Source organism: Perna viridis, chromosome 7 (genome assembly GCF_037379345.1).
Source record: "Perna viridis isolate PV_CMFRI_1.1 ecotype Kerala chromosome 7, ASM3737934v1, whole genome shotgun sequence".
Lineage (NCBI taxonomy): Eukaryota > Metazoa > Mollusca > Bivalvia > Mytilida > Mytilidae > Perna > Perna viridis.
The window spans coordinates 30,869,401-30,941,489 of NC_142451.1; the positions used below are offsets into that span (position 1 = coordinate 30,869,401).

At 32.0% G+C, this 72,089-nt stretch overlaps 6 protein-coding genes across 9 annotated transcripts in view; 3 read left to right on the top strand and 3 right to left on the bottom strand.

Moving 5' to 3' along the window:
• Nucleotides 1–1,604: 1,604 nt before the first annotated feature.
• Nucleotides 1,605–16,732, top strand: LOC148612257 (uncharacterized). Its single transcript, XM_088593525.1, has 3 exons — nucleotides 1,605–2,272; nucleotides 14,398–14,558; nucleotides 16,224–16,732. Exons 1-3 carry the CDS (start codon nucleotides 1,816–1,818, stop codon nucleotides 16,554–16,556), a joined length of 951 nt encoding a protein of 316 aa, XP_088449651.1. The 5' UTR covers nucleotides 1,605–1,815; the 3' UTR covers nucleotides 16,557–16,732.
• A 1,433-nt stretch (nucleotides 16,733–18,165) lies between these two features.
• On the bottom strand, nucleotides 18,166–32,710 carry LOC148612258 (uncharacterized). Of its 2 annotated transcripts, XM_088593519.1 has the most exons (10): nucleotides 30,727–32,710; nucleotides 29,490–29,684; nucleotides 28,368–28,465; nucleotides 27,193–27,328; nucleotides 26,699–26,833; nucleotides 25,131–25,310; nucleotides 24,613–24,723; nucleotides 23,785–23,994; nucleotides 23,248–23,335; nucleotides 18,166–21,445 (listed from the first exon to the last, which is right to left on the bottom strand). In XM_088593519.1, the coding sequence occupies exons 1-10, from the start codon at nucleotides 30,779–30,781 to the stop codon at nucleotides 21,139–21,141; spliced, it is 1,515 nt and encodes a 504-aa protein (XP_088449645.1). In that variant the 5' UTR covers nucleotides 30,782–32,710; the 3' UTR covers nucleotides 18,166–21,138. The 2 variants fall into 2 exon arrangements, with proteins under 2 accessions (XP_088449645.1, XP_088449646.1); XM_088593520.1 differs by lacking the exon at nucleotides 26,699–26,833.
• A 141-nt stretch (nucleotides 32,711–32,851) lies between these two features.
• LOC148612259 (solute carrier family 49 member 4 homolog) lies at nucleotides 32,852–44,696 on the bottom strand. Of its 2 annotated transcripts, XM_088593521.1 has the most exons (13): nucleotides 44,424–44,639; nucleotides 43,447–43,732; nucleotides 41,891–41,981; nucleotides 41,280–41,443; nucleotides 39,031–39,085; nucleotides 38,546–38,601; nucleotides 38,150–38,203; nucleotides 37,575–37,704; nucleotides 36,041–36,149; nucleotides 35,324–35,391; nucleotides 34,726–34,844; nucleotides 33,939–34,121; nucleotides 32,852–33,356 (listed from the first exon to the last, which is right to left on the bottom strand). In XM_088593521.1, exons 2-13 carry the CDS (start codon nucleotides 43,700–43,702, stop codon nucleotides 33,133–33,135), a joined length of 1,509 nt encoding a protein of 502 aa, XP_088449647.1. In that variant the 5' UTR covers nucleotides 43,703–43,732; nucleotides 44,424–44,639; the 3' UTR covers nucleotides 32,852–33,132. The 2 variants fall into 2 exon arrangements, with proteins under 2 accessions (XP_088449647.1, XP_088449648.1); XM_088593522.1 differs by lacking the exons at nucleotides 43,447–43,732; nucleotides 44,424–44,639 and adding an exon at nucleotides 44,648–44,696.
• Nucleotides 43,541–47,051, top strand: LOC148612260 (uncharacterized). The gene is made up of 2 exons (XM_088593523.1): nucleotides 43,541–43,644; nucleotides 45,470–47,051. The coding sequence occupies exon 2, from the start codon at nucleotides 45,484–45,486 to the stop codon at nucleotides 46,954–46,956; it is 1,473 nt and encodes a 490-aa protein (XP_088449649.1). The 5' UTR covers nucleotides 43,541–43,644; nucleotides 45,470–45,483; the 3' UTR covers nucleotides 46,957–47,051.
• Nucleotides 47,052–49,743: 2,692 nt separating this feature from the next.
• Nucleotides 49,744–55,942, top strand: LOC148612261 (myosin-2 essential light chain-like). Its single transcript, XM_088593530.1, has 6 exons — nucleotides 49,744–49,865; nucleotides 49,954–49,981; nucleotides 51,328–51,465; nucleotides 52,592–52,756; nucleotides 53,934–54,011; nucleotides 55,334–55,942. The coding sequence occupies exons 1-6, from the start codon at nucleotides 49,863–49,865 to the stop codon at nucleotides 55,360–55,362; spliced, it is 441 nt and encodes a 146-aa protein (XP_088449656.1). The 5' UTR covers nucleotides 49,744–49,862; the 3' UTR covers nucleotides 55,363–55,942.
• Nucleotides 55,943–60,026: 4,084 nt separating this feature from the next.
• Nucleotides 60,027–72,089, bottom strand: part of LOC148612262 (tetraspanin-31-like) — a 14,182-nt gene continuing 2,119 nt past the window's right edge. The window contains exons 2-6 of one of the 2 annotated variants that reach the window (XM_088593527.1): nucleotides 70,705–70,872; nucleotides 69,439–69,642; nucleotides 68,228–68,419; nucleotides 67,238–67,319; nucleotides 60,027–65,290 (exon numbers count right to left, since the gene is read on the bottom strand). In XM_088593527.1, coding sequence (XP_088449653.1) covers nucleotides 67,245–67,319; nucleotides 68,228–68,419; nucleotides 69,439–69,642; nucleotides 70,705–70,872 — 639 coding nt within the window. In that variant the 3' untranslated portion in view covers nucleotides 60,027–65,290; nucleotides 67,238–67,244. The remainder of the gene's footprint in view (nucleotides 65,291–67,237; nucleotides 67,320–68,227; nucleotides 68,420–69,438; nucleotides 69,643–70,704; nucleotides 70,873–72,089) is intronic. The other variant, XM_088593528.1, reaches the window with a different exon arrangement.

The following is a 72,089-nucleotide window of genomic DNA, read 5'->3' on the forward strand; positions in this document are numbered from 1 at the left end:
TTTTCCTCAGTTAAGACTTGAATGATAATACCTTTATTAAGGACATAACTTAAACTTTACTTAAACATGTCTTGTAAACGAACTTAATTTGATAATCTAATGTGCCAAGCATTAATCGGCAAGCATTTATAGAATCTTTTGTCCAACAAACGCGTTAAGCATCATGAGCAATAAGCAAAAATATGATAATAATAAGCTTCTTGCCAGATTATTATGTCATCAAAACTAATTCTTATAACTTTGTATAAGCTATTTAGCTTCTTTCCGAATCCTACCATGAGTTTGTATGTAAATGTGTATACTGTATTTGCTTGTGCTTATATACTTGAATAAATATGTTTAAATTAAAACTAATTTTGGCGTCTTATTGGATTTAAATTTTGGTCTTGTACTGAAATTTTAAGTTATGAATTTTCAAAGATTCATTTTCAGTAAAAACTTCGTAGGGCAATATATGACCTGACAATTTCCTAAGGTTGCCCATACGTAACTAATCAAGCAGAAAGTAAAATATTCAAGATTTACTTTTCATCAGAATAAGATTTATGGCTAAAAATCTTAGAACAGATTTTTAAAGGCTGATAATCGCTTATTTGAGGACTACTTTATGGCTTCCGTATTGAAAATTAGGGACAGATTTCCTCTTGCTTGATTAGCCATGAAGTGGTACTTTTCCGCTATCCAATTGTCCTATATGTAATGTCTGTGGCTTTATAATTCAATTAGAATTTTTATCGTTAATTCACAATTAAAGATATTTTGATAAATGGACGAAAGATTATTAATCGCCATAAATGGCGATGACAATTCTTGGCCTGAAAATCAAACACGACTTTTAATGAATATTAATTAACAAACAGATGACGTGCACTTGCTAACATGATGGATAAATTAGAAGTTTGTGGCTGTTTGTAGAATCTATGAGAAAACTGGCCAAAGGTCACTTTACCATCCAGAGTATTTATTTTAATCAAATTTGTTTTTAAAATTACGTTTTAAATATAAACTGGGAGATCATAGATATTTTTATCATTTATTTTTAAATTTATAGAAAATCTAAGAACGAGAGTTGTGTTTTCTGGAAATAAAAAATAATACTTTGAATTCTCATTTATTGTTTATTGTTCGCAACATTTTTTTAGAAGAAGATTGAAATACAAATAAATTAAAATAATTAAACATTTTTTTTTGCTTATCAAAATTTAACTTACGATCAAAAGTGATCAAAGAAAAAACTAGCCACGTGAAAATAAAAATTCCCCAATAATTACTCCTTAAAAATTAAATTTAATCTCTGAACAGTAGGTAAAGCGATTACATTGCCCCTCTCCATCGATAAGATATAACAATTTAGTAGATACCATGTAAGGAAAAGGGCTTCTAGATTGATAGTATGGAAGGCCATATCAGACATAATTAATGGTCCTGTCAGCCAATCTCCTTCAATCTGTTATCAACTTGATATCTTTAAGTGATTGTATACAACACTTTCATGTTTGTAATATTTGAATAGTGTCCTTTTCCACGCCCCTTTTTCATAATTTATTTCGAGATAAATGAACGGAAATTTGATTGCCAAATAACTTGTAATGTTTGTAAATTTTTCTTCATATCTGGTTTCACTTCCTTAATGGTGGAGTGTTGGCAGTAAGTCATAAAGTTGTGAACTTATCTTATTTATATTATCTTAAATGTGCGACTTTTATTACTTTTTCATATTGTTTTTAACGGGACTTTAGATTTTACAAACTTCTAATGTGAGATAACCAAAGTTTTAGTATTGTTTGATATCGGACTTAAACAAAACTCTTCTTCATGAAATCAGACATGTCTTCGAGATCGTTCAGCATTGATGCCTTGTTATCTCGTGAAAAATCGTCAGCATCATCGCCACCAAACTTGCCAAAAAATGACATTCCCGTCAAAAGTTCCCCGGAATCGAACTGTTCCAGTCCGTGTACTACCCCGGAATCTAGTTTATCACCGTCTAGTGGGCATTCGGGTCTTATTCCTAGACCAGGACTTCTAAATGCACACCAACACCAAGCAATGTTACAAGCAAACGCATTACAAATGCAAGGACTTGTGAATGGACATCAGTTATACGGCCATGCGATGACCCACAATGGAATGCCGGTTTTCTCGGGCAGTGCTTTTCACAGTCCTGCTGAACATGCTTTGAAAATGTCCCAAGCACAGCATCTCCATCCTTATATCAATGAGTGGTTCGCTCGAGGGGGAATGTTGATGCCACGAATGATGGACTATGCAGGTGAGTTGTTTGTGAAATATCAATGCCACTATTAATTTATGCTAAATGTTTGCCTTTGTGTCCATAATGTATGTACCCTGTGGTCATATTGAAAATTAGCTAAAGTACTGATATTTCAGTCCATTTGGGATTTTAATCATTTTTTTCATTCTTAAGATTAGAATTGATCATGCTGATTTGTTTATCTTTGAAGTCATGAAATTGTTTCAACAACTTTGAGCAAGTTGTTGAAACTATCATAAATATGGGTGTCTTATACGTGTTATTGATACTTACAGGTTATAGCAGCTGCTTCCCGTTAAAAAGTCCATTGACACTCTTGATATTTAATGTATCAAAATAAGTTAGAGCATTGGGAAGAGCAGCTTAATAAAAATATTCACCAGTGATTCAAGTATAACTAAATAATAAAATATATCATCGGGAAATATGAGTGGGCAAAACCAATTGATAGGTTATAAATACTAGTAGTCAATAATTTGGAATTTAAGGAAATTAATTCATTTTTACGACGAGTCTCGATTCTTTCGAATTAAAATTATGAATATTGATAGTCTTGTCGGAGTTTATAAAAATTTCTTATGTCTTAAAAGTATTTAAAGAATTAATTGATAGAAAAGAATCAATGTCAGGTATAATTCCCCGTCGACCCCCCCCCCTTATTATGCTCCTCTTAAATTTAGATCAAACTAGTTTATCGTTGAAAAAAACGGAACCAATGCCACTTTGTTAGCCCTCTTTGGTAAAATCCTTTAATTATTATGTTTTCCAAATAATTCAAAAATATTAATTTGTACTTAAAACACCGTAAATGGGAATTTAAAACAAATATACTTCTAAAATATGTAATATTTCGAAATAATATATTATGATATTAAATTCTTCAATAAAAATGTCAAATATTAAGAATAATAAAAATATCAAAATGTAAAACTGACAATTATTTTAGGTCTTCAATTATTATACGAACTATAAATAAATGCTTCAAAATATATAAAATACCAATAACGAACGGTTTATTTAAAAAAAAATAAGACATACATATTAGGTAGTAACTGGTGAATGAATAATAAACATTTACTTACATATATCAATATGTCATAAAAAGTCGTCTGAATATAGCTGATATATTACTGTTCGGGCGTTAAACCCCAACATACAAACAAACAAACATAAAAAGTGTTGTTTTGTAAAATATGAATATAAAAAATACTTTTTCTTGAAAAATAATATTAAAAAAAATTAAAAGATAATTTTGCGGCATGCGTTAAAATTTTAACATTGCATGCACTTTATTCGGATAAACTACATGTACAGTAGAATGGAAATTAATGAAAACAAATTTATTTATTCATGTCTACAAAATTACCATTTTCAGTAGCAACTGAGCATACATCTTTCTAGAAGATTCAGCAATTCAGTAAAAACTTTCCCAGATATATGGAAGGCATCAGGGTCGTCATATGCTCAACAAATAATTTATTTCTATTACTATGGACCATATACCATTTAGAAAAATATGAAGGATTAATATTTCCTATGTGTAATTTTAACTAAGCTATTTCAAACGCATTGAAAATATTCGCTCTTCAAGTGTAAGTCTATATAGGTCTCCTGTTAAATATTTCAGCCACCAAAAAATTAAGAAAGTAAAATATGTGAAATGTATATGAGAAATACAAACTGACACTGATACTTTATTTGACTTTAGTTATTTGTTCATGCATATTTTAAAAGATCTTAAAAATTGTCGTTAAAAATCGAAACAAATTGAATAAGAATTGTCAAATTTTAACTTTGTTTAAAATCATGCCCAAGAGTTCTTTTATACCAACTTTTTAAGGAAAATTAAAGCATATTTTAGAGAATATTGAGCGAAAACTATTTACGAGGCAGATGAACTCTTTGCTTATTCATAGGTACAAGCCAAGAAAAATAAAATGCATTTCACATTAATAAAAAAAATACGCGAAATTAAAAATAATGAAAATTAATATGCATTGTTTCATTTGGGAAACAAAATACGAAATGTAAAAATTAACATATAATGATATCGGCATATGCTCATGGAAATTTGAAAAATCTCTATTTATTTTTAAACTTGTACTTATAACCAAACTTCTTTTACTATAGAACAAGGGACCATCTCCATCTTTTACCATGCATAGATCCTGCCTTTATCATACCCCACTCCACAGAGGCTAGTCTAGAATATTTTTGAAGGGGAGGGTTCCAGACTATCATTTACTCATTTTTGGTAGAATTTCAGGTATAGTTAACAAAGCTTCCTGACAAAAGTGGGGGGGGGGGAATCTCCGGAATCCCCTGGATCCAACAGAGATTTCTGAAGTAGTTGTCCTCTTATTTACAAATTGTGAATGTCTTACATGAAATACCTTCTGGTTGTTGTGGACCTCAGAACATCAAACTGGTAGGGATACCAAAATATTGATATGGGGTCTTCCTGGAATTAAAATGTTCCTTTCTTTAAGAAGAAGCATACAGGAACAGCGTTAACATTGTAGACTCGAAGAAAAACAATATTTATGCACATTAGCGAGGACATTAGGCTTGTAAAATCAAAAGATAAAGTTTTCATTTTTTGTCAAACCGTCTGACCTTATTGTCATGCATGCAAATGACATAATTTTCAAACCAGTAATTATGTAATCTTTCCTAAATTCTAATCGACAAGAGCTACATATAAAAGTTCAAGAATTAAAATAACCATTTTCAATTGGATAAGAGAAGAAAATAGAAACATACATGCATTCCTCGAATCAGTAATATTGAAACTTTTGTAAGGGAAAACAGACTTCTATTTTCTGTATTATATACGAAAAGATCGTTAAAATCCTTTCAACCACGAGTATGCACATTTTTTTGGAGAATGTAGGTATTCCCTAGTATAACCTGATACATGTGTAGATATTTAATATATACAGCTTTAACATATGCTGTCCCTATTAGAGTTTCAGCCCGTATCTTCAGAGCATGTCATCGTTGTGAATGAAACAAAAATAAGGAAAGATACATCTATACTACATAGTGCGTGAAAAGTACAAACTCTACTCAAGTTGTTCAAGAACTCATTTTAACATTGAACATCTTTGGAAATGGCTGATCTACCAAAATGACCACATGTAATTATATTACATCATATTGAAGGGGATTAGAGAGTGTCCATATATACAAATCGGAAAGAACAGATTGAATTTAAAACAAAACTATTTGTCCAAATGACAAAAAAAAAAGAGAAAGAACACTGATTACATCGTTATAAAATTGGAACTTTTTAACTAAACATATTCATGGAGGAAAACAGCATGTATTTAGAGAAGGCGAAATATTAGTTCTACCTTTAGTGGCATAACGAGAGAGTTGCTGAATTTTTTTCTTGATTTCCAATATTAAAGTTGAATATTGATAAAAAGTAAATAAAAACATTGTCTCGTTAAAATCAACATAGAACTTAAATAAAAATCTTGTCTCATTTAAATCAAAATAAAACTTTTGCTGTTTAGGGAAAAAATTTGAACAAGCAGAACTTAGTATTTGAAAAGCACACGGACAGATTTTTACATTACTTTAAATACAGCTGTAACAACTACCAGCCTATTCTGACACTGAGGTAGTTCTGCAAGGCGCTTGGAGCAAATTATTATATTGGTACAAAGCCGTAATTTATAAATGAATAAATGAAAGTAATATTAATTGATAACAAATTAATAATTCAAAATTAGAAAGAAATCTGCGTATTCTTCAAATTTCAGGACTTCATTGTTAATGTACGGATACGATTCTTGAACGCTGTCGGATTACAGTAGATTATTGATAGATAGATTGATTGGTTCTAGTAACGCCCCTTTTATTTATAGTGAGTAGTTTAGTGGGTCTGAGAATATTTAATCAATTGAGTGGACCCTACTTTTTATTAGTATAATACTCGTAGCCGAATCTGTATTACGCCAACTAACACAACCACCATCTAGCTGGAAGGGACGTCACTCCTACATCCCCCAACACGCCCGGCCCCACCTGAAATGTGTCTGAATGTCACATTTATGGTAAAAAATATCGGTAAGAGTTGTTATTTCAGGTTTGGATAACCACTTTGTGATTGATTCCAAATTTCTAATTTACACAATAACCTAAATAAATTACTTGATATGTCTGCCCAAAAAAGAACTGGTTCAGTTATAAATGTGTTGTTCAAGCCTATACCATCAAGTACTACAAATAAAACCAAATGCCAAAGAATAAAAAATATACCGTTTTCAAAGACCGTCTTTGTATTCTTTGATTTAAATATATCTATTTCCAACAACTTTCCTAAAGATAGCACCAAAATGAGGTACTTAATAAGTGTCACTTCATTAAAGTAAGCTTTAGTCCTGCTTCCTATCATTTGTATCCGATTGTTCTTTTAAATTGTAATTTCTTTCTAAATCGTAAAACATAAGTCATATCCCAACAAAACTCACGGTTGCTTAGCAAGATATTATATGAAAAACAATAGTGTTAACCTTCACGACCTTAGTCAGAATTTGTCACAGAAAGTATCGGCATTTCTGACATATTTTGACGTTCTGAAACAGTCTACGTACGGGACCTATTACTCATTATTTTATCAATAGACTACTGTATCCTGCTGGTTAAGGTTAGGTGATCGTTCAAAGCTGAACACCTGCAAAAACTTTAATTTGAAGTAAATACATTTATCATTTAAGAGAAATCCCTTTCCAACATAGCCATAACATTATTGTCAAGCCCTATCCAAAGCCGGAATAAACTGAGCCGCTATTTGGGAACCAACAGTAATGCTTACATGTTTGTGTAAGGATTTGAAAATCGACAATAAATATGGCAATTGAATCATACATGGCTTTGTGATATTGATTTATAACGGGTTTTCTGTCAGAATATATGATGGATAAAGAAAAATGATGGAAAAGAATCAATCACCGACAGAGAGAAAAGAAAGGAAACGGTGTTCAGAGAAAAAAATTCGTGCTGAAATATTTTAGCTCAAACGACCAAAACCCGTCTAAAAGTTTTTGTTCATTTTTCCAATGTTTTGTTGTTTTTTGTGTTAGCGAGTTTCATACCAATTAATATATATATATATTTTACATTAAGGTTACATAATTTATTTGATATTGCAAAAATACTGATATAAAAATTTTAAATCGGTCATGACATATGATTATTGCTAACTGGCAAATTCAAATTTGAATAAGCCACAGTTCCAAGAAAATTGCGACAAAATTTAAAAAAGAAAAAAAAATGGAAAAATGGAAAATTAACCACAACAACAACGTAAAGAAACAATAACAGATAAAGGATTAAAAATGTCTGCTATCATTACTTCTGGTGTTTTGTTTTGTTTTTTTTTATTTTGTTTTTGCTTTTTTTAATTTAAAAGGTAAAATGATTTGTTAATGCATGTTTTGTAGGTTTAAACTGGTCTGCAGCTGGCATGTCAACTAACTGCTAGTAATCCTCTGTTTGTACACTTTATAATTTATATTCAGCTTCTTTATTTACGTTGTAACGAGAGACTCCCAGGGGTGGGGTTTTCGAAGCTGTCCTAAGATATGTCATAAGTCACGTCCTAAGACCAACTTTAGGATGGAGTTGGTATCATCTTATGGCAATGTTAATATTAAATACGGGTAAATGGCTGGTATTGGTTTATCAAATAAACAAAATTGCATATATGATAAGGTAAAAACCATTTGATTATCGGGGGTGGGGGGTGGGGCCATGGATTTTTTTCCAAAAAGTTTTGTTTCACATTTTTGGTGAACAAAAGAAAATCAAATAATTGCTTCCTAATTATATGCATGTATGTGAATTTAAAAACCGAATGAAGTTAATGATTTTCGATCGTTACATGTATGTATTATAAATAGAAACAGTAGCATTTTTTTAATAAAGTGTCACTGAATCATTAAATATTCAGGTCAAAGTTAAACACCATGCACATACCTTAAAAATATGTTTGAACCGAAGCGTGCCGGTCATTCTATGGTATTTTTTTCCGATAAGATGATCCTAAGACACCTATTTAGTCGTCCTAGAATTAGGATGAAAACTGCGACTCGTCTTAACTTATGATGGCTTCGAGAACACGACTTAGAACAGAAACGAATCATAAGATAGTCTCAGGACACGTCTTATCCCTAAGATAGCTTCGAGAAACCCACCCCTGATCTGTTTGTACCGAATTTTAATTTTGTTTAATTGTGTAATATTTTTCCCGCAGTGGCCGGATTTTAAAGGGGAGGGTTATGGTCACGCCAATGTACTTTAAACGCGCAGCATTTTTTGTGCCTGTCCCAAGTCAAGAATTTCTGGCCTCTGTATGTCTTGTTTCGTTTTCACCTTGAGTTTATTTTTTAATGTTACTTGAGTGTATAGGGGCAACTCTTTCGCTGTACCTGTATATAACGATGTTTTTGGGCCAGCTGCAGCCAGTCCCGTGGTATGAGGATTTCCTCGTCGTTCATTGAAGACCAATAGGTGGCCTTGGGCTGACATTTTCATCCAGGTGGGGTTTTTGTCTCTTTGATATATACACCATACCTATTCTTGTTACAAAGAAAATATTTTAAAGTAAATTATACTAGAAAAAAAGATTTAAGTAAATTTCCAAAGAGAAATCAATCAAATACAGAAGTAACAATCACACACACACGGAACAAACCCACAAACAAACGGCTATCACAGCAGTTTCATTGTAAATCCCTTGATTACAAAAAAATATCTAAAAACCACAGGTTTACCTCGTCAAAGTTTTGTATTTATTGTACTGTAAGAACATACAATATTTAAGATGAAAAAGACCTCAAATACTCCTAAGAGTATATCATGCATTTGACACGTACTTGTAACAGGTGTAACATGCATTGAGAAGAGGTATGATCGTGTGGTACCTGGACGACTATATATTGTAAGTAATTACAATGCTTATATTACCATTCTAATTTTAGTAATAACAGGCGATTTCAATTTCGCTCTCTTTGATCTGGAGGGGAGACCTCAATTACGATGTTTGCCAAACACCAACACAATCGGTCCCTAAACTGTAGCTAAGGTTCTCTAATCGTATAGATAACTGAACTTAACATTATTCAGTTGATTAATATTGTCATTAGTAAAACTTTACATGTTCATTAAAATACCATATTAATTCATTCCATGTTATCACCAAGAACTTAAGCCCGTATTGAGCAAATAAACCAATCTTATTGAAAAATTCACAGGTCTCTTTTGTAAAAGAGCTTAAGTGATGAAAAGCCATCGCACCTGTAATCGGAACAGAACAAATGTTTGAACTGGCTATCTTATCTGCGCCCTGAAATATCATTAAGTTCCCTTTTAAACTAATTATATAGAAACTAATCCTTTTAAATCCTTATAAGTTGATTACTTACTAGAATTGAAAGGGAACTTTCTTTAACTTGTTATAAAAGACCTATCTATTAGAACACTTCGTTGACTCTATATTTTATTGGGTGATCTCAATACAACACCAAAGTGAATTAAAGGTAATTGCGTGGTTAAGTTTTCGATAAGAATACAGAAATTGTTAAACTTAGTCAATGGCGCTGAAACGATAAAGTGCGAAATATAAAATACTGCTTTAATATTATAGTAACTGGATAAAACTTGTGGTTAAGTGCGTGGATGCTTACAAATCTGAACAAAATGTATCTGTGTAAACCACAGCATGACCACACACACACACAAATGACAACGGTCTCAAATTATGAGAACATAGGTTCAGTGAAAGTGCAGTAACTCTCTTGAATTATTGACACAGAGAGCATACAAATCAATTTTGTGCCTTTATACGCCCGCTACAATAATTCATGCTGTAAATTTTCGTTTAAATCTGTCGAGTAAATTTAGAATAATGTTTAAACAGCTGTAATAGCTGTTCACACCTACTGCGTGCTTGAGTTCCTCGCAGGTAATTGTGAGCTCATGAAGTGCACATTTATGACCGTACGTGTCTTCCATAGATAGTATTTCAATCAAACTAAGGACCTGACATTTATTAAACATTGTTACAATTCAGCACACCTCAAGCACGAAATTTAGCTGATTTGTAAACATAAAACTATAATTTAACTTCATCAAACCACTTAAAATCACAGTTATAAATTGTTAAGATTAACAAACCGCGAGATCAAAAGACGCGCGAATTTTCTGCAGACGATGACAACAGGGATGTCGTTCAAGAATTTTATTACGACAGAAGAGAACTTAAATTACGAACAAGAATGATTTATCAATATAAAATGGTTGAATAGTTTGGAAGAGTAGGGATAAATTGGCCACAAAATATTTATGCAATATAACAAGTGCCTGCTTTGTAATTTATTAGGGATATTAACCTGCAATGATTTTTAATTACTCTTCTATTCCCACCTTGAGTATGATATGTGCCGAGCATGGTGGCAATGAGAAGTAAATTGTCATGTTAAGCGGTCTCATTTGTTTTTGATGACATCCTTAGAGATGGAGAAACCTTAAGGGTTACACGTACTCGGATACTCAAGACTTCACAATAGGAAAAATAAAAAGTTTGAAAATCACTCGAGAAAAATATACAGTTACAAGAGTTATTATGATAGATCATAATTGATTTAAGATAGACCCCTTCGGAGTACCCTTCAGTTTTAAGATAAAGAAGTTAATCCGAATGATCAAAACATGCGCTATCTCTTTCAAATTATGAATTAATCGGTAAAATATCGATAGGGTTCACAAGCATTTGTAATGTCTTTATCTTGTCAGATAAGTTACATGCAGTGTTATTAAAATTACCCAGTGTTTCTAAATTTTTCAGGCTTTCTAGTCTTTATAACATACTGATTAACACACTTCGCTAGAATATAAAATACATAATAATAGAAGATACTTTTAGCCAGTTTTAACAAAAAGGACAAACGGAAAAAGACTTAAGCCCGTCTACTCCAATAATACGGTACTGGGACTACGGAGCACTTTTAGTGTCGTTTGTTATATATACAAAAACGTCCTTATAAAAACTCGTGATTTATAGAGAACCAAAACTAAAATGATAAACCATTTATTCACACTTTCCAGGATCCTTCTTTTCGAATGTGACTAAAACGACTTGTCTGAGGATGGTCATTACAAAACATCTCTGGATCTTCTAATTTATTTTTTTCAAAAGTTTCTCAAGTAAGGTTTCGACCCCTAATTTTTACATTAACCTTACTAGGTCTACCACCCTCCCCGAATGGTCCTAACATCGTAAATTACTTAATTTTTTAATTCTTAGTGATAGCTAAAGTTCTATCTTATTTTTATAATGAGTACAGTGTGCACATTTATAGATGTACATGTAGGGATTTTCACAATTAAAACATATTTAGATGGTTTTCCATCACTCTGACCTTATTTAAAATACTTAAAATAGTTTCCAGTGTGAAGCTTGTATTTAAAAGTAAAATCATTACATAAGATGTAGTTCTTTTCAGTGGCGGATCCAGAGGGAGGGGTGCAAGAATTTGGCATCCTCACTTTTTATTGGAAAATGGGCCATTATAGTGTGTAAAATTGAAAAAAAAGGCAAATAATGCCTAGCACCCCCTTTGTCTGAGAAACACGGTTTGCAAACCCCCCCCCTTTTTCAGAGTGTCTGGATCCGCCCCTGCTTTTCATGAAAAAGTATAAGTAGGTTACACAGACTTTAATAAAGTACATTACATGCTTTCATCATAGATCTGAAGATGGAAAATATCTCCACTTGGAGAACACTGAGAAAGGAGTAGACATATTGAATAATTCTGCTTTTATTCTAACACGGCAATTAATTTTCTTGACAAATTGAATTTTAACAACACATCAATATTGCATCATCATTCTTCAAACATCATTTCTATAAAAGAAAACCCCATTTTCCTGTGAAAACTATAGTTTTATAGAAATCCTCATACGTTTTGTTTGAAAATGTAAAGGCATTTCTCAAACTAATTCATATGGGAGTAACTATTAATTCATCAGGACGGATATTGTATAGAGAGCTAGGAAATTTGGAAGTAAAATTTCATTATAGTTGACTATCTATATGTACATGGCAGCTGGCTTCATTTATTTCCCCACCAAATGTCAACAGATTCGACAATCATGATGAAATTAAACTGGTATCTAACGGGCGAAAAGAGCGCAATTTGCTAATTTAATTTTCAATTCGCCAACTATTAGACGGAGAAGACAGCCGATTTGCCTTTACATTACTGCCAATTTGTATTTGCTCAATTCGTAAGAAACAGGCGAACTCAGATTAATAGCATTACCATCAAAATAGAGTACGGCACTGCATCTTTTAGATGAGACCCCGATTTTAACAAATTACAACGTCAAAAGGAGTGTGGTCGATACACAATAGCGGAATGAGAAAGTATTTGAAGATTATTTCTTAAACTACCGAAGATAGAACTAATTAACTAATGAATTTATCCCCTGGTGTATAAGGATCACTCTTCGTGACAAATTAAACTCCATATTAAATGGTCTTTCGGCAAACAAGAACATTACCATCAACGGGCTCTGACAATTACCATAAAACGAGCAATTTTCTAGATTAAACACAGCGAATTTCCTCCAAATTAAATCGGCGATGGCTATTCACTGTAGAACATTTATGGGTGCTAATAGATGTAGCTAATTTGTTAAATAACATATAACGTAAAGAAAAATGCTATTACATTATATTCGCGAAAAATTAAATTTGGGAATGGCTAATCATACAATTTTCGACTTGGAGAATCTTGGTGATTCCAACAAAAGAGATGTTTAAATCATTTAATGAATACCTCATCTCGGTTAATGCGCTGAATGCAAGTTTGGTCTTTAGATACTTGAGTTTTATTTCACATTTATAAATCTTTTAAAGAACTTTGTACTTCCGGTGTATAGAACTCTTTAAAGGGGGTTGAAGTATAGTAATTCATTATTTAAAACCTTATACTTGATATTTTGTTAATTTAATTTGAAATTGATAAAAAGACCAGTCGATGGCTGGTTATTTGGTTAAGAAAATAATCTTTAAACAAAGGTTCATTTGTTATTGATATTGATAGGTTATACATGCGTATATCAGGGTCCTGTGTTGTATGACATGTTCGCTGATTAAAAATTGCATGCTTTATTTTCTCACTACCTAAGAAAAATCTTTTAAAAAAATCTATTGTTGGACCCAACATGGTCCGGATATACTGATTCTATTGTACTTAGTATTATGTTATTTAGTAAGAAAAGGTCTTGTAAGATATTTGTTTATATTTTGTTTATATCATATAGCATATTTATTCATCAGAAATTTGTTATAGAATCCAACTATTATAAAAAAAGTAAATAAACACAAAAATACATTACGTATTATAAATTTAAAATCGGTTGTAATAAGGATTGTAAGTAAGGATAGAAAGATTATACTAAATACATTGATTCTAAGAATCAGCAAGACATCCCCATCAAAGTCCAGAATCACCAATTAAATATTTAATACTTCTCTATTGGTAAAAACAAAAAAAAAAAAAAAAAAAAAAAAAAACACATATTTTCGTTTTTTCTTTTATTTACTATGGTTAAAACCATAGAAGCTGCATTGGATTTAAATAGAGCTGTAATTTAATAGTTGTCCCGCACATCTAATGTATGTTTTATCGTCTAGTCACTTAACTGTCATGTGATTTTTATTTTTTTTCCGTCTGCCCTACAAATGTTATAGCTCAGACTGTTCATAGAATTCGTCACAATCAATTACGTCAGAACTTGTCTAAACCGAACGCTTCATAATCCAAAGTTACAAACATAAACCAATAAAATTTAATTGTCAAGTCCATGAAATGAACCTTGGTAATAGAAATTCCTGCATAAACCAATCACATTGTCGAATCTAATCTTTTGAAATCAATTTTATTGCATTTTAATCCTCACAAGCATAGCTTGTGTTCCAGTTATACATAACATTCAAAATTCCCAAAAAATTCAGATGTGATGGGTTTCAATGTAATCATTATAAACATATTAATCAACTCAAAAACTTATTAATAATTACGTATATTGTAATTATTTTTCAGCCCAACAGCAGTCAAGTCTTCTGGGAAAGACCCGCAGACCACGTACAGCATTTACCAGCCAACAGCTACTGGAATTAGAAAGACAATTCAAAATGAACAAATATTTATCCAGACCAAAAAGATTCGAAGTGGCAACTTCACTAATGTTAACTGAAACACAGGTCAGGGACCTTATCTATATCGAATTATTCAAGGAATGCTTAATTTTGATCATTGTATTTTGATGTCTGAGCAAGCAGTGTCAATGAATTTACGATTCTATATCGTTTAAAACATTCTGCTGTTATGAAATTGGTTTACAAACAACTTGTAATACGTAATATGTAATACATTTGTATCATGTCAAACTGTCTTCAAAACCGGATGGGTATATAAAATGTTATACAGTATTATCTTATAAGAATTTCGGACACTGAAAACAAGGAAAATTTAAGAAACAATAAACAAAGCAAAAACTAAACAACAATAACTTCACAAAACACTAAATAAAAACATAAAGCTACTTGCTGAAATATAATTCGAATATATTAGTAAGTTAAGAATGCGGACCTAGGCACAGGGACACAACTCTTGAAATCAGTGATATGTTTGTATCATAGTGAATTTCACCATAGCCTACCAAACATTATTTGAAACAGAATGTAATCCAAGTTACTTTGATGCTTACATGAAATTTGGTAAATTGATTTACACAAGCGTACTAATAATTTGTAACAGTTACCTAGGTTAAAGGGAAACATCTACCAGCTCAAACTGAAGTAAGAGTAATCAAAGGAACCAAGGTTCTAACCGAAATCAAAAGAATGTAATCCAGTGACAAAGACCAGTCGTGGAAAACAGACAAACACAACAAAGAACATAAAGTAACCAAAATAATACATACAAAGTAACAAAAGCAGCAAATGAGCAACTCGGACTCCACTAAAAACTGGGAGCATGGACCAGGTGCACCGGTAGAGTAAGCGTCCTCTGTTTTTCCAGAAACACCCGTCTAGTTGCTCATAAAAAAGTCAAGTCCGGAGTAGACGAAAGAGGAAAGGAAAACTTTGGCACGTTGATCAAATCAGTTTTCATGGCGCAGAGTAAAACACCGTAATGATCCACGAGTTCATGATGACGACTTTTGTAGTGATGACTTCAATCTTGTAGCAACATAACCCTGTTCCAGAAGCCTACTTGTTAGAAGTCAATCGCGATACAAAAAATCTGCGTAATTTCGGCAAGCTCTGGCAGAACGTATGAGTTGTGATATAATTTGATAAATAATAATATGAACAATACAAGAGAATATGATCAAATGTATAGAAAATGAATACATCCGTATCACATGCCTGATATACCAATATCAGTCTGCTATAATAGAAATTCGAGCAGGAGACCATGGATAAGCACCGGTTTAACTATTTTGAAAATTAAAAATGGATTCTAAGCATACTAATAACAACAGCCTAATTTTCAATACCATAATAGATACTTTTAAGTTTTTGTTATTTTGTTTATAATACAAATATTTGGTTTATGTCAATGCTCTTCACGGTTATTTGTTTTGTTTTTTCTTCACATAAATAGTAAAACAGAACCCAAAATGTTTGAGTTCTTCATGCATTTCGAGTGCAACTTCCAGAAAAAAATAGAAAATGTACATTGAAAAATAATACTATGATAACGAAATAATGATAAAACTTATTGTATAATACATTCAATTATACACTAACAAAGTGTGATCGACATCTCTTGGTCAGGAGAGAAATTATATTATTGAAAAACTCTCAACAATATCTTGTAACACTATCATAGTTGATATGAATATTCATTTTTTTTTTCAGGTCAAAATCTGGTTTCAAAATAGACGAATGAAGTGGAAAAGAAGTAAGAAATCTTCATCGGACGTGCAACGGCGACCAGATGGTGACAAGAGATCCGACACAACAAACGAAACAAATAGCCAAAATACTTCTAATGACAATGAAAATGTGGAGTTGTATGAAATGGACGATGAGTCAGATATAGACATCGATGATATCGATAGTGATTCAAACGATGAAAAAATGATGACAATGGATAACATTGCAAATACGCAATCCGATCTCTTACGCATGCCCGAATCTGAATTCCGGTTTAACAACTTATTACCACAAGGACATGTTCAAACATCATGACCAAGTCAATGTATCTTTACATTGGAAACATTTGAAACCGAAATAACTTGATAATGCTTCATAAGCTGAAATTGCACATTGAAGCATTCAGGTTATCGAGAGTTATTCGGAAATCAAAGTTCAGTTTTTGTACATTCTCATCCTTATTTTATGTTCTGTTAATATAGTGCTGTCGTTATGTGTATTAAAATATTTTGAATTAGTTTAATAATCATTTTTCATGCTTCTTTACTTGTGAAGTAAGCGTAAATTTTAAAATTACCCGGACTTAAAAACTCTAGGCAATAACCAGAAGGAATTGTCAAAAAAGGAAAAAAAAGGAAAGTCTGTATAACAGAAGACAAACGAAACTCGTGAAATGATAAAAGGGAGGTAAATCAAATTATTAACAAAAAGGCAAATTTGTACTTTGATATAACGATTTCAAGCGCTGACACAAATAGGCTTACATTTTGTCCAAAATGCACCCGAACAAACAAACAAAAAACCTTCAAAAGAACAGCATTTTTTTAAATTTTCAATTTCAATTCTATTTATTTTTGTTTTGATTTTTTGAATGAGCACAAAATCACGCTAATATGACGTTAATCCGGTGGAAGGTACTTCATAGTAAATCTCGCATTGCAACTTGTATCTACCAAACAAAAACTTTCCTCGGTCTTAAAAGAAAATCAATCGACTAATCAATTTGACTTCGGAAAGGATTAGGTGGACGTTCAAATTTGAAAATGTTTTGGTCGTCAAACATTCGTTGACAGTATGTTTGTTTTTGGTGAAAAACTATGGCCTTACAAGCCCAATTTATCGCTCGTTAGTTAATCTAATGAAATGAAAAAGTAATTTTTCCAATCCGTATGTAAATAGTATTACAGAATGTTCGTTTGTGATTATGTTAACTGAATCCTGGCCACATTAACTCTGCTGAAATTGTCGTCATCATGCACGATAATGTATCTTAATCTATTTATAATATCAGATAATTTGGTATTTTAGTAGACAAATGATTCAAAGCTTAACCCTTGAACTTTCTGATATCTTTAATATGGATATGTCTGTTATAATATAGAGTAGAAAGTCTGCAGTATGGTCGTCACTGGCTGAACGCAATTTTCATAAACATTAATCTTATGATTGAAATTGACAAGGTTTCCGATAGGTTATGAAATAGCAAACAGGTTAATTGAAAAAAAGACTCCCAAACACATCAAGAATCTAATGAGCAATAATAATAATAATCTATAGCGCGCTTATCTGCCACGGAAATCGGTAAAAGGGTTGTAGTAAATTTCGTCATAATATTTTATAGAAGTTTTTTTATCCTAACTGTACTACGTTGTAAATCGATTAATTGTTAACTATAAACAAGGAATATTATTTTTGTTCAACCGAATAAAACAAACAAAACAAATGACTTTCTAATAATTTTAGTAAATCTTCCTTAATTGTTCACAACAGGAGTGTTTCAATGTTTTTCATACTTTTGTATTGTATGAAAATTACATTTTTTTCACTGGAATGATGGAATAATTTGACACAACACACATGCAGCATTGATATACCATGCATTATTGTTTTGCGCTAGTAAAGGCGTAGGTAATTAAAGAGCTGGTATACTACAGAAACAAATTTGTATTTTAATACCGTTTTAGTATTAAAATGGAAAAAAAATTGACACCACTATAGAGTTAAATATGACTCAAATCATAAAAAACATAAGAACGACATGAAAAAAAAATTACTGTAATGGATTTACTTGACTATTAGATGATATATTTTTAATACATACATTTTGTAACCTCAATACAACATGCTATCAACAGAACAAAACAAAACAAAAAACAAAAACAAAAAACGAAAGCAAAAATAAGCAACGTATTAAAAAAGAACTAACAGTAAACAGATCAATAATAAATGCATTTTCTGCTACAAAGAGTTGCATTTGTCAACTTTTACCTGTACCGTGACAATACTGATAGACTTCAAGCTATGATAAGACCAAAATTTATATATATATTTTTTTAAAGCAAACACACAAGACAACAACCTCGACCCCCATTGTTACATAAAAATTAATTATGCGACATACATAGTGTTACATTAATTTCGAACTTGAGTGGTCAATTCACAAAATCGATGACTGGGACAAAGATTTATTAGTCCATCTTAGAATTAGTATGAGATGTTATGCCTTTTAAAAGACTATCAAAGAAATCCTGAACTGGTCTACCCAACGATAGTCTTTTTTTCTAAGCTGGAGAAATTGAGGGACCCTTACTCTTTTGACCATTCCCTTTATACCTTTATATTCAGTTCTTATATCTGTTCATTCATTTGTTTGATGTTATATTAGTTACTTCTGAAAATGAAATGAATTTATTTTGTTAAAATACAAATATGTACAGGTTAAAGATTAGATTCTACCCCATTGGTGCCATACAATATTTAATCCATCTCGTTTTCTCAACCAAAATTATGATCATATAACGGAGAGATGGTTTGATTTTTTTTTTATAGTAACGAAAAACAAACACACACACAAACAAAGATGCAATGATAATAAAACAACATATAGTGTTAATAATTAATAGTACATTTTCCATTGATACATATATATATCGTAAGTATCATCAAATATCTGCTGCCACTTATTGTAATTTTTGATTTTCGCCGTTGACAAAAAAAAAAAAATAAATAAATACAGTACCCGGAAGTAGTTTTTAAATGCTATTAGATATCCTTGTCCTTTTTCAAAACCATGAAAATTTACACCCGTGAAAATGACAGTTTCATGTTCTCTTGACAGAATCAGCGAAAATAAAGAACCACCAAAATTAATACAAGACGTTTGCAGGACAATATTCCAATCCTAATTTCACGCCTCGTGATGTTTAAAACATACATTGTTGTTCAACATATATTGACTTTAAGTCAAAAGGGAAGTTTAAGATAAACTTTAAAGAACTAGCATCACTTAGTCTGTCAAAATAAATTAATTTATTTTGAAAAGTATCACAATAATGTTTTCATAAAAAGTTCAAAATTAAAGAAAGATACATTTACAGTAATCAGAGGGGTGGGTATTGACTAAAATAATCTTTTGAGATATAGCAAGACGTTCTGTACGAATGTGAAGTACAAAATTCTGTCAAACACCTGTTAAACTTTAGTCTGCAGCACGCCATCTGCAGTTCTTTGCGTAAGAACTAGCAGTGTGTACTTTCAAAGTTGACACTTTTCTTGGCCCATTAACATAGAGTGTACGGATTGTTAATGATAATGACAATCAATGCATATGATATTAAGTGCTAATTCAATTTTTCGTTATTATCTTATAAACTGCATCTTATAAAAAAGTGCAAGTTTATGTCAAAGGTAAGCTTAAACAACAAATAATTACATTTGTATAATAAAAGAACAATTTATCTGGAGCCTCATCCGCTATGTTTGTCTCCATATCAAAATGCGTTTCAATGGTCACTTTGGAAAACTAATGTTAAAATAACAATTTTACAAAGACAGATTGTCCGCAACTTTATCAACTGTCAGATTCTCGGCTATTCTTCTCTATTAAGGTGGTGTCTATTGACATAACGAATCACACAATAAGCTTCAGGACCAGCTATAATTATATGTAAATTCACCCCATGTTAATCCTCCGCTACTAGTAACATTTGGAATTTAATTAAATTCAGTATCAAAGGGCATTCATGCCGTTATCATAATTCTACAAGTAAAACAGTTATTTTACAATATTTACTATATAATGACGCGAAAATCACAAACGTTTGACTATTTTTCTTGTATCAATCACGCCTTTCTCACATCAATACCAAAACGTCCACCGAGGCACCTCACAATAACGTGGAAACGTAGATAAACCTATTTGACGGTTATCACAAAATTAAATCAAAATGACAAAATTATTGAAGTTAACATTTGGCGTGCTGACAACCAATGTTATTTGTTATCAGCGAATGTTGAGTAATTGCAGGTATTTACCTGAACACAGGTGTTTAATAATGATAATACACGTAAAATCACCGGATATACCAGTCAATTTCTGATTACAATCAGCCTGTGGCATTTTTGTTTGCAAAAATGAAAGGAAACTGTGTTTAAATTACATAAAACTTCTGCTTTTAATGTACGGACATGTGATTGAATGAGAGTGAAACACTAAATGTTAAAACAAAACAAAATTAAAATACAAAAATAGGCATCTATGAACTGTGAAATAGGCAAATATGAAACACTTTGCCAGTTCAATAGACAAATGTAACAACCTTTGCTAGTTCAAGAGGCAAAATTGCAAACTGTGCCAGTTCAATGGTCAAGTATGGCAAATTATACCAGCTCAGTAGGCAATATGACAAACTTCGCCTGTTTAATTTTTTTTCACTTTCATGAACATAAATGTAAACCAACGACAAATTATTGGCTTCCTGAAATGGTATGATCTACTATACATTTTGTTTTTGTTCTATTTGCATAATATGGCCAGTTAATTTTCTATATTAAATTTTGTTAGTTTGTGTTACTCAATGTCCAATATAATGCCTTTGATATAAAAAATACACCTAATTCACAATTTAGTCAATTGATCTTCAACATTTACATGTCCATTTTGTGCATCGCCGTTCTCTGGTTTTACAGTCACAAAAGTTGAAAATCGACCATCTTCGGTCTGCTTCACTGTAACTTCAGGGACGACGATGGGTCTTTTTAACGGTGGTGATGGTGCTTCAGGAACCAGAATATTCTTATCGTTATCAAACAGCGAGTACCTAATCTCTGCCATGTCTTGGTTATAGCTAGGAGGTCTTGCATAGAAATCCTCCTTGTTCCGAAGTTGAACAGTATCGTAGGTTTGCTCCGAAGTTGAAGTTGGTCTGTAACAATTATTCAATATTTGGTTAAGAAAACAACATTTTGAATGACCAATGACAAGTTTTGTATATGGCAAACCAGCTGGAACATATGAATAATTATTTATTTGTCTCCAAATAAAAAAGTTTAAACAATATTGAACAGAGTTAAAAAAAAAAAAAAGAGTCTTAGATAACAATCTAACATGACACAATATATTTAGTTTTCTTTAATTAATTGTCGCTATACATTTTGATTGATGATTATGACGAAGTTTTATTATGAATTCTACAAAACAAATTCATTTGAAGAGTCTTGATTGTTCAGGTTTTTTTTACATTTTATGTCAGGCATGTTATTGTTACATTTCTTTACGTATCGATATCTCAAATCAAATATTTACTTTTTCTTTTTTTTCTGAATGAAATATGTAAATCGTGCAAATCTTTGATATTCAATGCATTTTTAAACGCACAAATATCAAATTCCTGGTATATCAAGTATGAACTAATCACCCTTTCACATTTTTGAAACTCTCGAAAGTTAAATTAAACATCTCGATTTCTTGCTGAAATTCGAGACATTTAAAGTTTATATTGCAAATCTAAAATATGAGCTCTTTTTCATATCATTTGTTCAATCGAAAAGAAACAATTTGTTCAATGAAGTATAAGAAAGTTTATAATTTAAGAATATTGTTTTATGACAAAGCCATTTATAAAACCACGTTAACAAACCAAAATAATGTAAGATATACGATAATACCGCTCTTCTTATTGGAATGAAACCCTGTCCCAATAGTAATTTATGTTCAACATCTAATATCAAAATTGTTCTTCTGTAAAGACGAATCGTTTTGGGAAAAGTCAGGAGTCGATAATTTCGAAAAAAAATGTACATGGCCAGAACAAAAAACCTAAAATAGGGAAAAGTGTCTGAATTCAGAGACTGAAACATCTATAAATTCATATTCATTGTTAAACATTTTAGCATTTTAATACAAGGATCGACAATGAGTAGAAAACTGATTTTGACCTCTTACACTTTTACAAAATAACATTTTGAATAAGCTTTCGAAATTTGCCCATGGACTTCTGTTCTGAGTTAAAACTAATTAATGACCTTCAAATGCTTGTGTAAGATACATTGAGTGCAAAGAAAAATGTTAACCGAGATTTAATAATATTTTGTCTCTTATAGGTTCTAGTTTCATTTTCCTTTCCCGAATTTCCTATGTATTGAAATCCGAAGAACGATCTACATCTTATTGTTTACTTAAAGTATATCGAAACGCTGCATTACAATGCAAAATTTTTCGTTTTATGCTTTTCTTAACATTTTTAAAAGTAGATATTTGTGATTTTTATCGGAATTTTTACACAAAAAGATGTTTTGTTTTTACTAATGGCAAATCTCCATGCATTTAAATGGAGGAATATGACCCATTCTCCTGAAAAAACATAGTCACGTAACGAAAGAGTAATCAAGGGAACCAAGCTTATAGCGGTAATCAAAAGAATGTAATCCTGGGACAAAGACCAGACATGGAAAACAGACATACACAACAAAGAACATGAAGTAACTAAAATCATACATACAAAGTAACAAAAGCAAATGAGCAACTGGGACTCCACTAAAAACTGAGAGCATGGACCAGGTGCACCGGTAGGGTAAGCGTCCTCTGCTTTTTTAGAAACATTCGCCATACATACATACTCTATCACTGTGTAAAGTGGCGTCACCGGCGTTGTAATATCTTAACCCGCAATATCTTTTGAAACGTTAAATGTTGTTTGGCTAAGCATTTCTCATCTAAACAACTTACTTCTGTCCCAAGAAACAGCGACGCACCATTGTTCCAATCAGTAATAATGCGATAATGACAATACCAATAATTATACCAACAATAGCACCTATAGAAAAAAAATAATATGGATTACACAAATGAAAATATAATAGACATTTTGCATATAATCACTGGGCAAAATACGGAGAAAGAATTAGTTAGATCTAGGTTCATTACTCAATTATTACTTTATACAAAATGGCCCTTAAGTTATCTTAGGGGTCTGTTGTACATAAGGAAATTGTCTTGTGTTTTTAAAATCAGTTTCTTTTTACTGAAGACAATTCATGTTCGTGTGTGTCTTTTTCTAAGCGAAAGAGTATTAAAAAAATGCAATCCAGGAAAAATAGTAATACTAAGAAAACTTAAAATGCAAAACTCATGATCAATAATACAAAATAATGAAGCTCCATCTTCTTTTTATTCAATAGAGGTGCTACATGTACTTAGTTACCATATAATATTTATGTAAATACAACACGTGACATTCGGAACTTCTTAAATGTCTGTTTATACCTGCACTAAGATTGTTTGAATCCTCTTTTGCTCTGGATGTAACGGAAGCCTTATGTGTCGTAGGTTTAGTTGACCCAAGTGTTGTTTGTTCGTATGCCGTCGTCACTGATTCAGTTGTCATTATGTCAGATGTTAGTTCCGTCGTCAGCATGCTAGTAGTCGTCTCAAGTCGTTCGAGCAGACAATCCCCGGGCAATATGTCATCTGTGTCTGTATAAAAATACTTTATGCTCATTCATTTTCAAAAGGTTTTTAATAATGTTATGGCGTATATGGGTATAAATATATGTTACAGGTATTTTTAAGGAGGTAGACCTAGGGTAAGGGACATAACTCATGAAATCAGTGATATGCTTGTATTATATTCAATTTCACCAAAGCCTCTCAAGCTTTCGTTTGAAGCAGAATAAAATGAATCCAAGTTAATTAGATGCTTACATAAGATTGATGTAAAATTCTGATTACAAACGTTCCAATGATTTTTAAGAGTTGTGTCCCTTACCCTATGTCTACCTCCTTAAATGCCTCGATTTTCAGGCATTCTATAAAATGACTTAATCATACAGTCATAATACAATACGCATGAAAATTGTTAGGCATCATGTAAAATGGCTAAATTCATCTACCAAATTTAAACAAATTGCTTTACATGTTTAAGTCAATTCAATTAAAAGAATTAAATATCAATATAACAAGAATAGGTACGATGTATATGTCAAAAAGACAATAACCCCACCGGGATGAAAATGTCAGCCTTTTAGTCTCCTGACATCTTTTAATGGCTTATGTTTGATAATAAACAAATTTGTTACGAATAGAATATTTTACCTAATTCACAGACAAATGGCATTTCAGAAGTGCAGTTTGTTTTTTTAAGATATAAAATACCAGCCGACAGTCTACCACTGAAGCATTCTATGGCAGATGGCAGATTTGCGTCTAAAATACAAAATTCAAACAGTTAAGTGTTGTTTTGAGGCAACAAGAAAGATAACTCTGAATTGTTTCAATCACATTTATCGTTTTCAATCAATGATAGAAATAAAGGAGCTGAAATTTTATATAGGCTAATTACAGTTTCTCTCAAATACAATTTAATAATATTTGTTGAAATAAAAAAAGGGGTTTTATACCATTTGTTCTAGAAAATGTTCTAGATATGTTTAAAATATACTGTGTATGCATATGTGATGTCTTTTTGTGAAGTTCTTTTTTCTATTTTTAAGTTTGACTTGTTCTATGTTTTTATGTTGTGTTTGTTAAGAAAGTAACACGTTTTGATTCGTTAGGAATGTCTAATTTTTATGGTTGTATTCTTTATTTTAGGCCTGTAACAGTATATTTACCATTTAGTGTACGTTCGGTTTTCCTTCTGTACAGTCCTATCCAATGTGGTGACATACTACTTATATTCCAATTCCCGCATTCATCAATGTCACCCCCGAGCAAAAAGGAATTTTGTTTTGTCCAGCAGTAATCCTGAGCAACATTCCAGTGTTCATAATCGGGAAATGCATTCGTATTGCCTAGAAATAAATAAGTATGATCATGTTTATCGACAAGTTAAAAAATATGCCAGTGTTAATTTTTTAGCTACACATTTTCGAAGATTCTGCCAAATGAACATGTTTGCGAATATCAAATTCTGCGGTTTGGAATAAATAAAAGTTTCAACGTATGGGTATTGATCTTTGCAATGATTGGTCAGTAGCGAAACCGAAACTATTTCACCAGTTTTAAAAAATGCGAGACTACACTATACTATCATTCTAAGAAATTCGGAAGATTTTCTGGAAACCCTCAATTCAAGATTTTTAAACAAACGGTCGACATTCAAATGGGAACAAATTGTGATCCTCTTCTAGCTAACATATTCTTTCACTTTTATGAGGATGACTTTATAGCTGATCTGATCAAAAGGAGGGTACATCGTTTAGACAGATCCTTTGATCTCGGTTTCTGCTATGTAGATGACGTATTATCTTTAAACAATTCTAGTTTCGGTCTACCCCAGCGAGCTAGAGATAAAGGATACTACAGACACTGTGAAGTCAGTCTCATATCTTGACCTACACTTAGAGATCGATGGTAAAGGAAAACTGTTGACTAAATTAAAGACACACGCGATGAAATTTAATTCCGTATTGTCAACTTTCCTTTCATCTGAGAAAACACCTCTTCCGCACCTCCGTATGGAGGTTTCATGATTATCACAATTCATACGTTATTCCAGAGCTTGCCTTAACTACCTAGACTTTTTATACTGAGCTAGACTTCTTATAATTAGGCTTCTGGAACTAGGTTATGTTGCTACAAGATTGACGTCAGCAGTTGTATGGTCGTCATCATGAATTCGTGGATCGTTACAGTGTATCCATCTTCATCATGAGAACCGATTTGTTCAATGTGTCATAGTTTTCCTTTCATTTTTTGTATACCCCGGAATTTTCATTAGCGACTTAGCGAATGTCTCTAGAAAAACAGATGACGCTTACCCTAGCGGAGCACCTGGTCCATGATCCCAGTTAATAGTGGAGTCCGAGTTCCTCATTTGCTTTTGTTGCTTTGTATGTATTATTTTGGTTGCAGTTCAAAATTAAAATTTTGAGTTCTTCCGGAAATTTAGATGGAAAACAATCAATCAACTTACTAGTATTCAAATTGTAGGATAGTGAAAGTTTTGATATTGGACGAAAATTATTGCAGTCATAAATATATGAACCATTACATTATTGGAAATCATTACTTAGCAACATCTTTTTAACTAATGAAAAGAAGGCATGGTAGTAATTGTAGACTTAAAAAAGTTGCTCTATATATTATTTCATGCACAACATGTGTCCTAAGATAATTGTTGCATGTGTTTGGCAACACATTCCCGGAAATATTGTTAGAGAAATAAAAATACACATACTGCAATAGGCTGGCAGCGACCGATTGCAGGAATAACCAAAGTACTCCCACTTATTATTTGTACATTCAACACATCCACACATTATCTCATTCCTGTCAGTGTCGTCAATACGATCATTTACATTATAGTCAGGTACTACAATAAAACAGTATTGTAAGTTGAATTTTCTTTAAACTTTTGATGTTGCTTCGGAACGAAGCAAATTTAGCAATCTATCAAAGCAGGGAAGGGGGCAAAGGAGTCAATGAATAACATTAACCAAACCAAAATGAACAAATTCGGAACACCATATTAGGACAGAAATGAGAAACACACAATTGAGTTATACCATCAGGCAAAAAGTTTTGAAAGTGAAACTATTCCGTATATTTGTCTGGTTGACAAAAGAAAAGAATGAATTCAATGTAACAAAAATAAATTTGATGAATCTTTTCCTTTTTGTTAAGGTTACTTCATCAAAAGTGTTAAAATCAAATTCATGTATTGATTGTTACCAGTTTTGTAGACCGTAAAATATCCTTCTCCACCACAAGAATCCTGATCATCTGGGCATGTAATATTACAGAGTTGATCAGCAACAGCATTTTGCTCTGATGTGAAGTTTCTTTGAAGACAGTAACATTTGTCTCTCTGAAAAAAAAAACACCAAAAACCCTAAAACAGTACAGCTATGCCTTAATTCATTTTTTGATAAATTGTTGAATAAGAATTGTTCACATCTTGAAGTTAGTTTGTAAACATGGAAAACTTTTAAAATAAATATCAATATCAGAAATACCACATGTCATACAATAGTATTTAACGACATCTTAAAAAGTTGTGGATAATTATACCGTGAAACTACTTTAATTCGTGGATACCGATTTGCGTGGATTAGGGAAGAAACACAAGTTCTTGCATTCTAGAATTCGTAGTTTTGAGGTTTTTAGTGTACACAGCAACGGAAATCTCTTTTTCGTTGAGAATCATATTTCGTGGTTTGATCTACTCGCGAAAACCATGAAAACTGGTACCCCACGAACAATTTTACTTTCACAGTACACACATTATTTACTCATTGTAACTGATTATAAAACAAATGTAATAAAAGAAATTGAAAAACGTGCATTTTAATGAGAAATACGAACTCCACAAATAACTTGAGCATATAATTGACGGATCCTATTAGGTTAAAAAATATAACTTAAAGACGTCTGCACAGCTATTGTTTCAAACAATGTTCCGAATACATTTTTTGCAACATATCGACTATCTACATGTTACAAAGGCATATGTCTCAGTTGAACACTTGTTCTGTCTGTCCAATTTCAGTATAATGTTTTAAGTGAAATTTCTTTGGTACAATGTTTGTTATCAGGAAAGAAAGCGCCTTTTCATTTTGGCAATGTTTCAATAGCTTCCTTTTCTGGTAAATAGGAATTTAACATAAACGTTCCTTGCTGGACTTATTTTGTTGCCAGATGGAAAGAGAATGAATCGTGAATGGCTCATCAAATCCCTTTAAACTTCACATTTTGTGAGATTCACGCAGCTCATACAAAATAATAATGATAAAACATTTTGATGAAAAATTGGCCCAACATTATAAACCGTCGAACATTGATCAAAATCTGAATATTTTTTTAAAGGAATGATAAAAATTAACAATGATACTTTTCAAAATACATACAGTAATTCCAAAATAATTGGAACATTTTTCAGCACATGAGATTGCATCTCCACCTTCATGTTGTTCAACTTTAACCGGAACGTCCTCTAGGAAACAACCTGGAAATTTTTATCAGGGAAAAACATACTAAGTAATACGAAAAAATAAGAATATGTAAATGAATACAAACGAATCAAATAGCTATTTAAGTAATATCCCAGCTAAGAATCGTAAAAAATTTGATTTATGGTTGGACAGCCTACATATTTTTTTTTTGTAATTTTGTTTAAAATTTTATATCAAAAAGAAATTATCATGTGGCTTTTCATATAACCCTTGTTAAAAGGAGATATAGATTCAAAGGAATATTCTATAGAATTTAAAATTAAGAGAGAAAATGACACTGAAATACAACAGAAACTATTGAATTTTCAATGTAAATGTTCTCTTAAGAATACACAGTTTACTCGGCGGGTGTTTCTAGAAAAGCAGAGAACGCTTACCCTACCGGTGCATCCGGAGTCCGAGTCATTTGCTTTTGTTACTTTGTATGTATGATTTTAGTTACTTTATGTTCTTTGTTGTGTATTTCTGTTTTCCATGTCTGGTCTTTGTCCCTGGATTACATTCTTTTGATTACCGCTATTACCTTGGTTCCCTTGATTACTCTTTTAAAATCCACGATTATATATTTCATCATTTAGACCCATAAAACAACTTAGTAACAAAAATAAAAAATAAAGCCTTTTTTGGGGTGTATCACATATTGCAGAATTTGTATAATTCTTACAGGGACTGCTACTTACCATCTGAGAGAGAGCGAAAAGAAGATTTTAAAATAAAAGCAGAGTGTTAAAGAAAATACTTGTATCGTTTTATTGTATAGAAAACGCATCATTAATGTTATAATAAATAATAATTACGATTTTGTTTATGATATCTAGAACTAATACTACGATTATTCCAACATTTAAATGTGGGCGTGCCCTATTTACTTTGTTTGTACACATATGCATAATTGTATTTGTGTTAATTGGTAATTAACACCCTTATCTTTAGACGTACAAGGTTTTCTCGTTCCATAAAATATATGAATAAAAACTCCACCAAATTTTAAAACAGGAAGTAGTAAAGTTTACAAACCAATGATCTGTATCCACGATGAAAACGTATTGTACGTCCCAACCCAAAACTCAGACTTTGATTGGAACGTACAATTAAATAATTGTCGCTCGAATGACCCATTAACTAGGTTGCCTCCCTCGCCAACACATTCTTGTCTGGCTTCGTTCCATGTTACTGCTGATGTGTTGTGTCTGTACAATAGTACGGCGAATCCTGCAAAAAACAACGAAAATTTTAAAGACATATAAAGAAATCACACCTTGTAATATAGTATTTCGTGCAATGTAACATTTTTATTGGGGTTCGGTTGTAGTATGTAAATTATGTCACTTTATTTTTGTATAGTTAAACATCAAGACAAATTCTTGTTTGAAAGATTAAATGGCCATTACAAAAAAATCAGCTTGTATATGCACAATTTCAAGTAAGTTACAAGTGTTTAAATTTTCTTCAATGTCAATATCTGTACACTCTGAGCTATATTGCTTGAGACATTTGTTATATATAAATTTCTATTGTACCTTTAACACTACATTACACTACATTACACTAAAAAAAGAAGATAAAATATGCAACATGATTTTTTCCTAACTCATCTAATGAGCACCTATAAAATGCAAAAATATGTTGGGCTAAATTTTATTACTCTTCTTTCGTGCTGAGTATGTAATTATACATAGCTATTTTGGATCTAAATCTAAACTCAATGAGTTAGCATTTCAAAATACTTAAAAAAAAGTAAAAAGTAACATTTTCTCAATTAAAGTAAAAAGAATGATTTTTAAATTTAAATACAAGCTCCACAAAAAACAAATCAAACAAGAAAAATTGGACATACGAAACATTGAAAAAGGGGGGATAGATTATACATCTTTATATGACTAGTATTTTGTTAATTTCCACACTGTGAAACCAATGTCACGTTATACTCGCATACAAGGACATTGAAAATGAAATATTGTAATTAGAAACATTTTGCAATTTTTTGTCAGCTATAACACTACAAATTTATTTCATAAATTGAATGTAAAATGTACGCATGCCCTTCCATCGACATATTAAGTGTGTTTATACATTGTTTTCACTAGACAGAAATTTTTGATAGCAATGAAAGACCGGTATAACCATGAACGATTAACATCCTGAAGTAATTTAATTCTTAGGCGCGTCTTTATGTTTCAAGATTTTCCATGTCATGTGATTAAAGTAAAGATTTACCTTCTACCCCAAGTCTTATAATTAACCATAATCTTACCTCTTTTGAGAATGAATGAAATTAAGAAATACCTAATCAATGAAACTTCTTTCATTCTCCTATAACTGCTATTAGAATGAAAACTGTTTACTGTATGATTTTTTTTTAAAACACGGAAGTTTTAACACACCATTAACCAAAGAGAAGCATGATCAAATTTCAGTATTTAAAGTACCCGTTAAAACTTTTTCATTCTTTTAATTGTGCAGTATGTTTAACTAAAATTTACATGTATAAAGCATCATTCTGTGAGAGGGGTTTTAAAATTGACAGTAGGTATACTTAAACAGCATTCCAACTATCGGCATTTAAAAATTTATTGGAAGTTAAAGCTTTGTTTTTGTATGGAGAATGTTTGTCAATGTGCTTTATGTAATATCGAACAAACAGCACAATGATTCTTTCGTGATATTGATGGTGGAAACCATCTGGTGTTTCAGGTATCTCGTCATGTGTGACAAAAACCGAAAACAAGCAAAAACAAAAACAAAACAAGAATAAAAACAAACAACAAAATATTTTATTTTTTATCTGACGCATGAAATATAATGTATTATTCAGTTCTTATATAAACAAAGGCGTGTTATTATCTAATCAGTCCAATTCATTAAAACATATTTTTACACTAAAAGAATAAATGTTTTGTGAAGTTTGTCAATAAACCTTTTTCCCCGTTGTAAAGGAATTTATCTACCTCTTGATTAAAAACTACATTATTCATTAGTATTGTATCAAATCAATAGCGTTATTCAGTACACAAATCAATAAGAATTTGTTAAAAACATATATTTCTAAAATGTATAGATGTTTAAATATCTTAAATATTTGTTAATGATAATTGTTATAATAACAAAAAAGTTTTAATTTTATCTACGAAAAAAGGTAGATGTAAGTAAAACTTCAGGCTATACATTTCAATTGATTTTATTGATGCACACTGTGCACATCTGGTTCTGTTCTTAGAGAGTAGTTAAGTGAACAAAATTTGAATGGTAATTAAACGAATATATTCAAAGGATAAAGATTTGACAGGGAAAATACACTGATTTTCTAGAAACATTCCCAAGTTGCTTATTGAATATTTTGTATGAAATATATGTGTAGCATAAGTTTGTATTAGGTCAAAATATAATGATTTTCGTACTTTTTTAACATTTTGTAAAAGTCAAACAAGACTCAGAAGAGATTTATTTAAGTTAAACGAGGAAGAAAGAAGAAATGTATACCCTTATTTGTTTTTACTTTTAGAGCATTACACTTTTCATCCTAACACATTTAAGCAATATGTAGAGGACTAAATTTAATAATATGCTTATTTAAAAAGAATGTTCTTTGTTTACTTTCTCAGTGTTTCATTTATCTTTTTTACAAAATTGGAATTTCTAGTTATGAAATCTGTTCTGACTCCAAACGATTATAATATCTTTACTATAAGGTAGATGTAACCTACTGGAAAACGAGGTAAAAAAAAACAAGAGGCCTAAATGAAAGGAAAGCTATTTTTGATAATAAGCAAAACCGTACATTCAACCGTTGGTTTTTAATCCGTCAAGAAGCAAATCAACTCTTTGGAGTTCCGAATATCACGAAGAACTTAGATTAGCTTGTCAAATAGAAATGTGGTGTACAATATGTAAACACTGGTTCGCAGATGTTTTTGTCTCAACACATTATCCACAAAAGGAAATCTACATGAATCAAATTTCAACTGCTCGCACAGGCTGAACGATGCATGAATTGAATAAACATTTGAATCCTTTACTTAAAACTACAACAGCAACGAACGTCATCTTGACAAGTATAATAGTAGTATATTCTATACGTCTCATTCTTGAACCATCCAAATGATGGTAGCATGTTGCTGTTAAAAAAAATTTTCATTTTACTTGCAAAACATGCCATATTTAATTCTGTTAATAAGAATTTACCCTCCAAATGAAATCATGATTGCATTTGAAAGGAATAGTTTGATCAATAGTTTGCGAACGTACTAATGTTTATTTTCGCGGTGGACAGAGAAACGCAAAAAGTTGTACCAGCAAATTTGATTTATCGTGGTATTGGTATATATTGTATGGAAACATTATAATTTATGATATAACAAATTTAATAAATAAAAATATGATACTCTTTACTTTTATTTAATATAAAACAACAAATATCACAAAAATTCACCTGAGTAGTCTAATAAAATGTAAATTTAATTCTAAAAGTTCTCTACAATACTGAATCACACATGAGTTCCATGCATGTTTGTTGATGTTTCTCACTATGCAGATGTGCATAAATTTTCAAAGGGATATGGCACTTTTACAAAATAATAAAAGCTCCATAGATACTTTAACCCAAAGTGCAAATGAAAGACGAATAGAGTGAAGAAATGACATTCCTCAAATTTTGTAAACATCATGTCGCACATACATCATCTGTCGTTGTCAGAACGTCCTCGTTAACAATCACAATTTTATTAGATCCCTTAGGTAATCCTCCGTTAGTGGAAGACTCCTCTGGAGGAGGAATGTCTATAGTCATATCAAGGTCCGTACGTCCGTAGGATTCAGGGAAAATAAACATTAATAACAGTCCTACACCAATACTTGCTACTAAAGTCCAGTTTGTCCACGATGTTCCTGGAATATAAAAAAAAATATTAGTGAAAATATGGACGTGTAAAATTCAAGGCAACACGGATCAATTATTGAAGGCAGCAAATAACATTTTTCAAAACAAATACAATTTGAAGGGATAATTGAAAAATAAGCAGGAAAAATTAACACATTGCAGTATTACAATAATCATAAAATGCTTGTTCAAAGAAATAAACCAAGGTTGTCTCTCTTTTACCACAATTATTAACTATTACGGTAAAGTTCGTAGGTAATGTCAATGAACTGGACTCTCTATCAAAACTGAATTCTGATTCACCTTAACCCCCAAAAAACAAAAAGCAGAGGACGCTTACCCTACCGGTGCATCTGCTCCATGCTCCCAGTTTTTAGTGGAGTCCGAGTTGCTCATTTACGTTTGTTACTTTATATGTATTATTTAGTTACTTTTTGTTCTTTGTTGTGTATGTCTGGTTTCCATGTCTGGTATTTATCCCTAGATTACACCCTTTTAATTTCCGCAAGAACCTTGGTTCTCTCGATAAATACAAAATACCCAGGTTAATCTTGGTTCTCTGGATAACTCCTTAAATCATAATCACTAACCTATATTAGGTATCTGCAATGCTAATAAAAACAGAACTCCAAATATGTTGTTAAGAAGAGTTAGGAATGCTCCTGTAATCCCTTCAGCTATAGGATACGATACTTCACAGGATAGTTCATAAAACAATGGTATACCGCCATTCAGAAACAGTCCCCCAAGTATACAAGAAAGGTATATCTGCACTAAAAAGAAAACAAATATATGGATCAGGAAAAGATTTCTCGCGTTGCATTCGTTCACTTTCATGAAGCACTGTTATACCTTATTGAAATGCTTATGCATTATTTTCTAAGTTCAGTGCCTTAATTTATCCCACAAAAGATATAATTTATTTTAGGGTGCTCTTAGGATAGCAGATGACCATACCGTGGCACAAATGTCTTTGAGAAATTCGAGTTCTTTAACTGCATCTGTGTTTTGTGTTTTGATGGTTATTTATTGTTTGTTTTTATACTTCTCTGTTGAGTGCATATAAATGTATTTGAACTTGCTTTGTTTTTATCTCAAAACGAATCAAAACATAACTAGTCATATAAATGAAGTATTTTTTACAAAATTAAACACGTGATGTATATGTGATGTATATGTGATATATATGAGTGAACTCTGGTCTGATAAATGTGATGTATATGAGTGAACTCTGGTCTGATAAATGTGCAACATTAAGATTATCAGTTCTAACTTTATAAGGTTTGATCACATTTTTGATCTCTAAATATATTAATTTTAGTAATTATCCTTTGAAAATTCTTTTTTCTTTCAAACAAAAAACAAAATTATACTCACCGGTTGAAAAATGTATAATTTTTGTACATATGAGAGTAAACCATACATATGAACCAGCACCACCAATATACAAACATATCAAAAACATTTTCATATGTTTCATAAATATATCGGCAAATCTAAAACAAAAAAAATCATTATTATCTTTAACAAATATGAAAAGAATGTAACCTATATGTAACCTTCTTTAACGTGTGATGAACGTAGCATCTTTCCCATCACGTTGCACCTTTATGGTTTGGGGTCAGCTTTTCCGTATTATGGCCTGACAACTACAGCATGTACCATGTCAGGGTTACCCGATTCAACCACCTTGAGCAAACATCCCAGTTGCTATGAAGGCATATCGCCATGGCTGCCGGCCAGGTTTCTGAGCGTTTTTTATACGCCGTCTACGACCTGCTTAGCACTGCTGCAGTCCTTTTCTTTTGACATCTGAACCCGCAATGAGCGTCAGTTCTCGAGGATTTCAAACTCTCACCATTCCATTCGTTCCGTCAAAAGCCTCTATTTCATTTTCTCAAAAGACCAGAAAAAAACTAAACGCTTAGTTTTGTACAAAGTGAAGAGTAGTTAGCACACAGTTGATGATACAAACCTTGCAATAAACAAACTTGCCAAACAACCAGCCATTGTGGCATAGAAGCCGATCCAGCCAACTTCAGTCTGTAATACAAGAATGTCGGAGTGCTAACTATATACAGGAAAAATTGCAACAGATGTTTTAAAACATATGGAAAAATAGGTTTTGGGCATTTAGAAATACATAATATCATATGTTTTGGAAAATCAAATAAAAATCATACTCTTTACATAAATGACATTTTATTGGAAACATATAATTTTCATAAATTAATTTGTTAGTCAGAAGCAAATTTTCATAGTGGTGCTAAACATATGAAAATATAAGAAAATATGTATTTCAATGTGTTTAAAAAAACATGTAACATTTTATTCATAAGTATTAAGCATTTATAGGTCTTTTCACATTTTATTAAACTTGATCAAGGACTTTACACACACAAAAAAAAATGATCCCTTAATAGACATTACAATAGACATCGTAATTACCACAGGCGATTACCGTGCAAAATTCATGGTTTATAAGACTTAAACATTATATAAACAAAAGTAAGTAGGTGAACTAACCGACAAATGTATTTAAAGAAATCAAGAGCAATCACAATATGGCATTACAAAAACTTATGGTATCAATGGAAAAAGGGTATACTTGAAGATATAACAAATAAAAACGAAAAATGATAAACAAAGTATAGTGCCTCTTGAACGAACGGTCATATAATATTATAATTACCTGTGCAATACCAACAGGGTTTAATATAACATCTAGAACTGAACCCCACACTCCGTACACACCAGAAGGTAGAGCGTACGCTAGGGATATCAACCAAACCGAACCACTTCTGCAAAGGGAAACGATATACTGTGATATCAAGATCTATTTTAATGTTCTATCTAAAGAGAACATGCTGGGTGTTCTTTGATATATATCTTTACAAGTCGAATGTAATTAAGAAATAAAAACCTGAAATGTCAGGGATTATTATGAGAAGGAATTTTGAAAAAGGGGGCTTAAAAAAAATAATAATAATAAACGCTCTAGAGAGCCTGAATGGCTCACGTGGTCAAAAATAGTCTTCATAGCTTTCTACAGCTGGACTTTTGACCTTACCGTACTATTGTCACAAGAATCATTTAATCAATATAGAGCATCTTAGTTATCCACCCGATTTTCATACTATAAAATTATTCTCCAATTATTACTTTTTTTACATTTTCTTTTCAATGGCAATAACTCCAACATAGAGCAACAGATCTTTAAGAAAATTTCAGCATAGGTTGATCACACCATGCTGATCCAATCCTCCCTAGAAAATTAGGCTAAACCTTTTGGTTTTCAAGTTACTCCAACAAGTCGTCAATTTTATTGGTGGTTGCCATGTATTCGACCGATAAAAAATCCCATTATGCTGAACAAATTTTTAATCCCTTCCAGATTTTAGCTAAACCCAACTGTTTTCGAGTTATGTGCATAATTCTGAAATTTGACCCTTATGATATATTTTTTTAGAAACGGTGGCCTTGTCTTTTTCACAGTTCAAATATCCACACGAATAGATTGCTAAACATATTTTACGTAATATTAATTCAAAGCTTTGTAGTTTCAGAGGAGAAGATTTTCAAAGTTGGAAATGTAAAATTCGGGAAAAAATCCATTTCAGAACCAAAAACTCATTCATTCGTCAAAGGATCATTCTGAAAATTTCGGCATCCCATCATGCTGAACAATTTTACTTCCTACCAGCTTTTCGCTAAACCCAACTGTTTTTGAGTTATTTGCATAATTCTACAATAAGACCGACCCCTATGGTCTATTTTTGGTAACGACGGTCATGTTTTTTGTCAAATCAAAAATCCCCAGTTTAGGATTGTTAAAAATATCCTATAGAACATTCATGAAAAGTTTGGTTACAATCTATTGAGTAGTTTCAGAGAAGAGGATGTTTAAAAAAAAATTACGGACGACAACGACGACCGACGGACACATAGTGATGGCAATCGCTAACGGGCAGGTGAACAAATAAGATCGCATATCATCTGATTATAGAAGTAGAAGGACTTAGAGGATCAAAGGTAACATTCACAATATGTTTCACTAAAGGGCGTGTCACGTTTGATTTAGATGAAAATATTAATAGTTTATTGTTGATTCCATTATTTATTTTTGTACCTTCAAACTAAAAACTTTATATGTATTTTTGTTGTTAGATATTGTCTATGTATTCGCTTTACTAAACTACTATACTAAAATATAGCTCATTACATACTTCATAATTTTACATAGAGCTGAAGTATATTCAATCCTTTTAACAGAAGCTGTGTAACTGGGTGGTGTGGGTGGCTTGTCTGGGAAATACAGTATCCCAGCAATAAAGAGGACTCCAGTTGCTATACATTCTACAAATGAATTGCTAAATTGATTACTGCTATAATTTTATAGAGAATAGAATATATCTTTAAATTCAACGCAATTTGTTTGGCTACGTATTTTTACCAGTTTTAATTGAAATGCATCACCTTCAAACTTTCCATGCAAAAACAATTGTAAGTCTAATATACTACAGACCTTGATTTCTTTTTGTATTTATTTAGACTTTACATATCTTGAGTAATGAGATGGTGATTCGCGCTTATCCTATAGGTACATCCAAATTCTTTAATGTCACCATGCACAGCATGGAATACATAACTGTATCCCGATTCTTATTTATTTTTTATCTTATTTGTATTTGTTGTTTTAATGTTTTTTTTTTACTGTTTCGTTCAATGGCATATGAGTGATTGCAATAATTCTAAGAGCAGTTTTTCGTGCCAAGTTTCACTATTAATACTTTAAACTTACCATAGTATAACAACCACGTAATATCACTCTGTAACTGAGAGTAGTTTGTAACATCTACAAATAAAACAAATGCATTGATAAATATCAATTGCAGTTGGTTTTGACTAAAAGCGTTGACCAGATAAAAACAACGCCGAGTTCGAACGCACTGATAACTTTTAAAGATATGAACCACTTGTAGTGTAAATGGAAACAATTGTTCTTGATTTTTTTTGGGGGGTGCTTCTGGGAAAGTTTTTTTTGTCAGATCTCGATCGGTATTAATGCTGCAGTGGAGGTATTACTCCTTAAAACAGCTGCGCAACATGATTAAATTTGCAATATTTATATATGATTTATATTTTAGTTTGACCAAGTTGATACCTTAAGGAATATTTGAAGAGTTGATTTACCTACGTTTATGTGACGATGAGGTTGAGGTAGATACGAATGACATCATTGTTGATGAATTGCTTAAAAGAATAAAATAGACAGTTCATTACTGTTAATCAATGAATGTAGTAATTTGACAAGACCGTTGTAGCTTCTACATGCTGCCAATCAAATTCCAGTCCATTTCTATGTCATTTAGAAATGCGAATATCACTGACTACTACCCTTGCATCTTAAAAAACACATATTGTAAATCCTATAACAAAATGAATCAAATAAACAAATCGGATAATCCGTAATTAAAATATTAAATAAATCAACAGCAAAAAGCTTGATTAAAACATTTGTATTTGTATCCGATTAAAACGAGTTGATCAATCATCAATTATTGATAGAAAATTAAGCAACACTCGAAAGTGCTATTTTTTTAATTGCAAAAAATGTAAAAATAAATTGTAAACTGAAATATGTTACGAGAATAATGGGTTAATGGGTATGAAAACATTTACCTGATGTCTGTATTTGTTGAATTTTCGTATGCCGGAGCTGATACCAGTTCTGGGCCTGTGAAAGTGTTAAAAAGAATAATCAATGGAACCAATTGTTTAGCGGAAATCAACGAATGTGACCAAGGCACAAAGACCAGACATGGAAAACAGATACACATAAATTTAAAAAGAACATAAAATATCCAAAATAATACATACAAAATAACAAAAGTAAATGTACAACTCGGACCTCACTAAAAACTAGGAGCATGGACTAGGTGCATCGGATAAGGTAAGCATTCTCTGCTTAACTACAAACATCCGCAGAGTTTCTCATAAAAAAGTCCAGGGTAGACGAAAGATGAAAGAAAAATTATGATACGTTGAACAAATCGGTTCTCATGGTACAGACAGATACACCGTTACGATCCACGAGTTCATGATGACGACCATAAAACTAATGTAGTGATTACTTTGTAGAAATATAACCCTGTTCCAGAGGCCTAATAGTAAGAAATCTAGCTCGGCACAAAATCCGGTGCAGACGAGATACTGCTACAGATGAAAGGAAAGCTGACAATACGAAATGAAAAGTCATCGCGTTTGTCGTATTGTTTTCCTTTGCCATCGATCTCTAGTTGTAGATAAGGATATGTTGACTTTACAGCAACATAAAAATTGTAGCATGATCCTCTATCTCAAGTTCATTGGGATAGATGCGATGTATAAAATCCTAATTTAGGATAAACGATAATACGTCATTTATATAACAGAAACTGAGATCGAAGGACCTAACTAAACGATGTTTCTTCCTTTGAATCAGATCAGCTATAAAATCAGCCTCTTAAGAGTAAAGGAATAGGTCAAAAAGTAAAGGGGCCCGATTTGTTCCCATTTGAATGCCGACCGTTTGTTGAAAAACGCGTCCATCACACTGGACAAGTACGTCATTGATAAAAAATTTCAGCATTTCGAAAATATAATCGGTATGTTTGGAAGATGATTTGGAATCGTTTTTAACAAAGTATGATGAATCCATACCGAGTACTACATATATGTATCTAGGTGTGCCAATTTTTTAGAGTAACAACGATGTATAATGTTTTTGAGCGAGGATTTTAACTGAATATGGGAAATAGAAGTTTAAAGAGTTGAAAAATAAATAGGTTTTAATGCTATTGTATTCTGATAATAATCTTAAATTGAGGGTTTCCAAAAAACGTTTTGAAGTTTTGAAAGAGGTTTGGTGGTACATTATGCAGATCCATCTATTTAGCTTCGTATGTTTGGATTCTTGTGGAGTTTAGGAATCCAGTATATAGACGTAGATCACAATAATCGTCTTTGGTAGAGAGGCCAAAAGAGGATAGCACAGATTTATGGTTTTCCACTATCTCTTCTTTGGAGAGTGTGGTAGCTGTATTGGTCTTATTACTGCTATTATTTTCTGCGTCTACCTCTGATAATAGACATTGGATGTAATACGTTTTGCAGACACCAATGTCGTTTGGGCATTGTCTGCAGGTACGACAACATATTTGCCATGCATAGAAGACAATGTTTTTGCTTCACCGGAATCTTTGAAACTGATGTAGCATTGACACTCACTGACCTACTTAAAACTTTCATACGTTTGAATATTAAAAAATAAAGACCTCACAGCCTTTACTAACTCGCACACTGAATCAATGTCTCCTTGTTCTCGTTCTATCCATTTTCTTGCGTAATCCTCCACGGCATCCATAAGAATTTTAAAGTTATAATTCCAAATCATGGAGCGTGGTTCACTACTCGGGTCCTTCAGAAAGAACCTTACCGCGAGATTCGTTTTCTCCTGTAATGACGTGACCGGGGATATAAAAATTAGTATTTGTTCCATTCACTTTCCTAATTGGAAATTGAAATAACTATGATTATTACTTGGTTATTATATAGTACACATGTCAGCAATTCAGACAGACCTATCATAGGTTACAGTAACTGAATACAGAAAACTAAACATCAATCTGTAGTGCAGTTAAAGGCAAATTTGCCAGTGCATAAAGAAAGCTGATTTATTTAGAAAACTTATGATACACGTAATGGTTAGTTCAGATGCATTAATTAGCGTGATAGACGTCTTTTAATTTTTGGAGACAACCAATTCAACAGATTGCTTAACTAATTGAAGAAGAAGAAGAAGAAGAAGATGCAGACGATGTTTTCTTTTACAAATGCATGTACTTCAATCGTTAGATTATGATGACGGAATTTAGACCAATATATCTTACCAATGATAAATCCAGCAGCAACGCCGGCATAGTTGAAGAACGAACCAATAGCTGTCGCAGTTGCACGTTGATTTGGTGGGAACCAGACCGAGGCTAGCAAAGCTGGACCCGCGAAAAAGACTGTTCCGGCAATGCCATTCAATATGCAGGATATGTTGATTAACCTTAAAAGTAGATGACTTTTTTTAATCAAAGTAAATTATAAATATACACAATAAAAAGAGCATATGTTTACACTAAAAGTTTGAGAAAGTATTGGTGGCCAGACTTTGGTCCTATTTTGGGGTCAACGTCAGATCCGATCGACATCTAAAGACCTAGTGGAAGCAGCAATAACATAAATGGATTTAAAAAATTGAAACAAATATACTGATCAATGTGCAAACTTTTAAATTATAAAACATGTAATTTAAGTTATTCAAGATCGTTTTCAATTTATACACGAAGAACAAAATATCTCATCTCAATCGGGTTTCAGTTATAACTGAATAATAAAACTATAAATTAACTAATAATAAAAGCCAAATATCTCCTTTAAGTTATATAAGTTAAGATATTTAAAAAAGGATATAAAAATAATCAGACGGCTGGCAAAATCATTATAACCGTACCATGTAGCATACTTTGGTATGTTTGTAATGCATCTTATTCCAGACCCAGCTAATAATAAACCTGAACAAACAATGACCGATAATCTTAAACCTGTAAAATAGAAAAATCGTAAAAATAATCGCTAAACATTGATTTTTTTTTATAATTAGACGAGATTTTCCATATCACGATCAAGAACAACTCGAGGCACCCATATAAACCCAGGAACTGCAAAGGGTTTATCATATGGTTGAGATGTTATCTGATGTGAATTCCGCAGTGGCGAATCCAGAGTATCCAGAGGTTGACAACCCCCTTTCTATTGGAAAATTTGTTATTTTCATATGTAAAATTAACCAAAAAAATGGCAATTTTACATGTCCTAGCACCACCTTTTTTCTGAGGAACCCCTCCTTTTCAAAGTGTCTAGATCCGGTCTTGATTCCAGGAGCATACTTAAATCGTTCATATACATGGTTCGTTTGTCGCAATTCAAAGGCAATAACTCTAACAAGATGTCGTCCTACAACTTCAGATAATGAAGACTAGTAGGTTTTTTGTACTCGTAAACTATAAGTTTTTTAGTGTCTATTATAATTTTCAAGGCATTGGCTAAACACTGTGTAAAACGACACTTTTCGCCTTTCAATAGTAATAACTCTAACAAGGAGTCATCCTACAAAGACTTTTGTAGGCCAGGTCATAAGAATCATTTCATCCATTGATAGTTTTTTTTACCTTTCTATTACACTTTTCAAGATATTGACAAAAAAATACAAAATTAAACGTAATTTATTTCGCCTTTCAAGGACAATACTGTAAGCGTATTAATTTTCGCGGTGTACTGATTTCCGACAGTTTCGCTGTGGTCAGAAACTGCGAAAAGTAGCACCTACCAAATCGATTTTTACATCATAACACTAATCATTATTTGAAACTATGTTTACTAGAGAGAATCCGGCAAATTTAGCAATACCAAGAAAATTAAAACGGTACAACATTCATCCAACAGAGACTTTGGTAGAGCTATACGCTCAAGAAGGTAAGTCTCATTTATTTTCAAGTATCTCTTATACGTTTTGAGATATACATGTATATGTAGAAATTAGTAACTTCACCCATGTGGTCTTACAAAAGCAAATGTGGTCATCTTTTACGCTTCAGTTGGTCTATATAATCGACACAATTTGCAAGGTAGAAACCCTAAGGATGCCGGTGACCAAATTAAGTAATACGACAGACGCAAACTGATGCGTGGCAACAGCTCGTGTGGCCTTTGACAAAGCGAGTTAAAAAACGTTTTATCACACACATGTACCACCTAAGGCTTGTAAGGTTAGTTTTAAAATAGGAAATCGAAAATAAAACCGCGAAGTCGATGGGAAATCTTTAGTCTGGAATAAAAGTTGAGGGTCTATGATTATTAATATTATATACATTGTTTGAAAAAAGGTCTGAGAAATGAGGCCGGGTTGGGAGGGGGCAAAGTGTTAAAGTGTTTGTGTTACAAACCTTAGTTTAACTCCAGGGGAGACCGTAATAGCAAGAGGGTTCACTAGTTAATCGAATGATTTACCTTTTTCATCCATTAGGTAACTAGCGATAAAAACTGTTGCGATAAACCCAATGTTACCCCAGTTGGGCAGCATAGCAATTTGTCCGTCATCCCATAGAAAGACTTCCTTAGCTGATTGCGCAATCGGCCCCCAAGTGTTCCAGATCACTGCTTGTATAAAGCAATTTAAGGAAAATATTGTTAATATCCACCATCTCCGTGAGTAGACTATTGCTTTTTCCTCTGAGTCACTGATGAGAGGTTCATTTTCGTCCATATTTGTTCTCCATCACAATATAAACACGATCTATATACCGGAAGACATGTGACAAATGATTACATTCATTGTGGACACATATTTATTTAAATAAGATAAATACATGTGTACAAGCTATAATTATTCACCTAAAGTACACCCATTATATTAAGTGATCGATCCCTTATTTATCCCAAAGCTCGTGATCGTTATTGAATGAGGGAATGCAATTATTCCATGTTACACCATACTAGGAAAATATTGACATACGGATTTTTTTTATCAACCGACGATCGATCGACATTAACTTTGTCTGCATGGATAATGTACATGACATAACTAAAAAGTCTTCTAATAATGTGCATAAATTAAAGTTAACTTTTACTAAAAAAAAAACATTTTAAAACTGTTTTTTTTTTTCGAGAGAAGAGCTTCGATGATATAGTGGTTTAACCTGTTTCCTGTGCAACCTGTAACAGGTGCAATCACAAATTTGGGATTTTTTTTTTTTTTTTTGTAACAAAGAAGAAAAAGAACATGAACCTCCACATGTGGATCATTGGTCCTCAAGGTTAAGTCAAGATGTGCTTACTAACATATTCAAATCAGCTTCATATCCCAGAATAATATTCTTTTTACAAGTTTGCCATTGCGATGACAGTTATCTTCTCTTTACGGAGACTGCATATTTAATTTGGCTAGACGTCCCTATAAATCATTGTTAATAACAGTTAGCTCTTACTTGGAATTTTTTAAGTAGCGTTTTCAGTTGAGCGGTACGTTGTACATTTATTACACTTTATAGCATATTAATATTTTACTTTTACTATTATTCTTTACAAGAGCAACAGCATATGACACTGGCAATACGGATTGCTTCGATGTATTTAACACACTGTCAATTATGTAATTATGTTAAGTTCATTTATCAACTGCTCCACAAACTTTCTGAAAACGTCGACCTACTATAAAAATGTACGCGGTCTTGCAGGAAACACATAGGGTCACGCAATGGTTGTGGTTATCGGACACATGACACGTGCCCATATTTATCAGTGGGTTACACTAAAACTAAGTTTTATCCCGCGATCGTCTTTCTTTATCTGCAAATTATAGGATCCAAGGGTTGCATCAAATTAATATCTTTTTGTGTTTTATAACGGTAACGGAAGCTAAGATTATGTCAATGGTATCTGTGCATGCATATGTAGTCAATATACTCTGATAAACAAAAAGGGGTTTAAATTCTTTGCATTTGGTCGAATGTATATCATCAATCTTCTTGAACAAAATTAGTATAAACTATGGAATTGATAGCATTTATTGTTGAATAAAAATGTATTGTATATTTCATTTTTCATCATTTTTTTTATTTTTGTAAAATGTTCACCTGATTGTAAATATACTTATTATCCAAACTGTAAAATACAAGCATTTCATTTGAGATCATGTATGTTACAATAAAGATGTATAATCCAGTAAATTAATATTGCACTCCCGATCCGATACAGTGAAGCCTGTGTAAACCGAACCCCAAATAAATTAACTGATGACCCGGCTAACAAATCCAGACTTCTGAAGTCTCTAATTCATATAAATTTCAGTACATTTTTGTATTTGTGTAAATTAAATTAATGAACACATTCTTACACTAAACAATTCGTTCAGTCCAAAAGAGGTTCGGTTTCTAAATAAAGTCCGGTTTTACTGTATATATAACATCATGCCGTTTCTTGATTTTGCTGTAGTATTTTCAAATTACTAATTTCATTTTCTTAAATCTTATAGTCAAAAGGAAAAGCATGACTTCTGGGCCACCGAATCTATTCGATGCCTGTGAAAATGGGGATGAAAATCACGTAGATGAACTGCTGAGAACGAAAGAGTCGTCAGTCAACTCTTGCCTAGACGATGGTACACCGCCGATATTTTTCGCTGCACAAGGCGGTTTTACCTCTATTGTCACAAAGCTGATAAGACATGGGGCAGATGTTAATAAAGCAGACAAGAATGGAATAAATGCTCTTTATGTAGCATGTCAAAATGGACATACAGAGACTGTATCCCTTCTGCTCCATGAAAATGCAACTGTTAACAATTCTTTACCACGTTCTCCACTCTATATGGCATGCCAAAGGGGGTACTTGCCAATCGTGGAAATGCTTTTGGAGAAAAATTCGAAAGACATTAACATTTGTAGGGTAAAAGGAGCAACTCCACTATGTATTGCAAGTGAACATGGACATAGAAATATAGTTGAGACTTTACTCAAATATCATGCAGATGTAAATATTTGCACTTCCACTGGAGAATCGCCAATTTTTTTGGCATCGACCAAAGGTCATACTGAAATAGTATCGCTTCTTATCGACAGAAATGCAGATGTAAATACTGCTGATGACAACTTGACGACACCGTTGTTTATTGCTTCTCAGAATGGTCATTTAAATGTAGTTAAGCAACTCGTAAGGGCGGGTGCTGATATTAATTCCAGAACCGATGACAATTGCACTGCACTGATGGTTGCATGCGACAAAAATCATCCTGAAATAGCACGTTTTTTGATCGAAAAAGGTGCCGATGTGAATATCCTAAGTACGGAGGGATTCTCAGCGCTACATATGGCTGCCAACTCTAATTCAGTCGAAATTGTGAAATTCCTTCTGGAAAACGGTGCAAAAATTAACTCTTATGCTAGCAATGGCATGACTTCGCTGTACATTGCTTGTAAAAAGAATTACTTGGAAACCGTTGAAGTGCTTCTTTCTGAAGGCTCTGATGTCAATTTACAAAATAAAAAAAACATGTCCCCACTTTATACCGCCTGTGTTGGTGGGCATGTAGAAATTGCTAAGCTGCTTCTTGAGAAAGGTGCAAATGTTAACTCTCCTGACAGTGTAGATGCCACGCCACTTTACATGGCTGTAAGTGAGAATTCCCTGGAAATATTATCCCTATTGCTTGATCATGGTGCTGACATTGATTATCAAAGAGATTGCAACGGTTATACAGCTTTGCACTTCGCTTGTGAAGAAGGTAGCGAAGAAATTGTTGAAATACTCCTTGAAAAGGGCGCGAATTTAGACCTTGTTGACAAACAACATTACCTTCCCTTAACATTGGCAATTGAAAATGGACATTTAGATATTGCCGAAATGATTTTAGAGAAGAAAGCTCCTTTAGATTACAGCAATTTCTTATACATACTGAGAGTGGTATTGAGGAGTGATGATCCTATTTCAGAGCGCATTAAGAATGAATTGAAAAAGGATTAAATCTATAAATTTACATATTTATAAAAAATTAAAATTACACAATGAATGTAAAACGTGATGAGGCTTATTCGTTGAATATTATTTCAACTTTTTTTTGTATATAATTGTGTTTCTGTGTATTATATGCAAACACCGGTGTTCCTCTTAGATTTACAAAGAATGGAAAGCCATCATGTCATATAGGATAAACAAATCAAAACAAACGAATTAAACAGAATGAACAGCAAAAAACGCAATTCTGATCATGGTCGACAAAATGTTATCAAAACTTATTTCATGGAATTGCTTTTATCTTACATGAATAAGGAAAATAGGTGTTGGTAGTTGAACGATTTTAGCCATTTTTGTCTTTTCTTCGTACATGTACATAAGCTGTTCTATTTAAAGTTACTATTTCCTTGCACAATTAATTTATACCTTAGATTCAACCAAATTCAATAAAGGTTTACTTTTGTACGTATTTGTCTGCTTACAAAGTGTCTTCTTTCTTGTATTTTTCTCCGGTTTTGAGATCAAAGCTTGCTTTCTGTAATGGTTGTAATTTCCGCGATGTCAAATAAAAATGAACTATTCTTACTGCTTAAAACGTGGTCATGTGGCGTCATTAATGAGCATTATAATGTGAATCTGGCATAATCGCACTTTAAACCAATGAGTTGCTTCAGTAGAGAGTATTATCGATCAATTGACTTTCCTTTGGAAGTGGGTACCTGGGCGTGATTTTTGCCTTCAGCGTCGTCATTGCCCTTGCCTGCGGTTCGCGACATCGTCAGCATTTCTGGTAGAGTCCGGGTTGCTCTTTATTGTTCCTAGGGCGTTCCTCGGGGTTCTGTACTATGACCTATTCTATTAAATGTCTTTTTAAATGATACTTTTAACTTTGTCAAGGAAAGTGCGATGTATAATTATGCGGATTATAACACTTGGTCACTAGGTAACGATCTCGACGGATTAGATAACACTTTGGAAAATGAAAGCTCAATTTTGATAACTGGTTAACTGACAATAGAATGAAAGCTTATCCGGACAAATTTCAGGCTGTTGAAATTGGGAAGAAAACAAAAAGTGGGAATTTAAAATTTTGATTAAGGTGGGAATATGAAATTTATTGTGAACAAGAGGTCAAACTACTCCAGGCGTGACAATAGATTACCACCTTAAATTTAAAGGCTATATTTTAAACATTTGTAAAAAGGCGACAAGGCGGCTAAATGTATGGGTAAACATTTATCAAAGTTGGGGAGGTCTATTCATTTATCACGTCTAGTTTTAATTATTTTCTTGTTGTTTGTTTGTTTGTTGTTTTTTTTTTTAAGGGAAAAAGAACACACAAAAAAATGGAAAAAATTCAAGAGCGAGCATTGCGTTTCATTTACCAAGATACTCTGCATCGTATAAATATTTACTATCTAAATCTGGTTTATCAATTGTAAAAATTCGATGATTATGGACCATGGCAATTGAAGTTTTCAAAATTCTACACGAACAGTTTTGTATATTTAAATGATTTAATTAAATATAAACAATCTAACTATTAATTTTAGAAAAGAAAATGTAGTAGAAATTTCTCAGTTAAGAATAACAACTTTTGTTCGCCTTGTTTTAAATATGCTGTGGCCACACTCTTGAATGAGTTGCCAGAGACAATTCGTGCACGGACAAACTTGATCAATAACTGGGAAAGCAACTCGTGCAAATGTGGCTCCTGTAGATCTAAAGCCGCTTTATCATATTTACATTTCAGTTATTTGCATGCTACATGTACCTTTAGTAACTTTTATGTTTATCCTCCTGCTTTTTTTATGTATTGTATGTGTGTGTCATATATATTTAATGTGTTATTGTTATTTATGTCGGTAAAACGCTCTACTGAGCTTGTGTTTGTATTTTTATACCACTGACTTTAAATAAAGTTTCTGTCTGTCTGTCGGGCAGTCATGATAAAGCCATCACCATAAGCAAAGTTCAAATATACATTATCTCATATCTAGAACAACGTGCTATAACATGATCATGTGGTATTCAATAATGTGCATTGATATGCCCAGAGATCAGTGCGACATGATAATGCTCGGTACATTACATGTATATTTATGCTTTCTTCTGATTCTTCGATTTTTCGTAACACGGTATTTTCTTATAATTCATGCAGTGGAGGATCAAGGGAATTGGATCGGAACCATTTTTTGTGTAACAGAAATTGAGGCAGCGGAACCAAGATTCGAGCGGAAATCAAATGAATATATTTCATGGAGAAAGACGAGACAGGGAAAATAGACTCAATGAAGAACGTGAAATTCAAATACCAAAATAGCACGTACAAAGTAACAAATTTAAAGTAAAGAGCAACCCGGACTCTACGGAAAAAATCTGTGAGAACGGTATAGGGGGACCCCTGCCAAAATTTCCAAAGGTTCTAAAAACACACATTTTACAGTGCCTTACGTCCTCAGTTATGCTCTTTTTTATAACTTTTTTGTCAAATATGGTAACAAAGCATGATACCTTTACTTACTTAGTTATATAATATTGTGTAGTTTGCCAGGTGAGTAATTCAGTCTCTTCGAGAGCTCTTGTTTTTTCTATAATCGAACTTTTTCATATGACGTTTGTAAAGAATTTCCACAAAAATGTCACCCCTTGGTGACCTCAAATATTTTACCTTATATGGCATGCGACTGTTGCAATTGATAATATCAAATTTGTCAAATTTCGAGTTATTTTTTAAATCAAAACAAGTTTATTCACAACAAAGCCAAGATAAAAGATAAAAAGATTTATAATTATTATATTTATTATTTATTAAGTAAGAAATGAAAATATTATCATTTACTTTGAGCTTGTGACTAAACCGGAAGTCGCACCTGCAATCCGGAAATAACTTCACAAACAAGATCAAGTAGAAGATGGTAAGTTTTTCCATGATTTCTAGCTCGAAAATGTTCATTTATGTTGCTTTTTTCATCATTTAATTCCTTTCTTTTCCATTTTTTTCAGTCTGCCCTAACAGAAGACCAGATTGCAGGTAAGAATTGTTTAAGAGGTCTTTAAAAGGGAGGGGTCGTAAGACTCGTATGTGCAAATATTTGCCCAATATATCATTTTTAGTTATTTTGCTACTTTAAAATGTCCATCTATTTTCAAAAAAAATATGCGAAGAAGCTTTAAGCCCCAATAATTTAGAGAGTTCTTCCAATGTTTGCAGATAAAAAAGTCGAGTTAATGATTTATAAGATCTTGCTTCAACATTTATTAATTTTATCTGCTTCATTACATTAGATCAGTGTTTTCTCCATGTATTTGAATTAGAACAGCTCTTTAGGCTTCCCCCAAAATAACTACATTGCCCATACTGCATTCTAACTGAATTACATTTAATAACATGCATTCTGGGCACAAGAAAAACTTGCTGGATTTAGTGAAAACAACCTGTGTCTCTGGGGCGCGTCCTTAAAGTATCAGCTGCCTCCTAACATTTGAATTATTTTTAAATTATTTTTTTAAAAATCATGTTATCATGAGTCCACTTAAGAATGGGAGCATGGACCAGGTGCACTGGTAGGATAAGCGTCCTCTGCTTTTCAGAAAACACCTGTTGAGTAGCTCATAAAAAGTCAGATCCAGGATAGAGGAAAGGATGTTATGACACGTTGAACAAATCAGTTTTCATGGTGCAGTTTGATATACCGTAACGATTCACGAGTTCTTGATGATGACCATAAAACTTATGTAGTTATGACTTTAATCTTGGAGCAACATAACCCTGTTCAGAAGCCTAATTGTAAGAAGTCTAGCCCAATACAAAATGTCTGCATAGTTAAGGCAATCTCTGACAGAACATATGAGGAGTGACATGAAAACTCCATATGCAGGCAATGAAGGGATGTTGCCACAGATGAAAGGAAAGTTGTGAATACAAAATATAGTGGAAACTGAGATTAAAGGATCTAGCTAAACAATGTTCCTTCTTTTGGATCATATCATTCAGCCTTATAAGACTGAAATGATAGGTCAGCAAGTAGAGGAGCACAATTTCTTCTCATTTGAATATGAAAAGTGTATTTGAAGTTCACCTTTTCTGAAGGAATTTACATACGTACACTCAGGGCCATTTTGGGCGAAATAGTTTCCTTGTTGGTTACTCTGCACTCATAAGATGCCCAGCACATCTGGACTCTACTCCTTCTTTTCTTTCAATACCTGTCATTGATAAATGCATACATTGAAGAATGTGTGTTAACCTGTAGAAATTTAATTGTTTGTTGCTAGGCATTTGGTGGATGACTACTGGTATCTCATTCGCAATCATACCACTTCCCCTTATTTTTATACATTTTGTTGTACATGTTTTGTTTTTTTTTTTAATTTCAGATATCCAAGAAACTTTTAATTTATTTGATCAGAGAGGTGATGGAAAGATTGCAGCATCTCAGTTGGGTGACGTACTTAGAGCTCTTGGACAGAATCCAACAGAGCTTGAAGTGAGAAAATGTGGTTATAACAATCCAGGTAAGATTCAACTATACCCATGCAACAAAGTTGTGAAGAGTATTGTTGATTGATAACACCTTTTCTGTTTTAAGGCAAAAAAAATTATGTGTTTTTCCTATTACACCTTTGAAAAAAATAGGGTACATGTAGATAGGTCGTCCAAATTTCCTCTTACTCCGCAACCTTCCTCTATTATATTTGGATATTGATATGTTGAGTGGGGGTCAGAAAGATGTGCTGTACAAAAAAATTGTAGATTTGGCAGTAATATAGTACTGCTTTTCAACTGCTTCTAACGACTTTCAAGTTGGAATTGTCCATGTCACACCTACCGGTTTTCAAAATTGCGTTTGCTCCATTCCGATCCATAAGTATAAAGCTCCTTCTATTTACTTCTGCATCTCCTATTATGAAGAAAATAGATATTTTCAGCATGTTTAAATGCATTTAATACTTTCATTATTATATTACATATGGAATATTGTAACCCACACTATAATTTGATAACGGGTTTGGTGTTTGTATTCATACTGAAGACACTGGTGTACTGACCAATATGTGACACAGACCAATGTCTAGACATGTGGTCTTGTTTTAATGTTCCTAATATTCGTTGAAATTGCTTTTTTGGGGGGAATTTAGCAAGATGAACTGGTTTTTTTGTCTGAGTGTCAAATTTTAAAGTGTGTCTGATTATATCAGAGTGTTTTGCTTCATTTCATTTTTATTTTTTAAAAAAAGCTAGGACAATACATTAAAATGTGTACATGTACATTATCTGTACTGCGACTTCTTTATCAATAGTAATTGAAATTCAAATTCTATGAAATATTTGATTAGGCTGTTCTTGTAAAATTTTTATACATGTATTTGTAATTTTTGTAGATGCACATGTTAGTATAGCAGTTTTTCCAACTTCTATTATAGCCATAAATATAGTTTTGTAAAAAAAATTGAATTTGAATCATCATACAGGAACATTTGTATATGACCACTTCTATAAATAATTTTTAAATCATATTAATTTTTGTCATTGTAATTTTTTCAAAGTGTACTGATCATCATGGAGTATAAACCTGCTACATACCAGTAAGACATATGGTTCCATATACATTGTGGTTAAAACTGTGTATTTTTTTTTCAGATTCTAGAATTTCTTTTGAAGTCTTCCTCCCAATCCTTCACACAGTAAGCAAGAACAGAGACTGTGCAACGTATGAAGATTTCGTTGAAGGTCTACGCATGTTTGATAAAGAACAAAATGGATATATATCATCTGCAGAACTACGACATGTCCTTACATGCTTAGGTGAATGTTGATCTGCAGTAAAACTAATTATTTTGAACCAGAATTTTTTTATCAATCCTTTATAAGACCCCTCCCCCCCAAAAAAAAAATAATATGTCTTTTTCCTGCTTCATCACCTACCCTAGTTTTTTTGGCTTACCTTAAATTTTCGATGGCAATTTTGGATATAGCTTTGTTAAAATCTAGATTATTTAGCCATTAACTCAATGTACAATGTTTTTTTTTTTTAATTAAACAATTTCCCTACCTATCGTATTGGTAGCAGGATACAAGACTTATTATTTTTTTGGCCTAATGTTGGTTGATACCACATATGAAAGTATTTTCCAAGCAAAATTCTGACATTTTAAACTTGGTTTGCAGTTAACACCAAAACTACAATCAAACATGTATTACAGACACTATAAGATCATCTATCTAAATGACTGGGTACCAATTATACATGTTCATAGGTACATGTATATTGTAGATACCGTGTATTTAAAAAAATAATTTCGCAAAGAAACTGTAGTACCTTATCTTTAAATACAAAAAAACTGTACTTCACTTTGAATGCTCAATTTATGGAACCCTAAAATTCAGTGACTAACAAGCATTTCCCAATGAAATTTTCTTACATCACAATTAAGTGACATTTCTGTAGACAGAAGTACATTGTACAATATTCTTCTATGTTTGATTTAACAATGTTTTTCATAAGGAACTTAAATGAATCTGGTTAATTTTTTTCTGCTTACTTGAAACCTGCATTCTGACTTCAACAGTGCTTATTGAAAAATAACTATAAATTACACTGTTGTTAGTTGAAAAAGAAGAGTGGGTAGATTATTAGGAAACACATCTTTTTACCTGTGTCAGTGGTGAAAGCTAATTTTATTATTACCCTTATTTAATGTACATGTAATTACTATGTTGAAATGACTTAGGTCATGTTAGGTTTATCTTTTGAAAGTTTATTTCACACAAGTTTTTAGAAATCCTATGTAACATGTTTGTATAAGTAGTGTGTTTAGTCTTGTACATTTTGGTTTAACAGCTAGGGACAATGCCACCATAGTTTCCAGCACAGTTAGTACCTATATTGTAATAGAAAAATATCTGCCTATAATTGCTCTGTTTATAAACCATGGAAGTGGATGTGTTAATGAAAAGTTGTTTATTGTTTCTTTTTTTTTAGGTGACAGATTATCAGATGATGATGTAGATCAGTTACTACAAGGACAAGAAGATGCACAGGGCAACATTAATTATGAAGGTAACAATGCTGAATTGTAACATTATTATCTGTGTAGATTCATTCCATTAAAAGTCTGCTTGGTTAATGCAATCAAAATTGGCTTGGTAACAGTATATTATATTTTTCCTATTTAATGATTTAACATCATAGTCACAAGTTTGGTTCATTACAATGTACCAATTTTCAACATATTTTAAGTCAAGTAGCCCTATTTGCAGATTTTTTACTTTTTACTGTTACAATTCTTTATTTCTTTTTTTTTTGTATTTCCTTCTCTTAAGTCAGTCCATGGTTTATGGAAAAGGTATATACAATTCATAAGGGACATTACTCTTGAAATCATACCTATGTTTTGTCATATTCAAATTTACTTAGCCTATCAAGCATTCATTTGAATCAGAATGAAATCAATCCAAGTTACTTTGAAGGTGTTTTACCACTAATTCTGGTCCCTATTACGTTCTATGTTAGATTCAGTTGTTTATAAGGCTCATAGCAAATTTAATATTAGTACAGATTGTGCTGGAGGGGTTTCATTATGATATTCATCCTTTACCTTAACTCTCATAAAATACCTACATACCATATGTGCATTCAAAGAAAGAACGGCTAAGTGAATCTAGACATGTTTGCAGAAATCATTACTTTTGTTTTGAAATTTAGCCATTTCAAGGGCCTAGAGTTTTTGTTCAGTATTTTTTTACCCTACACTGAATAAAGTAAAGGAAATTTTTAGATTACTTCAGATTCAATCAGCTTTCAGGTGACACTAAGTTTGTATAGTGGTATTACAACTGAAGTTTAGTGAGATATATGTAAAATGATTTACACAAACGTACCAATGATTACTTAGGTCTAACTTCTTTATTAAAGTGTTAAGTGTACATTTATAGGATAATTCATAACAACAAGAAGTAGTAATACTCATGATGCAAAGAAGGGAAATCATTTCTTTCTTTGGTGTAACACCACTAGAAACATCAAAATTAACACACTAGGAACAAAATGTATGACACAAATGAACCTTGAAATACACACAGGAAAATGAACAGTATGAATCCATTAAGGATTTAGTGTGATAAACTTTATATTGAGTTGTAGTATTATAATACTGCGGCTCAGTGTGTCGGACTACATGTAATACAAAGCAGTCTGTTCAATTGGTACATGTTCTGATCTTGAACTGCATAAAATGTCAGCTATAGGACCTTAAACCATAATCAATGAATCAATCATATTTGGTTGCAGGTAAGGTCAAAAGAAAATTCAGTTGTCTTAATCATATTTGTGATCACAGCTTCATGTAATGCATCTTAAGAAAAGTTTCTCTTCCCTTACAGATTTCATCAAGATGGTTATGAATGGCTGAAGTAATTGACTGGATTTTCTATGCATCGTTTACCATATAGTTATTTTGTATATTATATTAAATTGTTAGCTATATCATAAGTATGTTTCTTACAAGATACAACAATGTAAATGGGACCATTTAATTTGAGTTGAAAAGGCAAATGCACCGATTTGCATACATGTACTAATGCACGAATGTGGTAAATATGTACCATGAACTGTGCTGTTATTTTTTTAAAAGAAACAGTGTAAAAATACATTCCATAAATGTATTTCAACAAAATTGTTTCCAGAAACAGATGACTACATGTAGGACTGATCATTTTTGTATACTAGGCATTTTTTTTTGTCAACAATGATTACATGAATCTCATCAAATGTGGTTTCAAATTCCATTAAATTATCAGAAGAGTGAAAAGTGGCTGTTAGACAAATCCTACATTTCTGGTTGTATCAACTTTGAACTAGAATTATTTTATATTGGGCCTCCAAGCTCTTGGCTATGGCATTGAAACTTGTCAGTCTTAAATGTGCTATAAAACCAAACCCTAATGGCTTGCTTATTTATAGATGAAAAAATAAAATTTTTAAAAATACTATTTTGAGTGTTATGTTTTTGTGGCTATGTAATCATACCTCAAAAAACATTTTTAAAGTTATTGATTATTGGAAGTCATTTATATATTTTACAGTGACCATGTAAAGGCTGCTCACATTCAATAAATGTTATCATGTAGGATATTCTTTATTCAGTTTGCTTCTCAATGAATTGATAGCCAGAAGTAAAATATGTAAAGCAGTCAGGGTCATTGAATTCTTTATGCTTTTATGTATGATTCATTTTATTTACAGTGAGTAATGTAGTGAACTTCAGGGAATAGGGTTGGTCTTCCCCTGATTGAATGATAATCACCTGATGAACTTCCTTAGTTATAAAGGCATTTGACATACCGATTTAAATTTTCTCTTAGATAAAGAATAAATTACCTGTACAGTGAGAGAAAGTTTAAATCTCCCAGTTGACTTCCTATGACATTTCATCAGGTAATGGTCATTCGGTCAAGGGAAGACCAACTCTTTCCTGAAGTTAACTATTTTACTTGCTGTAATTTCTTATAAGTATATCAATATGATAGAGATGGTGGACTATTTTGAATGACCATAAGATAAAACCAATATACAAGTCTTAACAAAACACAACTGAAAGGCCACATTTAGATTTAGTTAGACTACAACACAGTGATAAGTACAATCAGCGAGCAAATATAGTATTATTGTGTAAAGTTTTCCACAATGACATAGTTATTGGTCCAAGGCTAGCCATATTGGACTTAGGTGTAGCCGAGGACCAATAACTCAGCCAATATGGAAAATCTTAGGCAATTTTACCTTTATTGACTAACTGGTCCGAATACTTCTTACTGCCTTAGGCCAATATGGATTTAAACCAGGCCAATATGATGTATTGGATGGCTAAATCCTGTATTTGCACACTTTCGTATTTTGTATTGTATTTGCAGTTTTGATCATATTTAGGCTAATATTTAAATGATAGTCAACAAACAGCCTTGATATCTAAAGAAATACTAACTAAATACACTGTAGTGCAATTCCATCAAAATAATTTGACAAGTCAGTGACAAAATACATTAACAAGTAAAGTGGGATGAGATGGCCATGGAACAAGTTTCTGGCTTGGAAAAGGTGTATAAATAATGTTCATATAAATTGGTTAAATTCTATAACCAGAGGAAATGATATTTGTTACAAAAAAAAGGTCCAAAGTTGTGTACAAACAATGGTCAAATTTCAAGGTTCACGATTTATCTTTCAACTTTAGCCACATATTGGAAATACAGCTTGGTGTGGTTTAATACGTTTATAAAACCTACCATCAAAAATGTTAAAAGAAATAGGATTCTTCAAGAAATACAGAGTGTGCACAAGCAAAAGTGCTACATAGAGACAGACTCTCAGGTTAATAAAATTAAATTCTTACTGCAAATCCTGCAAAATGTGTAAGCCTAAAGAAAATTAATAGCAACATCAAAATCCTATAATTTGGTAAGAATTAAAAGTATCTCAACACATAATCAGATTTTATACAAAGCAAAAACAATTGTACTAATACGTTCTATACATGTACTACAGAGAGAATGGTTTGATGAATTAAAAGGTTTATGGCTGTTTTATGTGTAGTTATGGAATAAAATGCAGAATAGGCATTTCCTTCAACGCATTTTAAATTGCTTATTTCTTACATCTAACTTCAAAAGAATGACTACTTTAATTCTTGTCAGAATCTTTTCAAACATCACAGTATGAATTAAAGAGCTGTATCAAGTTTTAATGTTGTGCACATTTGTACCAAATTGATTATAGGGTTTGACCTCTGTAGTCTTATGAAGCAGCACCTTGTGAAGCATTTTGTTTTTAATCTAGAAGGTGTTAAATTTGAATATTAAAGTATGGGCTATTCCATAAAAAGGTGTCCTAAGGGCAGAACACCCATGGTATATAGGGGTACCACCAACACATTAAAATGAAATATAGTTGTCTTGTGAGAAAAACTTGTTTGCCCCCCACCAACACACTAATAAATCAACTGACCTCTGCCACCCAGACATTTTTTTTCTGGAATTGCCCTATGGTAAAAAATTTCAAATTACCTCTCGATTAAGGTTCACCAACATTAAACTAGAGGCCCAGAGAGCCTGAATTACTCACCTGGTCAAAAATAGTCATTATAGCTTTCTAAAGGTGGGCTCTTGACCTTACCATACTATTGTCACAAGAATCATTTAATCAATACAGAGCGTCTTGGTTATCCATCCAGTTTTAATATTATAAAATAAATCTATTATTGTCATTTTTTCTCTTCAAGTGGTCCAACACTGAGCAACAGATCTTTATGAAAATTTCAGCATAGGTCGGTCTCACCATGCTGATCAATTCCTTCCCCTAGAAAATTAGGCTAAACCCTTTGGTTTTCAAATTATTTCAACAAGTTGTAAATTTCATTAGTGGTCGCCTTGTTTTCGACAGATGAAAAATTATTAAGGATATCTTGACAAACATTCATGCAGTTTGGTTACAATTCATCCTACAAGTTGTCCAAGAGGAGATTTACAAAAAAATCCATTTCAGGACCCATAACTCATTCATTTGTAAACTGATCTTTCTGAAAATTTCGGCATTCACGTACATGTAAGTAATCCAATCATGTAGAACAATTTTAATCCCTGCCAGTTTTTGAGTTGTTTGCATAATTCTGAAATTTGACCCATATGATCTAATTTTAGTAATGGTGGCCATATTTTTAGCAAGGTCAGAAATCCCCACATCCTGATTGTTAAACATGTTCTACATAACATTCATGCACAGTTTTGTTTCAATCCATCCAGTAGTTTTAGAGGAGATTTTCAAAGTTGAAAATATAAAATTCAGGAAAAAAATCCATTTAAAGACCCATAACTCATTCATTCATCAACAGATCTTTCTGAAAATTTTGGCATAGGCCCATCCCATCATGCTGAACAATTTTACCACACCAGATTGTAGCTAAACCCAACTGCTTTTGAGTTTTTTGCATAATTCTACAATTTGACCCCTATGGTATAGTTTTTAGTAATGGCGACCATGTTTTTTTGCCAGATCAAAAATCCCAACTCAAAGATTGTTGAAAATACCCTACAGAACATTCAGGCAAAGTTTGGTGACAATTTATTGAGTAGTTTCAGAGAAGATGTCTGAAAAAGTTTACGGATGACAATGACAGACACAGTGATGGCAATAGCTCACATGGCCTTTTGGCCTGGTGAGCTGAAAACTAGGACTTAATGCTGGCATGTTATTCTTCTGTTATTGTCTAAATTTCTACTGTTGAATGTATATAGGCCAGCTCAAATGATAGTCACACAGGCCATTTCCAGCACATTATTGGATATGGATAGCAAAATAAGATTTTTTCAAACCTACTCACTGGTGCACCTGGTCCATACTACCAATTTTAGTGGAGCCTATTTGCTCATTTAGTCTTTAGTTCTGTGTCTATTCTCTTTCTTAGTTTGTGTAATTTTAGTCTAGTCTTTATCCCCAGATTATAGATATCCTGGTATGCCTCTAATCAGGGTCTCCTTGCTTTTACACATTACAATTACAGGTATGGTATAGTGGCAGGTTTTTTGCTAATTTGTCTAGCCTTGCTTCAAAAAATTTGACTATATACTGTTTTCTTTTTATGACTAATTCTGGTAAGCTAGTTTAAATGTCAGGGGACCGGTGCACATTTGTTATAAAAATTTCCTGATTAAAACTAGGATGGAACTTAAAGATCTTCAAACTGTGTCCCCCTGTGAATCTGATGGTATGACACCTTATTGTGCCATTTCAAACAGATTTATTCACTTATCAAGTTTTTGTCTGTAAAAAATGAAAAACATTGCTTCTAGCCCCTTAAACGGTTCAAGTTACAACCCAAAAATCAATGTCAGTATTTCATTTGTAATTATGGTACCTTCTAGTACAATGTCATCAATATTTATACATGTATATTCAAGTCGCTACAGAACAACTGTTTAAAACTACCGGTACAATTTTTTGTTGTCTTTAAAAAAAACATACCCCTCAAAATTACTGAGACTTTAAATTACTTTATTAGAGAGAAAAATAAAAAAGACAAACTAAGATAATACAATGTTTAATATTGGATTTCTCATTTCAATTAAAATTTGTAAGTCAAAGAGATTCGAAATAATTAAAGAAATAAATAACAAAAGCAAAACATAAACAACTAATAGAAAATAAACAATTCAGGGTGAAACACACAATTATAACACTAATACAAACTTTAAATAATATTTATATGCAAAAACCTAACCTAGGAGAAGAATATAAGAACTTTAACTACATAGCACATGTCAATTTCATAAACTATAGACAAGAAACATCTTTTTAAATTTTGTCTCAAAAAAGTGATTTTGCTTTACTTGGTAAATAAACATCAATCAGAGTACTACTTAAAGAGCAAAAAGAAAAGATCAAATGAAAAAGAACCTAGGATCTTAAGACCCCTTTTGTAATGCTTTTATAAATTTCTGGACAGGAACCCCCTTTTTATAAATTACAGGATCTACCCCAGAATTTCTAATGAAATCATCAGATTTGAGACAGTATGATCAAAATTTAAGATAAAATATGTGAAATTTTAGAAACCAATTATCATTTTTCCTATTTATTTTAATACACAAATGACTTAAAACATAAATGTATGTGAAGTGAAACAATTTTTACATCAAATTAATATCAAAGTATGAAAATGATCTTTGTCATGGTAAACAATACATGTATGATTAAAAGTTCTTCTTACAAGTATTTTGTTGATTTTGTTGATTTCCATTCAAAATCCGAAAATATTCAGTAGCCTTGGACACTAGAATTCCCTGAACATCAAATTACTTCATGGGTCTATCTTTATTCATGCTTTTGCTTTACAGAACTTGGAATGTTGAAAGCTAAAAAAAAAAGAACTATTTGTTTCTACTGGAGACAAAAAAAAAGTTACCATTGAGTTAGCCAACAACCTGTTTCCATTTTAAAAGAAAAATCATAACCTCTATATCAGACTACCAATACACTGACCACATACAATAGCACCTCATAATATATACATAAATAGTTACCACTTTCATCCTCTTTTTTTCCATTCAACCAGTACATTTGTCAGGCCTATTTTTAAAATTAGCAAAACCTGATCTTAAAAAGACGGAAGTGAAATACATGTATCAGAAATTATAGTACAGTACTCATAATTTGATAGTGTAAGAGTCATGACATGCCAAGAAAATAGTGGCATAGTCTTGACAAAAAGAACATATAGTACATGTATAATCAAATTAAACAATGCATAAAATTTGCAGGATAATACAATAATTGCCCATGTATTTACTGTAATATTCATAATACTTTGCAAGTGTTACCTGTTTACTTGAGGTTAATCTTAACATATTAATTTGGCAGATTTTAGAACTAAAAACTTCCACTGGGAACATCATTACATGTACATTTCATTTTAAAAACAAAGGAATGAAAAATACCAAAAAATTACATACATGGAAAACATTTAAACAGTACATGTATTTTGTTAACATTTTTGCCCATTTGGTAGTGCCATTTTTTCCATTAAACTGTCATGCAGAAACGTTAGCAATAAAATATGTGATGAATGAATAGATTTATTGATTTATAAATGAGAAACAGTGAATCATTTGCATGTTATTCAATTGGGATTTTTAAACTTTGGTCAAGTGACTTGCCTTGAGACATCAGAATAAACACTATCTAGAGAGAAAATCGGATAAACAAAAAAGATGAAACAAGATATTGCACCTAACTGGACAAATACCCTTGCAGCAGCCTGCTGAACCTTGTAAATTTGGGGACCTATGTAGACATACAATTTATATTGGAAACAATTTTTATGGCATATAGACTAAGAAGTTTTTGTCCAAGCATAAATTCCTGACAGTGTTCACATCTCCATGTGGTTACATTTCATCCCACCAAGTTTCACAACAATGCTGCAAGTTGTTAAGTAATTAGTTTGGACCGATCAGGTGAAACATACATACAACCAATCACCCCCAAGACTTTGTTTGCAGGAAGTATAAAAAAGTAGACTATTTTACTAAGTTTAAAGAATTATTTCTAAACAAAATCTCTTTTTTGTGTCATGTTTCTTGAATATTAATTTCAGCTGGACTGCTTGTTGCAAAAATATACATGTACATGCAAAACTTAGACAAACAAATTATACTTCAAAGCATTCTTATAAAAAACTAATATGCAAATACATGTACATATACTATTAAAGCTGCTTGTTTATTTAACGCATGTCATTGTATAAACCTAGCTCAAGACTGTCAAAAGAGCAACATGTTTATCTTCCTTTTAGTGTACAAAGTTATAACGTAAATCCCATTCAATTCTCATACATGCTATACACTACATAAAAAAGGTATAATCCAATAGTTTTTCCAACACCATGTTTCACAACCATAATACATACATAATACTATTTGCACACATAAATAATGAAGTAAGACACTTAAGGAGGTAGACCTAGGGTAAGGGACACAACTCTTGCAAATCATTGGAACAGTTGTATTCAGCATTTTACATCAATTTCATGTAATATAAAAGTAACTTTGACTGATTTCATTCTGTTTCAAATGAAAGCTTAATAGACTTTGGTGAAATTGAATTTGATACAAACATATCACTGATTTCAAGACTTGTGTCCCTTACCCTAGGTCTATGTCTTTAATATACAGCTACATCGGAAAGAGTTGAACAAGCTACACATGTGATACCTAAGGAGATACATGTAACCATAGATAATTGGAATGATGATTAAGCGATTCTACCCAAAAGGCAGCTTGGTTAACAACCATAACTAAATAATGCTTTTGTGGAAATGAGTGAACAAAAAAAATCAATTGAAATATCAATTTTTAGGTTATTACCTAATGTCACTTCTTGACTAAAATATCAGTTCAAATTTGTAGTTTCCATTTTAAAAATCTTTTAGAACTTTTACTCTCATAAAGGCAAGTAAATTGTTGTAATGAAAAAAAAAAAAGCACATTTGGATCATATTAAAAACCAGAAATATCAAAATCAAATATGGCCATCTAATTCAGATGACATGCTTAAAAATAATGTCGATTACATAAAATTTTCAACCTTAAATTCACTTTATTCCATTACGGAATGATATAAATATAATAATTATGAACTGCTTTTAAAGTTGGCAATCTGCTCACATCCAAAGGAGAAGAAATTTCAATCTAATCAAAATTTGACATAGCCATTGTTCCATTCAGTCAAAGCATGCAATGAAAGAATGGATCATAAGTAGGTCTAATTTTAATCTGGTTGAAAGAAGTTAGTCTATCTGATTGTCAAAAAGTTCTCTGAGAAGCTATGCTGATTTAAAATGGCAAGTTTTGTCTACATTGTATAAGAATAAAGTCAAGTAATAAAGACTTAACCTGCTTGAGAAATCTTATTTCAATAGCAAGTTTTGAAATTGATATGTCATTTGCATAACCTTAAATCAATATTAAAATGATTGTTTTTATGTTTATTAATGAGTTTTTGGTTGTACTTCATAAATTTCAAAATTAATAAAAATCAAAATTAACCAATTATTGCATTTAAACCTAGATTACAACTGAGTTCCAAGAACTCAATTGTTGGCATTTCAAATAATCTAGCAAAGCTCAAAGTAATATCTGACAACAGACCTATTGAAATTTATTGTTGGTTCACAAGGCCGAATCATTTATCTTTCACTTTTGGCCACTTTTCTCTTATATGGGTAACTAAAAAATCTAAATTTTCTACCAGACCAAATGGCATATTTCAATAGGTCTGGAAAATGAGATATTACTATTCTTTTTCAACCTATGGATGCAATAAAATGTATTGTCAGTATTTTGGACGGTTCACAAGAATATATATTACACCCACTGTTAAACTATTGCACAAAAAATCATATGACAGGAAAATACCAGTAGTTGCTTTTCATTCCAATAAAAATATTAGAACTACATTTGACATCATCATCAGCAATGATTTTTTTTCCACTTCAATTATCAAATGTTAGTTTTAAATTTATATTTTAGCAATAAGGACAAGAAAGAAACATTGGTCAGAAGATTAAACCTTCATCAAAATGAAAATGAATGTACCATATTTAACTAGGCCATATAAAATTACATATTACAAGTGTACGTACGCAACATGATTATATACATGTCATGACAAACAAATTGAAAATTTAAGTGCTACTCTGCCCTAAAACCAGGGTGAATCTTATGATTGGTGATTCATGCATTTCTTAATCCACATACTGGAAATCCTTCAGTAGGCCTCATGAAAACTGTATTCAAAAATAAAAGTCCAAATGAAAGTTATCCACTGGAGATATTAACACTTAAAATTCAGGTACATTCTACCACAGAAAGGTAAAGGAAAATTACCCACCAGAATTTTTACATCGTTACAAGTCAAAAATATTTATATATATCTGATGAAGAAAATGAACATAAGAATAGTGGTTTTCAGAACGTAAAAAATGATTTAAACAATTTCATTGATAATCTCAAATTTACATGATGAATCACCACCTGCCTGGTTTTTAGACAGAACCATACTTTAAAAACAACCATCATTACCAACTTACAGTGAAACCTGTGTAAATCGACCCTTGAATTAGCCAAAAAAAAAATGCTTAAAACAGTCATATAAATGTTCAATTCATGTATAGATCAGTTTTAATTCCTTTAAGGCCAAAACAATAATATGTCTGTTTCCTGCCACCCTACCTACCCTAGTTTTTTTTTGTGGCTAAACAAAACATTTTATGGCCACTTTAGCTTAAAGTGTAGATAGTTTCCTCATTAACTCAATGTAAAATGTTCTTGAAAAATAAATATTTCCCCTACCTACCCTATTTCTTTGTAGCTGGTAGCAGGAAACAAGACTATTATTTTTTTTGGCCTTTCATCTATGAAAACAATACATCTTCTATCTCAGTTTGAAAAGGAATTCAGTTGGAACAGGTTTCACCCTACTAAAAACATGGACATTAATGTATAAAAAATCAATACATTTTTTATCCTTCAAAATCGTTTATGCTACTGAAGTCTGTTATGCAGCAAAAAGCATTGGGATTCTTTTTGCTATACATTGAATGGCCAAAATGTTACAATGATAACTGTAAACTCATTTTTACAGCGGTCATGGGAAAAATATCTGTAGAGACCTTTCAAAATGGCAACGTGGTTTCAGAAGAAGAATAGTCTGTATCAAAGAAAAGCACTGGGGTTCGCAAGAGGGTCTTTCTGATTCCGATATCGCATGGCTAACATCACTCCAAATATCTGAAAAAGATGAATTATGCTATCTTTTAATTACCTTTTCATGATTAATTCTATTATCATTTGCATTTCCTGTACATGTTAGGAGAATTTATTGTGTTACACACATGCCCCAAAGTTCCTAGTATCCAAAATGTTGCAATTCATAGCAATTTAAATATGTACATGCAGTGTCATTGTAATTGAAACCAATAAAGTCAAAACAGTTTTTTATTCCAGTTGGATTTTTATAAAGCACTAAATAACATGACAAGCAAATAATTGCATGCTTAAATTTACTAACAAGAAAAAAAACCACTTGTAATTACATAAATACATCTTAGTTTAAAGGAATACAATGTGGTAATTAAATAGCATACAAGATAAGAAAATCTGACATGCTCAAAGACATCCCTGATCGTAAATCTGACATGTGCAAAATATAAATTACAAAATACTGTATACATGGAGGAAGAGCAGTTAAAAAGAGAATTTTTCTACAATACTGTGGAAATTTCTAACATAATCAAAGTGTCTCAAGAGATGCCTGTACTATGTATGCAGTGAAGACAAATTAGTCAATAGTTTTGTTTTTTTAATTCATGCTGAAAACTATGTATCTTATAACTACATGTATGTCCTGCATTGGGAAGTTAGTGTTGTGCTTATTACCTGAGTTTGAATATACATGTATATCACTTTCTATTGGGAAGGCATAATAAACCTGAGTGATGTAATATACATGTATATGTCTACTGATTTCAACATGATTACAGGCTTAAAGCTATCATATTGCTTGATTGATTGATTTGTTACTTTATTAGAACAAGTTGATTACAGAAGCAATACCCCAAAAAATAATGATTTGTTACTTTTTATAAGAACATTTAACCAGTTGACTACAGAAGAAAACCCCCCAAAATGACAAAGTGCTACACAATTATGACAGATTAAATATTTTATCTACAGGTAGAGTGCCCTGTGAAAATAAGCAACTCACAATTCTTAAGTCTTCCCAGGGACTTGACGGGTAATTTATCAGTAATTAGATAACCTCAGCTATCAGTAGCATAATTTAAAATTGTAATAATCAAAAAAATGTTTTCATCTTATTTTCATTCTAATGAGAAAATTAAATCTACATTTGCTTTTACTATACATAATTTACAATATGCAGACTTTGGGATGAAGCAAGGAGTACTTGTGTATGCTGATATAATTCTCAGCAGTATGGTAGTTAAGGATATAATACATATATCTATTTATTAGGAAGCATAATATTCATTTTTGTATTCTGAAAGAAGTCAGAAGAGAATATACATGTAGTCTTAAACTGTTTAGGAACCCAAAGCCAGTCACAGATAGACCTGACACCAATTTCATGTACATGTTAATTTTGGAAGTACATATACAAGTTGGTCGATTTACCAGAAATAAGGCCAACCAAAATTTGTCTTGACTATCAGGACCGACTTATTTCTTTAAAAGATGTCTCAATACAAGTTTGTGTTTTCAATGATATAATAAATACACAACACCTCCTTTTCTTATAAACTGTCCTCAACACCTACATATATTTTGGACAATGAAATGTAAAATAAAAACAGTCTCCCTTCCTCATAACCTGAGAATCAAGAAAACTTTGAATGGCCATATTGATTAGATTTTCCTCATAGACATGTATTTTAAATTGAATACAATATTACTACTTGTACTAATTTTAATAAAGTTATGAATATTGCATAAATATTGTAGATACCTTCACAAATTTTTTAGACATTGTGAATTAAATACCAGTGCTCTCGTACATATCAATTTTAGAAATTGAACTGAAATCTTTAAAAGTTTTAAGTTGCTGTAAGCGATAAGGATAGTTTTAAGCAAAACAAAAAAGTTAAAAATAAATTAGTCAAATGAAAACAAACATTTAAACAAAACCAACACCACGGGACATGCAGTGTTAGTACATACTAATGTGTTAGAGAAATGAGCTAGGATTAGCTCGTGGATCTTTTTGGTTTCGATAACGAATTGTAATCCAAACACCAATTATCTGAAAACACACAAAACATAACAACTAAGTTAGACACAAATCCACAAACTGGTGCAAAATATTTCAAGAACAGGTTTGTGTTATACATGTACATACATGTTGTACATTGTATATGCAAAATGTATTTTTATTCAAATTAAGACTAGTGATTCTTTGTTGGTTATTATACATTTAGGTCAAAAACAGAAATACTTAATCATCTTATTCTAACAACAGAAATTTAAAAAACTGCATCAAATTTAAAACACAAGTTTTAGTGAAATCTATAGAAAAAAAAAATAGATATTCTAGCTCTTTTTTTCAGAATAAGAATAAGATTGTAAGACAGTCACACAGGTTGAGAAACTTAACAGAGATCTACAAAGCACTTAAAAATATTGGGTTAGAAAAGTTTTTTTTAATATCATACAGAGAGAAATGTGCTATTCCTAATCTAAATTGAAGATTATATCATTATAATTGTTTTAATTTCTTTGATGGTAGAGGGATTTTTAATTACATGTGTTCTTGAATTTGACTTTTCACATATGGTAAATACAAGTATAGTTTTTTCAATAGTTGTTTCATTCAACAGGTGTTCTAGGATTTTAGAAATTAACGTTTTCTTCTCCCCAAAGGGTAAATGGAGCATAATGAACAGCTTTCCCACATCAAAAATGCATTTGTTTTGAATGATGGGAAAGTGCAATCCTAGAACACTGAATATTTTTGTAAATACTTCATACATGTACGCAAGTACAGTAAGTTTAAACCTGACATCTACAAAATGCATACTGTATTAATATAAATTATTTGTATTACAAAACCATAGCTGCTGGCAATATCAAAAAATGAAAACATTTATTTCACTAGATTCATTACCCTCTAAACTAATTCCCTACAGACCCTCAAAGCAGGAAGTTCCTTACCTCTGTAAAACTGAAGAATAATCCAACACCTCCAGTGGAAGTGAAGGCAGTTCTAATGTCGGTTTTCATCTCATTGACACATGTTCGGCATGGAGAAGTTAATCCTGTTTCATTGGTTGGTTTAAAATTCTTCTCACAAGCTAAGTCTTTCTCTTTCGTCTTATTATTTCTGAAGTCCTCACAACATTTCAACTTGAAAAAAAAAGACAAAAACATAAATGTTAAATTATTGAAAGGTAAATAACTTACACTCAATAATAATACTTTTTTGATATTGACAAATTACAATCTGGTTTTGTGCAGCTCTGTGACATGTTTTATTGGTTTACAGTTTTAAACTGATACCAGTAGTTGATGGCTAGACTATACCCTAGATTTGTTTTTATTAGTACATGTGCATAACTATTTTGGTGGTTGTCATGGTATTTCTCCAACAATCTTGCTTAAATTGGACCTACAGTACTCAAACATTTCTATAATACTGTTTTCCTTTGGACCAACCAGAAAGGCTGAGTACATGAATTAAATCTGATTAAAATCAGCTGTTATGATACGCTACACTGCCTTATGCTTAGAGCCAACAACAGCTGATTTTAATCAGACTGACATTAATAATTTTCTCCTTCATGCACCAAACTAAATATACTACCTTGTAAATTTTGTTGGATGGAAATACATGTAGCAAATTTGCCTTAAGCTATGAGTAGTTTTAATTTTTATAGGTAGATAATGATAATTTTTGTGGTATGCAGTGTTCCAGGATTTTAAAAATTTTTAGGTTTCCACAGGAAAAATCCATATAAGGATTAAATTTCGAACAGTTCAAGTTCACATTACCAAACTTAACAAATCCTTCAAATTTCAGTTTTCTACCAGCAAAAAGGAAAGTAGAACATGAAAAAACTTTCCAACACCAATATGCACTCGCCCTGGATGACGGGAAAGTGGAAACTTAGAACACTGAGTATGTTAAATTCATTTGAACCCTACTCTTTTTTGTATTCATAAAATGATAGAAAATACATTTCCCTGACAATGATTGAATCAAAGCCAGATAAAAAAAAATGGAATCTTACAATGATTATGAATGACAAGAAGAAAATTTCTATTTTACTTGTACATGCATACATTTGTATGTATATGACACCAAACACTGAGCTGAAGCAAGTTTTTATTTGATTCCTGAAAACCTTTAATTAATTCAAACTTACTGCATAACATGATGGGTGATTCTCAGTATAAGAATTACTGTATCCACAACACTGATATTTATTCTGTACACTTTCCAAAGATTTTTCACTGGCGACATCCCAAGCTTTCTTGGCAAAGAAATTACGCTGAGTGTCTGTAACAGCCAGACAGGCACATGCTATAGAAAATTGGAACAAAAACAACAAAAATAAAATCACCATGTACTGAGAATTTTGTTAAGGAAAAGAAAGTGGAAATATAATTGTACAAATATTAGGGGACTACGGGGAGATAGAAAACAAAACTTGCTGTTCACAAGTTTGAAACCTACACACATCCTGCTGGGGCTAGAAATTGATTAATAATGAAGTTTTACTGCTGCAGTTGTTTTTTTTCATGTACCGATTATCACTGTATCCTGGTTAATTATCTTTCTGTTTAATTGCTGTCAATGTTTAACCAGATTTTTTTGAGTGATCCAAATTTTGCAATACCAGTAATTTGCAGTCATTATTGGAAATATATTTGAAATATTGAACATGTTCATGTAACTCTTGTTCATTCCAAACATTACAATAAAGAGCATTTTTAAACCCATAAACACAAAAGCTTTGTATTGGAAAATTTCCAGATAAACAGTTATGCATCTCTCTGGAAGCAAAAATTGGGGTTCCTCGTGTCTTTGTTTTAACTTTACAAGTTGGTATTGAACAACTTATGAAAATACAATTTATTATTAAATTCTTTTCAAAATTTCTGTCATTTACTTGCATACATGTAAATGTACATGAGCATATTTAACATTACCTTAAATAGATAATGAAGCATACTATTTCTATTTCTAATCTATTATTAATATATGTATATGAGCTGGAAAAAAATGCATGGATGTAAACACATAAAAATTGTCTCTATAATACATGTAACTCTTCCATTATTGACTCTTCTGAATATAGCTGAAATATTGCTGCTCGGACGTTAAACCCCAACAAACAAACAAACATAAATTATTGAAGAAGATGGCATTTATCCAGTCACAAAACCAAGATCTAACTTCTCATTTTTTGACATGGTCAATGAAACTTGAGTGTGTGTGTGTGTGTGTGTTTACTATCTTCTTCTACTGAGAATTTACTGGTACTACACTGTCTTCAAGTACAAAATGTACTTGTATCTAAAAGTAACATGAGAAGTGACCTCCTGAAACAAATTTTATTATAAAATGAAGAGTAACTTTAAGTGTTCCTTTTTTTCTACATATACACATTTGCTCTTGTAAAAGATACAAAAAATAACAGGACTTGATGATGTTTGACAGCTCCAAGGTAACCAATTACAGCTATCATCATAAGAAACACCCCTGAGGCAATGACTCCACCCACCAATGACAGGCTGACAATGATTGACACAACATGACTATAGGCAGCAGTTCCAATTAGAATCAGAGCTACAATCTGTAAGAAAAGTAGCATTATAATATTATTTCAGAGTAAGAAAATACATGTACTGCATATTTAAAGGGAAGTACTAATGTAGGTATATATACAATGCAAAATTAGGTGCATGTACTCTTTGTTTTGTAACTAAAGCAATTTTCAACCAATTTTGTTTTATAACAAAATGCATTTAAGTGAGTCTTAAAAGAATCTTACACTGCAGCAGTCTACTTGCACGAATCAGGTACAAAATATATTTCCATCCTCTCCTTCAAAATTCCCAACAACAAGCCTGAATAATAGAGGACTGTATAGGATTCAACTAGCCCAAAAGAAAAGTACACATCATTTCACTAGCCTGAATCAATTCTTACTAGCCCTGGGCTTCAGGCTAGTAGCTAAAGGCGAGCACTGTGTATTGGGCTCATGTGAAGATTTTTAAATTTTGTAACCATGGTAACAGTAGCATAATGCACACAGCAAAATCACAACTGAGTTTCAGCCTGATATTAAATCTCTACCAGCTGACCTAAATCAATACTCTACTAGTGCAGGGATCTCCATGGATAAAAATGAACACATGGCTCACTCTCCAGTTGGACAAATTTTCACCATGGCGAGAGTCCTTTCACACAGAAGATAAATTGCAAAAGAAAGTATGATAAGGTTGAACGAAACTTATTTAATAGCACAAGCTACAACATAGAAATTAACAATCAAAGATGGTGAATCTTACTGTCTGTATTGTCTAACTCAATTACCCCAAGGTCAAGTTTTCTCTTCCCTGGGCTTGACCATAGGTCCAAAGGACTAGAGAAGTTAAAGTCACTGTCATTTTGTTGATACTATTTAACAAGTTCTTTATAATTTTACCATAAGAACTTAAGACAGTTTAATGTCGATTTCGTCCGAATCTCAGTCATTAAACAACCTTTTCGAGTTTTTAGGAGATGATCCATCACCCTTTCAAAGAGTTAAGCAAATTGGATTGCTTTTCTGTTTCCAATAAATGCCAAGATCTTTAGACCTTGTTGTGTAAATTTAAGAGTGTCTTACTCCCCCTCCGAACACATCGGTCTTTGTCAAATTGAATTCAACTCTTGATACTTTTTATATTTTATTAAATGGAAAGTTATCAAATTTAATTCAATTATATAAAACAGTAGAAATCATTCAGCTTATCTGAATCTTATATATTTCGCCAACGGTGATAATCGCCAATTTGACAAATCCAA

Excerpts from the sequence above, each read along its gene's own strand:
- LOC148612257 (XM_088593525.1), top strand. The coding sequence starts at position 1,816 with ATGAAATCAGACATGTCTTCGAGATCGTTCAGCATTGATGCCTTGTTA. Across the intron at positions 2,273-14,397 it reads ACGAATGATGGACTATGCAG|CCCAACAGCAGTCAAGTCTT; the intron begins GTGAGTTGTTTG and ends ATTATTTTTCAG. Across the intron at positions 14,559-16,223 it reads TAATGTTAACTGAAACACAG|GTCAAAATCTGGTTTCAAAA; the intron begins GTCAGGGACCTT and ends TTTTTTTTTCAG.
- LOC148612258 (XM_088593519.1), bottom strand. The coding sequence starts at position 30,781 with ATGAAAGAAGTTTCATTGATTAGGTATTTCTTAATTTCATTCATTCTC. Across the intron at positions 29,685-30,726 it reads TTCATTCATTCTCAAAAGAG|GATTCGCCGTACTATTGTAC; the intron begins GTAAGATTATGG and ends TGTTTTTTGCAG. Across the intron at positions 28,466-29,489 it reads ATCGTGGATACAGATCATTG|GTTGTTTCCTAGAGGACGTT; the intron begins GTTTGTAAACTT and ends AAAAATTTCCAG.
- LOC148612259 (XM_088593521.1), bottom strand. The coding sequence starts at position 43,702 with ATGGACGAAAATGAACCTCTCATCAGTGACTCAGAGGAAAAAGCAATA. Across the intron at positions 38,204-38,545 it reads AACCTCATCGTCACATAAAC|ATGTTACAAACTACTCTCAG; the intron begins GTAGGTAAATCA and ends TTTTATTTGTAG. Across the intron at positions 34,122-34,725 it reads AATTATACATTTTTCAACCG|TGCAGATATACCTTTCTTGT; the intron begins GTGAGTATAATT and ends TTTTCTTTTTAG.
- LOC148612260 (XM_088593523.1), top strand. The coding sequence starts at position 45,484 with ATGACTTCTGGGCCACCGAATCTATTCGATGCCTGTGAAAATGGGGAT.
- LOC148612261 (XM_088593530.1), top strand. Across the intron at positions 51,466-52,591 it reads ATGTGGTTATAACAATCCAG|ATTCTAGAATTTCTTTTGAA; the intron begins GTAAGATTCAAC and ends TTTTTTTTTCAG. Across the intron at positions 54,012-55,333 it reads GGGCAACATTAATTATGAAG|ATTTCATCAAGATGGTTATG; the intron begins GTAACAATGCTG and ends CTTCCCTTACAG.